Source organism: Pristiophorus japonicus, chromosome 12, assembly GCF_044704955.1.
Source record: "Pristiophorus japonicus isolate sPriJap1 chromosome 12, sPriJap1.hap1, whole genome shotgun sequence".
NCBI lineage: Eukaryota > Metazoa > Chordata > Chondrichthyes > Pristiophoridae > Pristiophorus > Pristiophorus japonicus.
This window is the reverse complement of record NC_091988.1, coordinates 110,680,451-110,745,497: the sequence shown is the minus strand read 5'-3', so window position 1 is coordinate 110,745,497 and position 65,047 is coordinate 110,680,451.

Sequence of the window (65,047 nt, the reverse complement as noted above, 5' to 3'; positions counted from 1 at the left end):
CAGGAGGAGTTGCAGGAGGAGTTGCAGGAGCTGTTGCAGGCGTTGTTGCAGGAGTTTTTGCAGGAGTTGGTGCAGGAGTTGTTGCAGTTGGAGTTGCAGGTGGAGTTGCAAGAGTTGTTGCAGGAGTTGTTGCAGGAGGAGTTGCAGGGGTTGTTGCAGGAGGAGTTGCAGGGGTTGTTGCAGGAGGAGTTGCAGGAGGAGCTGCAGGAGTTGTTGCAAGAGTTGTTGCAGGAGGAGTTGCAGGTGTTGTTGCAGGCGTTGTTGCAGGAGTTTTTGCAGGAGTTGGTGCAGGAGTTGTTGCAGTTGGAGTCGCAGGCGGAGTTGCAAGAGTTGTAGCAGGAGTTGTTCCAGGTGGAGTTGGAGGAGTTATTGCAGGAGGAGTTGCAGTAGTTGTTGCAGGAGGAGTTGCAGTAGGAGTTGTTGCAGGAGGAGTTGCAGGAGTTGTTGCAGGAGGAGCTGCAGGAGTTGTTGCAGGAGTTATTGCAGGAGTTGTTGCAGGAGGAGTTGTTCCAGGAGGAGTTGCAGGAGTTGTTGCAGGAGGAGTTGCAGGAGGAGCTGCAGGAGTTGTTGCAGGAGTTGTTGCAGGAGGAGTTGCGGGAGGTGTTGCAGGAGTAGTTGCAGCAGGGGTTGCAGGATTTGTTGCAGGAGGAGTTGCAGGAGTTGTAGCAGGATGAGTTGCAGGAGGAGTTGCAGGAGTTGATGCAGGAGGAGTTGCAGGAGTTGTTGCAGGGGGAGTTGCAGGAGTTGTTGCAGCAGAAGTTGCAGGAGTTGTTGCAGGAGGAGTTGCAGGAGTTGTTGCAGGAGTGTTGCAGGAGTTGTTGCAGGAGGAGTTGCAGGAGTTATTGCAGGAGGAGTTGCAGGAGGAGTTTCAGGTGCTGTTGCAGGTGTTGTTGCAGGAGTTTTTGCAGGAGTTGGTGCAGGAGTTGTTGCAGGAGTTGTTGCAGGAGGAGTTGCAGGAGTTGTTGCAGGAGGACTTGCAGGAGTTGTTGCAGGAGGAGTTGCAGGAGGAGTTGCAGGAGTTGTTGCAAGAGTTGTTGCAGGAGGAGTTGCAGGTGTTGTTGCAGGCGTTGTTGCAGGAGTTTTTGCAGGAGTTGGTGCAGGAGTTGTTGCAGTTGGAGGTGCAGGCGGAGTTGCAAGAGTTGTAGCAGGAGTTGTTGCAGGAGGAGCTGCAGTAGGAGTTGGAGGAGTTGTTGCAGGAGAAGTTGCAGGAGTTGTTGCAGGAGGAGTTGCAGGACTTGTTGCAGGAGGAGCTGCAGGAGGAGTTGCAGGAGTTGTTGCAGGAGCATTGCAGGAGTTGTTGCAGGAGGAGTTGCAGGAGTTATTGCAGGAGGAGTTGCAGGAGGAGTTGCAGGAGCTGTTGCAGGCGTTGTTGCAGGAGTTTTTGCAGGAGTTGGTGCAGGAGTTGTTGCAGTTGGAGTTGCAGGTGGAGTTGCAAGAGTTGTTGCAGGAGTTGTTGCAGGAGGAGTTGCAGGAGTTGTTGCAGGAGGAGTTGCAGGGGTTGTTGCAGGAGGAGTTGCAGGAGGAGCTGCAGGAGTTGTTGCAAGAGTTGTTGCAGGAGGAGTTGCAGGTGTTGTTGCAGGCGTTGTTGCAGGAGTTTTTGCAGGAGTTGGTGCAGGAGTTGTTGCAGTTGGAGTCGCAGGCGGAGTTGCAAGAGTTGTAGCAGGAGTTGTTCCAGGTGGAGTTGGAGGAGTTATTGCAGGAGGAGTTGCAGTAGTTGTTGCAGGAGGAGTTGCAGTAGGAGTTGTTGCAGGAGGAGTTGCAGGAGTTGTTGCAGGAGGAGCTGCAGGAGTTGTTGCAGGAGTTATTGCAGGAGTTGTTGCAGGAGGAGTTGTTCCAGGAGGAGTTGCAGGAGTTGTTGCAGGATGAGTTGCAGGAGGAGCTGCAGGAGTTGTTGCAGGAGTTGTTGCAGGAGGAGTTGCGGGAGGTGTTGCAGGAGTAGTTGCAGCAGGGGTTGCAGGATTTGTTGCAGGAGGAGTTGCAGGAGTTGTTGCAGGAGCGTTGCAGGAGTTGTTGCAGGAGGAGTTGCAGGAGATGTTGCAGGAGGAGTTGCAGGAGTTATTGGAAGAGTTGTTGCAGGAGGAGTTGCAGGTGTTGTTGGAGGAGGAGTTGCAGGAGTTCTTGCAGAAGTTGTTGCAGGAGGAGTTGCAGGAGGAGTTGCAGGAGTTGTTGCAAGAGTTGTTGCAGGAGGAGTTGCAGGTGTTGTTGCAGGCGTTGTTGCAGGAGTTTTTGCAGGAGTTGGTGCAGGAGTTGTTGCAGTTGGAGTCGCAGGCGGAGTTGCAAGAGTTGTAGCAGGAGTTGTTCCAGGTGGAGTTGTAGGAGTTATTGCAGGAGGAGTTGCAGTAGTTGTTGCAGGAGGAGTTGCAGTAGGAGTTGTTGCAGGAGGAGTTGCAGGAGTTGTTGCAGGAGGAGCTGCAGGAGTTGTTGCAGGAGTTATTGCAGGAGTTGTTGCAGGAGGAGTTGCAGGAGTTGTTCCAGGAGGAGTTGCAGAAGGAGTTGCAGGAGTTGTTGCAGGAGGAGTTGCAGGAGATGTTGCAGGAGTTGTTGCAGGAGGAGTTGCAGGAGTTGTTGCAGGAGGAGTTGCAGGAGGAGTCGCAGGAGTTGTTGCAGGAGTTGTTGCATGAGTTGTTGCAGGAGTTGTTGCAGGAGGAGTTGCAGGAGTTGTTGCAGGAGTTGTAGCAGGATGAGTTGCAGGAGGAGTTGCAGGAGTTGTTGCAGGAGGAGTTGCAGGAATTGTTGCAGGGGGAGTTGCAGGAGTTGTTGCAGGAGTTGTTGCATCAGGAGTTGCAGGAGTTGTTGCAGGAGGAGTTGCAGGAGTTGTTGCAGGAGTGTTGCAGGAGTTGTTGCAGGAGGAGTTGCAGGAGTTATTGCAGGAGGAGTTGCAGGAGGAGTTTCAGGTGCTGTTGCAGGCGTTGTTGCAGGAGTTTTTGCAGGAGTTGGTGCAGGAGTTGTTGCAGGAGTTGTTGCAGGAGGAGTTGCAGGAGTTGTTGCAGGAGGAGTTGCAGGAGGAGTTGCAGGAGTTGTTGCAAGAGTTGTTGCAGGAGGAGTTGCAGGTGTTGTTGCAGGCGTTGTTGCAGGAGTTTTTGCAGGAGTTGGTGCAGGAGTTGTTGCAGTTGGAGTTGCAGGCCGAGTTGCAAGAGTTGTTGCAGGAGTTGTTGCAGGAGGAGCTGCAGTAGGAGTTGGAGGAGTTGTTGCAGGAGAAGTTGCAGGAGTTATTGCAGGAGGAGTTGCAGGAGTTGTTGCAGGAGGAGTTGCAGGAGTTGTTGCAGGAGGACTTGCAGGAGTTGTTGCAGGAGGAGTTGCAGGAGGAGTTGCAGGAGTTGTTGCAAGAGTTGTTGCAGGAGGAGTTGCAGGTGTTGTTGCAGGCGTTGTTGCAGGAGTTTTTGCAGGAGTTGGTGCAGGAGTAGTTGCAGGAGGAGTTGTTCCAGGAGGAGTTGCAGGAGTTGCTGCAGGAGGAGTTGCAGGAGGAGCTGCAGTAGGAGTTGGAGGAGTTGTTGCAGGAGAAGTTGCAGGAGTTGTTGCAGGAGGAGTTGCAGGAGTTGTTGCAGGAGGAGCTGCAGGAGGAGTTGCAGGAGTTGTTGCAGGAGCGTTGCAGGAGTTGTTGCAGGAGGAGTTGCAGGAGTTATTGCAGGAGGAGTTGCAGGAGGAGTTGCAGGAGCTGTTGCAGGCGTTGTTGCAGGAGTTTTTGCAGGAGTTGGTGCAGGAGTTGTTGCAGTTGGAGTTGCAGGTGGAGTTGCAAGAGTTGTTGCAGGAGTTGTTGCAGGAGGAGTTGCAGGAGTTGTTGCAGGAGGACTTGCAGGAGTTGTTGCAGGAGGAGTTGCAGGAGGAGTTGCAGGAGTTGTTGCAAGAGTTGTTGCAGGAGGAGTTGCAGGTGTTGTTGCAGGCGTTGTTGCAGGAGTTTTTGCAGGAGTTGGTGCAGGAGTTGTTGCAGTTGGAGTTGCAGGCGGAGTTGCAAGAGTTGTTGCAGGAGTTGTTGCAGGAGGAGCTGCAGTAGGAGTTGGAGGAGTTGTTGCAGGAGAAGTTGCAGGAGTTGTTGCAGGAGGAGTTGCAGGAGTTGTTGCAGGAGGAGCTGCAGGAGGAGTTGCAGGAGTTGTTGCAGGAGCATTGCAGGAGTTGTTGCAGGAGGAGTTGCAGGAGTTATTGCAGGAGGAGTTGCAGGAGGAGTTGCAGGAGCTGTTGCAGGCGTTGTTGCAGGAGTTTTTGCAGGAGTTGGTGCAGGAGTTGTTGCAGTTGGAGTTGCAGGTGGAGTTGCAAGAGTTGTTGCAGGAGTTGTTGCAGGAGGAGTTGCAGGAGTTGTTGCAGGAGGAGTTGCAGGGGTTGTTGCAGGAGGAGTTGCAGGAGGAGCTGCAGGAGTTGTTGCAAGAGTTGTTGCAGGAGGAGTTGCAGGTGTTGTTGCAGGCGTTGTTGCAGGAGTTTTTGCAGGAGTTGGTGCAGGAGTTGTTGCAGTTGGAGTCGCAGGCGGAGTTGCAAGAGTTGTAGCTGGAGTTGTTCCAGGTGGAGTTGGAGGAGTTATTGCAGGAGGAGTTGCAGTAGTTGTTGCAGGAGGAGTTGCAGTAGGAGTTGTTGCAGGAGGAGTTGCAGGAGATGTTGCAGGAGGAGCTGCAGGAGTTGTTGCAGGAGTTATTGCAGGAGTTGTTGCAGGAGGAGTTGTTCCAGGAGGAGTTGCAGGAGTTGTTGCAGGAGGAGTTGCAGGAGGAGCTGCAGGAGTTGTTGCAGGAGTTGTTGCAGGAGGAGTTGCGGGAGGTGTTGCAGGAGTAGTTGCAGCAGGGGTTGCAGGATTTGTTGCAGGGGGAGTTGCAGGAGTTGTTGCAGGAGCGTTGCAGGAGTTGTTGCAGGAGGAGTTGCAGGCATTGTTGCAGGAGGAGTTGCAGGAGTTATTGGAAGAGTTGTTGCAGGAGGAGTTGCAGGTGTTGTTGGAGGAGGAGTTGCAGGAGTTCTTGCAGAAGTTGTTGCAGGAGGAGTTGCAGGAGGAGTTGCAGGAGTTGTTGCAAGAGTTGTTGCAGGAGGAGTTGCAGGTGTTGTTGCAGGCGTTGTTGCAGGAGTTTTTGCAGGAGTTGGTGCAGGAGTTGTTGCAGTTGGAGTCGCAGGCGGAGTTGCAAGAGTTGTAGCAGGAGTTGTTCCAGGTGGAGTTGTAGGAGTTATTGCAGGAGGAGTTGCAGTAGTTGTTGCAGGAGGAGTTGCAGTAGGAGTTGTTGCAGGAGGAGTTGCAGGAGTTGTTGCAGGAGGAGCTGCAGGAGTTGTTGCAGGAGTTATTGCAGGAGTTGTTGCAGGAGGATTTGCAGGAGTTGTTCCAGGAGGAGTTGCAGAAGGAGTTGCAGGAGTTGTTGCAGGAGGAGTTGCAGGAGATGTTGCAGGAGTTGTTGCAGGAGGAGTTGCAGGAGTTGTTCCAGGAGGAGTTTCAGGAGGAGTTGCAGGAGTTGTTGCAGGAGGAGCTGCAGGAGTTGTTGCAGGAGTTATTGCAGGAGTTGTTGCAGGAGGAGCTGCAGGAGTTTTTCCAGGAGTTGTTGCAGGAGGAGTTGCAGGAGTTGTTGCAGGAGTTGTAGCAGGATGAGTTGCAGGAGGAGTTGCAGGAGTTGTTGCAGGAGGAGTTGCAGGAGTTGTTGCAGGGGGAGTTGCAGGAGTTGTTGCAGGAGTTGTTGCAGCAGGAGTTGCAGGAGTTGTTGCAGGAGGAGTTGCAGGAGTTGTTGCAGGAGTGTTGCAGGAGTTGTTGCAGGAGGAGTTGCAGGAGTTATTGCAGGAGGAGTTGCAGGAGGAGTTTCAGGTGCTGTTGCAGGCGTTGTTGCAGGAGTTTTTGCAGGAGTTGGTGCAGGAGTTGTTGCAGGAGTTGTTGCAGGAGGAGTTGCAGGAGGAGTTGCAGGAGCTGTTGCAGGCGTTGTTGCAGGAGTTTTTGCAGGAGTTGGTGCAGGAGTTGTTGCAGTTGGAGTTGCAGGTGGAGTTGCAAGAGTTGTTGCAGGAGTTGTTGCAGGAGGAGTTGCAGGAGTTGTTGCAGGAGGAGTTGCAGGGGTTGTTGCAGGAGGAGTTGCAGGAGGAGCTGCAGGAGTTGTTGCAAGAGTTGTTGCAGGAGGAGTTGCAGGTGTTGTTGCAGGCGTTGTTGCAGGAGTTTTTGCAGGAGTTGGTGCAGGAGTTGTTGCAGTTGGAGTCGCAGGCGGAGTTGCAAGAGTTGTAGCAGGAGTTGTTCCAGGTGGAGTTGGAGGAGTTATTGCAGGAGGAGTTGCAGTAGTTGTTGCAGGAGGAATTGCAGTAGGAGTTGCTGCAGGAGGAGTTGCAGGAGATGTTGCAGGAGGAGCTGCAGGAGTTGTTGCAGGAGTTATTGCAGGAGTTGTTGCAGGAGGAGTTGTTCCAGGAGGAGTTGCAGGAGTTGTTGCAGGAGGAGTTGCAGGAGGAGCTGCAGGAGTTGTTGCAGGAGTTGTTGCAGGAGGAGTTGCGGGAGGTGTTGCAGGAGTAGTTGCAGCAGGGGTTGCAGGATTTGTTGCAGGAGGAGTTGCAGGAGTTGTTGCAGGAGCGTTGCAGGAGTTGTTGCAGGAGGAGTTGCAGGAGATGTTGCAGGAGGAGTTGCAGGAGTTATTGGAAGAGTTGTTGCAGGAGGAGTTGCAGGTGTTGTTGGAGGAGGAGTTGCAGGAGTTCTTGCAGAAGTTGTTGCAGGAGGAGTTGCAGGAGGAGTTGCAGGAGTTGTTGCAAGAGTTGTTGCAGGAGGAGTTGCAGGTGTTGTTGCAGGCGTTGTTGCAGGAGTTTTTGCAGGAGTTGGTGCAGGAGTTGTTGCAGTTGGAGTCGCAGGCGGAGTTGCAAAAGTTGTAGCAGGAGTTGTTCCAGGTGGAGTTGTAGGAGTTATTGCAGGAGGAGTTGCAGTAGTTGTTGCAGGAGAAGTTGCAGTAGGAGTTGTTGCAGGAGGAGTTGCAGGAGTTGTTGCAGGAGGAGCTGCAGGAGTTGTTGCAGGAGTTATTGCAGGAGTTGTTGCAGGAGGAGTTGCAGGAGTTGTTCCAGGAGGAGTTGCAGAAGGAGTTGCAGGAGTTGTTGCAGGAGGAGTTGCAGGAGATGTTGCAGGAGTTGTTGCAGGAGGAGTTGCAGGCGTTGTTGCAGGAGGAGTTGCAGGAGGAGTTGCAGAAGTTGTTGCAGGAGTTGTTGCATGAGTTGTTGCAGGAGTTGTTGCAGGAGGAGTTGCAGGAGTTGTTGCAGGAGTTGTTGCAGGAGTTGTAGCAGGATGAGTTGCAGGAGTTGTTGCAGGAGGAGTTGCAGGAGTTGTTGCAGGAGTTGTTGCAGGAGTTGTTGCAGCAGGAGTTGCAGGAGTTGTTGCAGGAGGAGTTGCAGGAGTTGTTGCAGGAGTGTTGCAGGAGTTGTTGCAGGAGGAGTTGCAGGAGTTATTGCAAGAGGAGTTGCAGGAGGAGTTTCAGGTGCTGTTGCAGGCGTTGTTGCAGGAGTTTTTGCAGGAGTTGGTGCAGGAGTTGTTGCAGGAGTTGTTGCAGGAGGAGTTGCAGGAGTTATTGCAGGAGGAGTTGCAGGAGGAGTTGCAGGAGCTGTTGCAGGCGTTGTTGCAGGAGTTTTTGCAGGAGTTGGTGCAGGAGTTGTTGCAGTTGGAGTTGCAGGTGGAGTTGCAAGAGTTGTTGCAGGAGTTGTTGCAGGAGGAGTTGCAGGAGTTGTTGCAGGAGGAGTTGCAGGGGTTGTTGCAGGAGGAGTTGCAGGAGGAGCTGCAGGAGTTGTTGCAAGAGTTGTTGCAGGAGGAGTTGCAGGTGTTGTTGCAGGCGTTGTTGCAGGAGTTTTTGCAGGAGTTGGTGCAGGAGTTGTTGCAGTTGGAGTCGCAGGCGGAGTTGCAAGAGTTGTAGCAGGAGTTGTTCCAGGTGGAGTTGGAGGAGTTATTGCAGGAGGAGTTGCAGTAGTTGTTGCAGGAGGAGTTGCAGTAGGAGTTGTTGCAGGAGGAGTTGCAGGAGTTGTTGCAGGAGGAGTTGCAGGAGTTATTGCAGGAGGAGTTGCAGGAGGAGTTGCAGGAGCTGTTGCAGGCGTTGTTGCAGGAGTTTTTGCAGGAGTTGGTGCAGGAGTTGTTGCAGTTGGAGTTGCAGGTGGAGTTGCAAGAGTTGTTGCAGGAGTTGTTGCAGGAGGAGTTGCAGGAGTTGTTGCAGGAGGAGTTGCAGGGGTTGTTGCAGGAGGAGTTGCAGGAGGAGCTGCAGGAGTTGTTGCAAGAGTTGTTGCAGGAGGAGTTGCAGGTGTTGTTGCAGGCGTTGTTGCAGGAGTTTTTGCAGGAGTTGGTGCAGGAGTTGTTGCAGTTGGAGTCGCAGGCGGAGTTGCAAGAGTTGTAGCAGGAGTTGTTCCAGGTGGAGTTGGAGGAGTTATTGCAGGAGGAGTTGCAGTAGTTGTTGCAGGAGGAGTTGCAGTAGGAGTTGTTGCAGGAGGAGTTGCAGGAGATGTTGCAGGAGGAGCTGCAGGAGTTGTTGCAGGAGTTATTGCAGGAGTTGTTGCAGGAGGAGTTGTTCCAGGAGGAGTTGCAGGAGTTGTTGCAGGAGGAGTTGCAGGAGGAGCTGCAGGAGTTGTTGCAGGAGTTGTTGCAGGAGGAGTTGCGGGAGGTGTTGCAGGAGTAGTTGCAGCAGGGGTTGCAGGATTTGTTGCAGGAGGAGTTGCAGGAGTTGTTGCAGGAGCGTTGCAGGAGTTGTTGCAGGAGGAGTTGCAGGAGATGTTGCAGGAGGAGTTGCAGGAGTTATTGGAAGAGTTGTTGCAGGAGGAGTTGCAGGTGTTGTTGGAGGAGGAGTTGCAGGAGTTCTTGCAGAAGTTGTTGCAGGAGGAGTTGCAGGAGGAGTTGCAGGAGTTGTTGCAAGAGTTGTTGCAGGAGGAGTTGCAGGTGTTGTTGCAGGCGTTGTTGCAGGAGTTTTTGCAGGAGTTGGTGCAGGAGTTGTTGCAGTTGGAGTCGCAGGCGGAGTTGCAAAAGTTGTAGCAGGAGTTGTTCCAGGTGGAGTTGTAGGAGTTATTGCAGGAGGAGTTGCAGTAGTTGTTGCAGGAGAAGTTGCAGTAGGAGTTGTTGCAGGAGGAGTTGCAGGAGTTGTTGCAGGAGGAGCTGCAGGAGTTGTTGCAGGAGTTATTGCAGGAGTTGTTGCAGGAGTTGCAGGAGTTGTTCCAGGAGGAGTTGCAGAAGGAGTTGCAGGAGTTGTTGCAGGAGGAGTTGCAGGAGATGTTGCAGGAGTTGTTGCAGGAGGAGTTGCAGGCGTTGTTGCAGGAGGAGTTGCAGGAGGAGTTGCAGAAGTTGTTGCAGGAGTTGTTGCATGAGTTGTTGCAGGAGTTGTTGCAGGAGGAGTTGCAGGAGTTGTTGCAGGAGTTGTTGCAGGAGTTGTAGCAGGATGAGTTGCAGGAGTTGTTGCAGGAGGAGTTGCAGGAGTTGTTGCAGGAGTTGTTGCAGGAGTTGTTGCAGCAGGAGTTGCAGGAGTTGTTGCAGGAGGAGTTGCAGGAGTTGTTGCAGGAGTGTTGCAGGAGTTGTTGCAGGAGGAGTTGCAGGAGTTATTGCAAGAGGAGTTGCAGGAGGAGTTTCAGGTGCTGTTGCAGGCGTTGTTGCAGGAGTTTTTGCAGGAGTTGGTGCAGGAGTTGTTGCAGGAGTTGTTGCAGGAGGAGTTGCAGGAGTTATTGCAGGAGGAGTTGCAGGAGGAGTTGCAGGAGCTGTTGCAGGCGTTGTTGCAGGAGTTTTTGCAGGAGTTGGTGCAGGAGTTGTTGCAGTTGGAGTTGCAGGTGGAGTTGCAAGAGTTGTTGCAGGAGTTGTTGCAGGAGGAGTTGCAGGAGTTGTTGCAGGAGGAGTTGCAGGGGTTGTTGCAGGAGGAGTTGCAGGAGGAGCTGCAGGAGTTGTTGCAAGAGTTGTTGCAGGAGGAGTTGCAGGTGTTGTTGCAGGCGTTGTTGCAGGAGTTTTTGCAGGAGTTGGTGCAGGAGTTGTTGCAGTTGGAGTCGCAGGCGGAGTTGCAAGAGTTGTAGCAGGAGTTGTTCCAGGTGGAGTTGGAGGAGTTATTGCAGGAGGAGTTGCAGTAGTTGTTGCAGGAGGAGTTGCAGTAGGAGTTGTTGCAGGAGGAGTTGCAGGAGTTGTTGCAGGAGGAGCTGCAGGAGTTGTTGCAGGAGTTATTGCAGGAGTTGTTGCAGGAGGAGTTGTTCCAGGAGGAGTTGCAGGAGTTGTTGCAGGAGGAGTTGCAGGAGGAGCTGCAGGAGTTGTTGCAGGAGTTGTTGCAGGAGGAGTTGCGGGAGGTGTTGCAGGAGTAGTTGCAGCAGGGGTTGCAGGATTTGTTGCAGGAGGAGTTGCAGGAGTTGTTGCAGGAGCGTTGCAGGAGTTGTTGCAGGAGGAGTTGCAGGAGATGTTGCAGGAGGAGTTGCAGGAGTTATTGGAAGAGTTGTTGCAGGAGGAGTTGCAGGTGTTGTTGGAGGAGGAGTTGCAGGAGTTCTTGCAGAAGTTGTTGCAGGAGGAGTTGCAGGAGTTGTTGCAAGAGTTGTTGCAGGAGGAGTTGCAGGTGTTGTTGCAGGCGTTGTTGCAGGAGTTTTTGCAGGAGTTGGTGCAGGAGTTGTTGCAGTTGGAGTCGCAGGCGGAGTTGCAAGAGTTGTAGCAGGAGTTGTTCCAGGTGGAGTTGTAGGAGTTATTGCAGGAGGAGTTGCAGTAGTTGTTGCAGGAGGAGTTGCAGTAGGAGTTGTTGCAGGAGGAGTTGCAGGAGTTGTTGCAGGAGGAGCTGCAGGAGTTGTTGCAGGAGTTATTGCAGGAGTTGTTGCAGGAGGAGTTGCAGGAGTTGTTCCAGGAGGAGTTGCAGAAGGAGTTGCAGGAGTTGTTGCAGGAGGAGTTGCAGGAGATGTTGCAGGAGTTGTTGCAGGAGGAGTTGCAGGAGTTGTTGCAGGAGGAGTTGCAGGAGGAGTTGCAGGAGTTGTTGCAGGAGTTGTTGCATGAGTTGTTGCAGGAGTTGTTGCAGGAGGAGTTGCAGGAGTTGTTGCAGGAGTTGTAGCAGGATGAGTTGCAGGAGGAGTTGCAGGAGTTGTTGCAGGAGGAGTTGCAGGAATTGTTGCAGGGGGAGTTGCAGGAGTTGTTGCAGGAGTTGTTGCATCAGGAGTTGCAGGAGTTGTTGCAGGAGGAGTTGCAGGAGTTGTTGCAGGAGTGTTGCAGGAGTTGTTGCAGGAGGAGTTGCAGGAGTTATTGCAGGAGGAGTTGCAGGAGGAGTTTCAGGTGCTGTTGCAGGCGTTGTTGCAGGAGTTTTTGCAGGAGTTGGTGCAGGCGTTGTTGCAGGAGTTGTTGCAGGAGGAGTTGCAGGAGTTGTTGCAGGAGGAGTTGCAGGAGGAGTTGCAGGAGTTGTTGCAAGAGTTGTTGCAGGAGGAGTTGCAGGTGTTGTTGCAGGCGTTGTTGCAGGAGTTTTTGCAGGAGTTGGTGCAGGAGTTGTTGCAGTTGGAGTTGCAGGCCGAGTTGCAAGAGTTGTTGCAGGAGTTGTTGCAGGAGGAGCTGCAGTAGGAGTTGGAGGAGTTGTTGCAGGAGAAGTTGCAGGAGTTATTGCAGGAGGAGTTGCAGGAGTTGTTGCAGGAGGAGTTGCAGGAGTTGTTGCAGGAGGACTTGCAGGAGTTGTTGCAGGAGGAGTTGCAGGAGGAGTTGCAGGAGTTGTTGCAAGAGTTGTTGCAGGAGGAGTTGCAGGTGTTGTTGCAGGCGTTGTTGCAGGAGTTTTTGCAGGAGTTGGTGCAGGAGTTGTTGCAGTTGGAGTTGCAGGCGGAGTTGCAAGAGTTGTTGCAGGAGTTGTTGCAGGAGGAGCTGCAGTAGGAGTTGGAGGAGTTGTTGCAGGAGAAGTTGCAGGAGTTGTTGCAGGAGGAGTTGCAGGAGTTGTTGCAGGAGGAGCTGCAGGAGGAGTTGCAGGAGTTGTTGCAGGAGCGTTGCAGGAGTTGTTGCAGGAGGAGTTGCAGGAGTTATTGCAGGAGGAGTTGCAGGAGGAGTTGCAGGAGCTGTTGCAGGCGTTGTTGCAGGAGTTTTTGCAGGAGCTGGTGCAGGAGTTGTTGCAGTTGGAGTTGCAGGTGGAGTTGCAAGAGTTGTTGCAGGAGTTGTTGCAGGAGGAGTTGCAGGAGTTGTTGCAGGAGGAGTTGCAGGGGTTGTTGCAGGAGGAGTTGCAGGAGGAGCTGCAGAAGGAGTTGCAGGAGTTGTTGCAGGAGGAGCTGCAGGAGTTGTTGCAGGAGTTATTGCAGGAGTTGTTGCAGGAGGAGTTGCAGGAGTTGTTCCAGGAGGAGTTGCAGAAGGAGTTGCAGGAGTTGTTGCAGGAGGAGTTGCAGGAGATGTTGCAGGAGTTGTTGCAGGAGGAGTTGCAGGAGTTGTTGCAGGAGGAGTTGCAGGAGGAGTTGCAGGAGTTGTTGCAGGAGTTGTTGCATGAGTTGTTGCAGGAGTTGTTGCAGGAGGAGTTGCAGGAGTTGTTGCAGGAGTTGTAGCAGGATGAGTTGCAGGAGGAGTTGCAGGAGTTGTTGCAGGAGGAGTTGCAGGAATTGTTGCAGGGGGAGTTGCAGGAGTTGTTGCAGGAGTTGTTGCATCAGGAGTTGCAGGAGTTGTTGCAGGAGGAGTTGCAGGAGTTGTTGCAGGAGTGTTGCAGGAGTTGTTGCAGGAGGAGTTGCAGGAGTTATTGCAGGAGGAGTTGCAGGAGGAGTTTCAGGTGCTGTTGCAGGCGTTGTTGCAGGAGTTTTTGCAGGAGTTGGTGCAGGCGTTGTTGCAGGAGTTGTTGCAGGAGGAGTTGCAGGAGTTGTTGCAGGAGGAGTTGCAGGAGGAGTTGCAGGAGTTGTTGCAAGAGTTGTTGCAGGAGGAGTTGCAGGTGTTGTTGCAGGCGTTGTTGCAGGAGTTTTTGCAGGAGTTGGTGCAGGAGTTGTTGCAGTTGGAGTTGCAGGCCGAGTTGCAAGAGTTGTTGCAGGAGTTGTTGCAGGAGGAGCTGCAGTAGGAGTTGGAGGAGTTGTTGCAGGAGAAGTTGCAGGAGTTATTGCAGGAGGAGTTGCAGGAGTTGTTGCAGGAGGAGTTGCAGGAGTTGTTGCAGGAGGACTTGCAGGAGTTGTTGCAGGAGGAGTTGCAGGAGGAGTTGCAGGAGTTGTTGCAAGAGTTGTTGCAGGAGGAGTTGCAGGTGTTGTTGCAGGCGTTGTTGCAGGAGTTTTTGCAGGAGTTGGTGCAGGAGTTGTTGCAGTTGGAGTTGCAGGCGGAGTTGCAAGAGTTGTTGCAGGAGTTGTTGCAGGAGGAGCTGCAGTAGGAGTTGGAGGAGTTGTTGCAGGAGAAGTTGCAGGAGTTGTTGCAGGAGGAGTTACAGGAGTTGTTGCAGGAGGAGCTGCAGGAGGAGTTGCAGGAGTTGTTGCAGGAGCGTTGCAGGAGTTGTTGCAGGAGGAGTTGCAGGAGTTATTGCAGGAGGAGTTGCAGGAGGAGTTGCAGGAGCTGTTGCAGGCGTTGTTGCAGGAGTTTTTGCAGGAGCTGGTGCAGGAGTTGTTGCAGTTGGAGTTGCAGGAGTTGTTGCAGGAGGAGTTGCAGGAGTTGTTGCAGGAGGAGTTGCAGGGGTTGTTGCAGGAGGAGTTGCAGGAGGAGCTGCAGGAGTTGTTGCAAGAGTTGTTGCAGGAGGAGTTGCAGGTGTTGTTGCAGGCGTTGTTGCAGGAGTTTTTGCAGGAGTTGGTGCAGGAGTTGTTGCAGTTGGAGTCGCAGGCGGAGTTGCAAGAGTTGTAGCAGGAGTTGTTCCAGGTGGAGTTGGAGGAGTTATTGCAGGAGGAGTTGCAGTAGTTGTTGCAGGAGGAGTTGCAGTAGGAGTTGTTGCAGGAGGAGTTGCAGGAGATGTTGCAGGAGGAGCTGCAGGAGTTGTTGCAGGAGTTATTGCAGGAGTTGTTGCAGGAGGAGTTGTTCCAGGAGGAGTTGCAGGAGTTGTTGCAGGAGGAGTTGCAGGAGGAGCTGCAGGAGTTGTTGCAGGAGTTGTTGCAGGAGGAGTTGCGGGAGGTGTTGCAGGAGTAGTTGCAGCAGGGGTTGCAGGATTTGTTGCAGGAGGAGTTGCAGGAGTTGTTGCAGGAGCGTTGCAGGAGTTGTTGCAGGAGGAGTTGCAGGCATTGTTGCAGGAGGAGTTGCAGGAGTTATTGGAAGAGTTGTTGCAGGAGGAGTTGCAGGTGTTGTTGGAGGAGGAGTTGCAGGAGTTCTTGCAGAAGTTGTTGCAGGAGGAGTTGCAGGAGGAGTTGCAGGAGTTGTTGCAAGAGTTGTTGCAGGAGGAGTTGCAGGTGTTGTTGCAGGCGTTGTTGCAGGAGTTTTTGCAGGAGTTGGTGCAGGAGTTGTTGCAGTTGGAGTCGCAGGCGGAGTTGCAAGAGTTGTAGCAGGAGTTGTTCCAGGTGGAGTTGTAGGAGTTATTGCAGGAGGAGTTGCAGTAGTTGTTGCAGGAGGAGTTGCAGTAGGAGTTGTTGCAGGAGGAGTTGCAGGAGTTGTTGCAGGAGGAGCTGCAGGAGTTGTTGCAGGAGTTATTGCAGGAGTTGTTGCAGGAGGAGTTGCAGGAGTTGTTCCAGGAGGAGTTGCAGAAGGAGTTGCAGGAGTTGTTGCAGGAGGAGTTGCAGGAGATGTTGCAGGAGTTGTTGCAGGAGGAGTTGCAGGAGTTGTTCCAGGAGGAGTTTCAGGAGGAGTTGCAGGAGTTGTTGCAGGAGGAGCTGCAGGAGTTGTTGCAGGAGTTATTGCAGGAGTTGTTGCAGGAGGAGCTGCAGGAGTTGTTCCAGGAGTTGTTGCAGGAGGAGTTGCAGGAGTTGTTGCAGGAGTTGTAGCAGGATGAGTTGCAGGAGGAGTTGCAGGAGTTGTTGCAGGAGGAGTTGCAGGAGTTGTTGCAGGGGGAGTTGCAGGAGTTGTTGCAGGAGTTGTTGCAGCAGGAGTTGCAGGAGTTGTTGCAGGAGGAGTTGCAGGAGTTGTTGCAGGAGTGTTGCATGAGTTGTTGCAGGAGGAGTTGCAGGAGTTATTGCAGGAGGAGTTGCAGGAGGAGTTTCAGGTGCTGTTGCAGGCGTTGTTGCAGGAGTTTTTGCAGGAGTTGGTGCAGGAGTTGTTGCAGGAGTTGTTGCAGGAGGAGTTGCAGGAGTTATTGCAGGAGGAGTTGCAGGAGGAGTTGCAGGAGCTGTTGCAGGCGTTGTTGCAGGAGTTTTTGCAGGAGTTGGTGCAGGAGTTGTTGCAGTTGGAGTTGCAGGTGGAGTTGCAAGAGTTGTTGCAGGAGTTGTTGCAGGAGGAGTTGCAGGAGTTGTTGCAGGAGGAGTTGCAGGGGTTGTTGCAGGAGGAGTTGCAGGAGGAGCTGCAGGAGTTGTTGCAAGAGTTGTTGCAGGAGGAGTTGCAGGTGTTGTTGCAGACGTTGTTGCAGGAGTTTTTGCAGGAGTTGGTGCAGGAGTTGTTGCAGTTGGAGTCGCAGGCGGAGTTGCAAGAGTTGTAGCAGGAGTTGTTCCAGGTGGAGTTGGAGGAGTTATTGCAGGAGGAGTTGCAGTAGTTGTTGCAGGAGGAGTTGCAGTAGGAGTTGTTGCAGGAGGAGTTGCATGAGATGTTGCAGGAGGAGCTGCAGGAGTTGTTGCAGGAGTTATTGCAGGAGTTGTTGCAGGAGGAGTTGTTCCAGGAGGAGTTGCAGGAGTTGTTGCAGGAGGAGTTGCAGGAGGAGCTGCAGGAGTTGTTGCAGGAGTTGTTGCAGGAGGAGTTGCGGGAGGTGTTGCAGGAGTAGTTGCAGCAGGGGTTGCAGGATTTGTTGCAGGAGGAGTTGCAGGAGTTGTTGCAGGAGCGTTGCAGGAGTTGTTGCAGGAGGAGTTGCAGGAGATGTTGCAGGAGGAGTTGCAGGAGTTATTGGAAGAGTTGTTGCAGGAGGAGTTGCAGGTGTTGTTGGAGGAGGAGTTGCAGGAGTTCTTGCAGAAGTTGTTGCAGGAGGAGTTGCAGGAGGAGTTGCAGGAGTTGTTGCAAGAGTTGTTGCAGGAGGAGTTGCAGGTGTTGTTGCAGGCGTTGTTGCAGGAGTTTTTGCAGGAGTTGGTGCAGGAGTTGTTGCAGTTGGAGTCGCAGGCGGAGTTGCAAAAGTTGCAGCAGGAGTTGTTCCAGGTGGAGTTGTAGGAGTTATTGCAGGAGGAGTTGCAGTAGTTGTTGCAGGAGGAGTTGCAGTAGGAGTTGTTGCAGGAGGAGTTGCAGGAGTTGTTGCAGGAGGAGCTGCAGGAGTTGTTGCAGGAGTTATTGCAGGAGTTGTTGCAGGAGGAGTTGCAGGAGTTGTTCCAGGAGGAGTTGCAGAAGGAGTTGCAGGAGTTGTTGCAGGAGGAGTTGCAGGAGATGTTGCAGGAGTTGTTGCAGGAGGAGTTGCAGGCGTTGTTGCAGGAGGAGTTGCAGGAGGAGTTGCAGAAGTTGTTGCAGGAGTTGTTGCATGAGTTGTTGCAGGAGTTGTTGCAGGAGGAGTTGCAGGAGTTGTTGCAGGAGTTGTTGCAGGAGTTGTAGCTGGATGAGTTGCAGGAGTTGTTGCAGGAGGAGTTGCAGGAGTTGTTGCAGGAGTTGTTGCAGGAGTTGTTGCAGCAGAAGTTGCAGGAGTTGTTGCAGGAGGAGTTGCAGGAGTTGTTGCAGGAGTGTTGCAGGAGTTGTTGCAGGAGGAGTTGCAGGAGTTATTGCAGGAGGAGTTGCAGGAGGAGTTTCAGGTGCTGTTGCAGGCGTTGTTGCAGGAGTTTTTGCAGGAGTTGGTGCAGGAGTTGTTGCAGGAGGACTTGCATGAGTTGTTGCAGGAGGAGTTGCAGGAGGAGTTGCAGGAGTTGTTGCAAGAGTTGTTGCAGGAGGAGTTGCAGGTGTTGTTGCAGGCGTTGTTGCAGGAGTTTTTGCAGGAGTTGGTGCAGGAGTTGTTGCAGTTGGAGTTGCAGGCGGAGTTGCAAGAGTTGTTGCAGGAGTTGTTGCAGGAGGAGCTGCAGTAGGAGTTGGAGGAGTTGTTGCAGGAGAAGTTGCAGGAGTTGTTGCAGGAGGAGTTGCAGGAGTTGTTGCAGGAGGAGCTGCAGGAGGAGTTGCAGGAGTTGTTGCAGGAGCGTTGCAGGAGTTGTTGCAGGAGGAGTTGCAGGAGTTATTGCAGGAGGAGTTGCAGGAGGAGTTGCAGGAGCTGTTGCAGGCGTTGTTGCAGGAGTTGTTGCAGGAGTTGGTGCAGGAGTTGTTGCAGTTGGAGTTGCAGGCGGAGTTGCAAGAGTTGTTGCAGGAGTTGTTGCAGGAGGAGCTGCAGTAGGAGTTGGAGGAGTTGTTGCAGGAGAAGTTGCAGGAGTTGTTGCAGGAGGAGTTGCAGGAGTTGTTGCAGGAGGAGCTGCAGGAGGAGTTGCAGGAGTTGTTGCAGGAGCGTTGCAGGAGTTGTTGCAGGAGGAGTTGCAGGAGTTATTGCAGGAGGAGTTGCAGGAGGAGTTGCAGGAGCTGTTGCAGGCGTTGTTGGAGGAGTTTTTGCAGGAGTTGGTGCAGGAGTTGTTGCAGTTGGAGTTGCAGGTGGAGTTGCAAGAGTTGTTGCAGGAGTTGTTGCAGGAGGAGTTGCAGGAGTTGTTGCAGGAGGAGTTGCAGGAGTTCTTGCAGGAGGAGTTGCAGGAGGAGCTGCAGGAGTTGTTGCAAGAGTTGTTTCAGGAGGAGTTGCAGGTGTTGTTGCAGGCGTTGTTGCAGGAGTTTTTGCAGGAGTTGGTGCATGAGTTGTTGCAGCTGGAGTCACAGGCGGAGTTGCAAGAGTTGTAGCAGGAGTTGTTCCAGGTGGAGTTGGAGGAGTTATTGCAGGAGGAGTTGCAGTAGTTGTTGCAGGAGGAGTTGCAGTAGGAGTTGTTGCAGGAGGAGTTGCAGGAGTTGTTGCAGGAGGAGCTGCAGGAGTTGTTGCAGGAGTTATTGCAGGGGTTGTTGCAGGAGGAGTTGTTCCAGGAGGAGTTGCAGGAGTTGTTGCAGGAGGAGTTGCCGGAGGAGCTGCAGGAGTTGTTGCAGGAGTTGTTGCAGGAGGAGTTGCGGGAGGTGTTGCAGGAGTAGTTGCAGCAGGGGTTGCAGGATTTGTTGCAGGAGGAGTTGCAGGAGTTGTTGGAGGAGGAGTTGCAGGAGTTCTTGCAGAAGTTGTTGCAGGAGGAGTTGCAGGAGGAGTTGCAGGAGTTGTTGCAAGAGTTGTTGCAGGAGGAGTTGCAGGTGTTGTTGCAGGCGTTGTTGCAGGAGTTTTTGCAGGAGTTGGTGCAGGAGTTGTTGCAGTTGGAGTCGCAGGCGGAGTTGCAAGAGTTGTAGCAGGAGTTGTTCCAGGTGGAGTTGTAGGAGTTATTGAAGGAGGAGTTGCAGTAGTTGTTGCAGGAGGAGTTGCAGTAGGAGTTGTTGCAGGAGGAGTTGCAGGAGTTGTTGCAGGAGGAGCTGCAGGAGTTGTTGCAGGAGTTATTGCAGGAGTTGTTGCAGGAGGAGTTGCAGGAGCTGTTCCAGGAGGAGTTGCAGAAGGAGTTGCAGGAGCTGTTGCAGGAGGAGTTGCAGGAGATGTTGCAGGAGTTGTTGCAGGAGTTGTTGCAGGAGGAGTTGCAGGAGGAGTTGCAGGAGTTGTTGCAGGAGTTGTTGCATGAGTTGTTGCAGGAGTTGTTGCAGGAGGAGTTGCAGGAGTTGTTGCAGGAGTTGTAGCAGGATGAGTTGCAGGAGGAGTTGCAGGAGTTGTTGCAGGAGGATTTGCAGGAGTTGTTGCAGGGGGAGTTGCAGGAGTTGTTGCAGGAGTTGTTGCAGCAGGAGTTGCAGGAGTTGTTGCAGGAGGAGTTGCAGGAGTTGTTGCAGGAGTTGTTGCAGGAGGAGTTGCAGGAGTTATTGCAGCAGGAGTTGCAGGAGGAGTTTCAGGTGCTGTTGCAGGCGTTGTTGCAGGAGTTTTTGCAGGAGTTGGTGCAGGAGTTGTTGCAGGAGTTGTTGCAGGAGGAGTTGCAGGAGTTGTTGCAGGAGGACTTGCAGGAGTTGTTGCAGGAGGAGTTGCAGGAGGAGTTGCAGGAGTTGTTGCAGGCGTTGTTGCAGGAGTTTTTGCAGGAGTTGGTGCAGGAGTTGTTGCAGTTGTAGTTGCAGGCGGAGTTGCAAGTGTTGTTGCAGGAGTTGTTGCAGGAGGAGCTGCAGTAGGAGTTGGAGGAGTTGTTGCAGGAGAAGTTGCAGGAGTTGTTGCAGGAGGAGTTGCAGGAGTTGTTGCAGGAGGAGCTGCAGGAGGAGTTGCAGGAGTTGTTGCAGGAGCGTTGCAGGAGTTGTTGCAGGAGGAGTTGCAGGAGTTATTGCAGGAGGAGTTGCAGGAGGAGTTGCAGGAGCTGTTGCAGGCGTTGTTGCAGGAGTTTTTGCAGGAGTTGGTGCAGGAGTTGTTGCAGTTGGAGTTGCAGGTGGAGTTGCAAGAGTTGTTGCAGGAGTTGTTGCAGGAGGAGTTGCAGGAGTTGTTGCAGGAGGAGTTGCAGGGGTTGTTGCAGGAGGAGTTGCAGGAGGAGCTGCAGGAGTTGTTGCAAGAGTTGTTGCAGGAGGAGTTGCAGGTGTTGTTGCAGGCGTTGTTGCAGGAGTTTTTGCAGGAGCTGGTGCAGGAGTTGTTGCAGTTGGAGTCGCAGGCGGAGTTGCAAGAGTTGTAGCAGGAGTTGTTCCAGGTGGAGTTGTAGGAGTTATTGCAGGAGGAGTTGCAGTAGTTGTTGCAGGAGGAGTTGCAGTAGGAGTTGTTGCAGGAGGAGTTGCAGGAGTTGTTGCAGGAGGAGCTGCAGGAGTTGTTGCAGGAGTTATTGCAGGAGTTGTTGCAGGAGGAGTTGTTCCAGGAGGAGTTGCAGGATTTGTTGCAGGAGGAGTTGCAGGAGTTGTTGCAGGAGCGTTGCAGGAGTTGTTGCAGGAGGAGTTGCAGGAGATGTTGCAGGAGGAGTTGCAGGTGTTGTTGGAGGAGGAGTTGCAGGAGTTCTTGCAGAAGTTGTTGCAGGAGGAGTTGCAGGAGTTGTTGCAGGAGGATTTGCAGGGGTTGTTGCAGGAGGAGTTGCAGGAGGAGCTGCAGGAGTTGTTGCAAGAGTTGTTGCAGGAGGAGCTGCAGGTGTTGTTGCAGGCGTTGTTGCAGGAGTTTTTGCAGGAGTTGGTGCAGGAGTTGTTGCAGTTGGAGTCGCAGGCGGAGTTGCAAGAGTTGTAGCAGGAGTTGTTCCAGGTGGAGTTGGAGGAGTTATTGCAGGAGGAGTTGCAGTAGTTGTTGCAGGAGGAGTTGCAGTAGGAGTTGTTGCAGGAGGAGTTGCAGGAGTTGTTTCAGGAGGAGCTGCAGGAGTTGTTGCAGGAGTTATTGCAGGAGTTGTTGCAGGAGGAGTTGTTCCAGGAGGAGTTGCAGGAGTTGTTGCAGGAGGAGTTGCAGGAGGAGCTGCAGGAGTTGTTGTAGGAGTTGTTGCAGGAGGAGTTGCGGGAGGTGTTGCAGGAGTAGTTGCAGCAGGGGTTGCAGGATTTGTTGCAGGAGGAGTTGCAGGAGTTGTTGCAGGAGCGTTGCAGGAGTTGTTGCAGGAGGAGTTGCAGGAGATGTTGCAGGAGGAGTTGCAGGAGTTATTGGAAGAGTTGTTGCAGGAGGAGTTGCAGTAGGAGTTGTTGCAGGAGGAGTTGCAGGAGTTGTTGCAGGAGGAGCTGCAGGAGTTGTTGCAGGAGTTATTGCAGGAGTTGTTGCAGGAGGAGTTGCAGGAGTTGTTCCAGGAGGAGTTGCAGAAGGAGTTGCAGGAGTTGTTGCAGGATGAGTTGCAGAAGATGTTGCAGGAGTTGTTGCAGGAGGAGTTCCAGGAGTTGTTGCAGGAGGAGTTGCAGGAGGAGTTGCAGGAGTTGTTGCAGGAGTTGTTGCATGAGTTGTTGCAGGAGTTGTTGCAGGAGGAGTTGCAGGAGTTGTTGCAGGAGTTGTAGCAGGATGAGTTGCAGGAGGAGTTGCAGGAGTTGTTGCAGGAGGAGTTGCAGGAGTTGTTGCAGGGGGAGTTGCAGGAGTTGTTGCAGGAGTTGTTGCAGCAGGAGTTGCAGGAGTTGTTGCAGGAGGAGTTGCAGGAGTTGTTGCAGGAGTGTTGCAGGAGTTGTTGCAGGAGGAGTTGCAGGAGTTGTTGCAGGAGGAGCTGCAGGAGGAGTTGCAGGAGTTGTTGCAGGAGCGTTGCAGGAGTTGTTGCAGGAGGAGTTGCAGGAGTTATTGCAGGAGGAGTTGCAGGAGGAGTTGCAGGAGCTGTTGCAGGCGTTGTTGCAGGAGTTTTTGCAGGAGTTGGTGCAGGAGTTGTTGCAGTTGGAGTTGCAGGTGGAGTTGCAAGAGTTGTTGCAGGAGTTGTTGCAGGAGGAGTTGCAGGAGTTGTTGCAGGAGGAGTTGCAGGAGTTGTTGCAGGGGGAGTTGCAGGAGTTGTTGCAGGAGTTGTTGCAGCAGGAGTTGCAGGAGTTGTTGCAGGAGGAGTTGCAGAAGTTGTTGCAGGAGTGTTGCAGGAGTTGTTGCAGGAGGAGTTGCAGGAGGAGTTTCAGGTGCTGTTGCAGGCGTTGTTGCAGGAGTTTTTGCAGGAGTTGGTGCAGGAGTTGTTGCAGGAGTTGTTGCAGGAGGAGTTGCAGGAGTTGTTGCAGGAGGACTTGCAGGAGGAGTTGCAGGAGATGTTGCAGGAGGAGTTGCAGGAGTTGTTGCAAGAGTTGTTGCAGGAGGAGTTGCAGGTGTTGTTGGAGGAGGAGTTGCAGGAGTTCTTGCAGAAGTTGTTGCAGGAGGAGTTGCAGGAGGAGTTGCAGGAGTTGTTGCAAGAGTTGTTGCAGGAGGAGTTGCAGGTGTTGTTGCAGGCGTTGTTGCAGGAGTTTTTGCAGGAGTTGGTGCAGGAGTTGTTGCAGTTGGAGTTGCAGGCGGAGTTGCAAGAGTTGTTGCAGGAGTTGTTGCAGGAGGAGCTGCAGTAGGAGTTGGAGGAGTTGTTGCAGGAGAAGTTGCAGGAGTTGTTGCAGGAGGAGTTGCAGGAGTTGTTGCAGGAGGAGCTGCAGGAGGAGTTGCAGGAGTTGTTGCAGGAGTTGTTGCAGGAGGAGTTGTTCCAGGAGGAGTTGCAGGAGTTGTTGCAGGAGGAGTTGCAGGAGGAGCTGCAGGAGTTGTTGTAGGAGTTGTTGCAGGAGGAGTTGCGGGATGTGTTGCAGGAGTAGTTGCAGCAGGGGTTGCAGGATTTGTTGCAGGAGGAGTTGCAGGAGTTGTTGCAGGAGCGTTGCAGGAGTTGTTGCAGGAGGAGTTGCAGGAGATGTTGCAGGAGGAGTTGCAGGAGTTATTGGAAGAGTTGTTGCAGGAGGAGTTGCAGTAGGAGTTGTTGCAGGTGGAGTTGCAGGAGTTGTTGCAGGAGGAGCTGCAGGAGTTGTTGCAGGAGTTATTGCAGGAGTTGTTGCAGGAGGAGTTGCAGGAGTTGTTCCAGGAGGAGTTGCAGAAGGAGTTGCAGGAGTTGTTGCAGGATGAGTTGCAGAAGATGTTGCAGGAGTTGTTGCAGGAGGAGTTGCAGGAGTTGTTGCAGGAGGAGTTGCAGGAGGAGTTGCAGGAGTTGTTGCATGAGTTGTTGCAGGAGTTGTTGCAGGAGGAGTTGCAGGAGTTGTTGCAGGAGTTGTAGCAGGATGAGTTGCAGGAGGAGTTGCAGGAGTTGTTGCAGGAGGAGTTGCAGGAGTTGTTGCAGGGGGAGTTGCAGGAGTTGTTGCAGGAGTTGTTGCAGCAGGAGTTGCAGGAGTTGTTGCAGGAGGAGTTGCAGGAGTTGTTGCAGGAGTGTTGCAGGAGTTGTTGCAGGAGGAGTTGCAGGAGTTATTGCAGGAGGAGTTGCAGGAGGAGTTTCAGGCGCTGTTGCAGGCGTTGTTGCAGGAGTTTTTGCAGGAGTTGGTGCAGGAGTTGTTGCAGGAGTTGTTGCAGGAGGAGTTGCAGGAGTTGTTGCAGGAGGACTTGCAGGAGGAGTTGCAGGAGATGTTGCAGGAGGAGTTGCAGGAGTTGTTGCAAGAGTTGTTGCAGGAGGAGTTGCAGGTGTTGTTGGAGGAGGAGTTGCAGGAGTTCTTGCAGAAGTTGTTGCAGGAGGAGTTGCAGGAGGAGTTGCAGGAGTTGTTGCAAGAGTTGTTGCAGGAGGAGTTGCAGGTGTTGTTGCAGGCGTTGTTGCAGGAGTTTTTGCAGGAGTTGGTGCAGGAGTTGCTGCAGTTGGAGTTGCAGGCGGAGTTGCAAGAGTTGTTGCAGGAGTTGTTGCAGGAGGAGCTGCAGTAGGAGTTGGAGGAGTTGTTGCAGGAGAAGTTGCAGGAGTTGTTGCAGGAGGAGTTGCAGGAGTTGTTGCAGGAGGAGCTGCAGGAGGAGTTGCAGGAGTTGTTGCAGGAGCGTTGCAGGAGTTGTTGCAGGAGGAGTTGCAGGAGTTATTGCAGGAGGAGTTGCAGGAGGAGTTGCAGGAGCTGTTGCAGGCGTTGTTGCAGGAGTTGTTGCAGGAGTTGGTGCAGGAGTTGTTGCAGTTGGAGTTGCAGGTGGAGTTGCAAGAGTTGTTGCAGGAGTTGTTGCAGGAGGAGTTGCAGGAGTTGTTGCAGGAGGAGTTGCAGGAGTTGTTGCAGGGGGAGTTGCAGGAGTTGTTGCAGGAGTTGTTGCAGCAGGAGTTGCAGGAGTTGTTGCAGGAGGAGTTGCAGGAGTTGTTGCAGGAGTGTTGCAGGAGTTGTTGCAGGAGGAGTTGCAGGAGTTATTGCAGGAGGAGTTGCAGGAGGAGTTTCAGGTGCTGTTGCAGGCGTTGTTGCAGGAGTTTTTGCAGGAGTTGGTGCAGGAGTTGTTGCAGGAGTTGTTGCAGGAGGAGTTGCAGGAGTTGTTGCAGGAGGACTTGCAGGAGGAGTTGCAGGAGATGTTGCAGGAGGAGTTGCAGGAGTTGTTGCAAGAGTTGTTGCAGGAGGAGTTGCAGGTGTTGTTGGAGGAGGAGTTGCAGGAGTTCTTGCAGAAGTTGTTGCAGGAGGAGTTGCAGGAGGAGTTGCAGGAGTTGTTGCAAGAGTTGTTGCAGGAGGAGTTGCAGGTGTTGTTGCAGGCGTTGTTGCAGGAGTTTTTGCAGGAGTTGGTGCAGGAGTTGTTGCAGTTGGAGTTGCAGGCGGAGTTGCAAGAGTTGTTGCAGGAGGTGTTGCAGGAGGAGCTGCAGTAGGAGTTGGAGGAGTTGTTGCAGGAGAAGTTGCAGGAGGAGTTGCAGGAGCTGTTGCAGGCGTTGTTGCAGGAGTTTTTGCAGGAGTTGGTGCAGGAGTTGGTGCAGTTGGAGTTGCAGGTGGAGTTGCAAGAGTTGTTGCAGGAGTTGTTGCAGGAGGAGTTGCAGGAGTTGTTGCAGGAGGAGTTGCATGGGTTGTTGCAGGAGGAGTTGCAGGAGGAGCTGCAGGAGTTGTTGCAAGAGTTGTTGCAGGAGGAGTTGCAGGTGTTGTTGCAGGCGTTGTTGCAGGAGTTTTTGCAGGAGTTGGTGCAGGAGTTGTTGCAGGAGTTATTGCAGGAGTTGTTGCAGGAGGAGTTGTTCCAGGAGGAGTTGCAGGATTTGTTGCAGGAGGAGTTGCAGGATTTGTTGCAGGAGCGTTGCAGGAGTTGTTGCAGGAGGAGTTTCTGGAGGTGTTGCAGAAGTAGTTGCAGCAGGGGTTGCAGGATTTGTTGCAGGAGGAGTTGCAGGAGTTGTTGCAGGAGCGTTGCAGGAGTTGTTGCAGGAGGAGTTGCAGGAGATGTTGCAGGAGGAGTTGCAGGTGTTATTGGAAGAGTTGTTGCAGGAGGAGTTGCAGTATGAGTTGTTGCAGGAGGAGTTGCAGGAGTTGTTGCAGGAGGAGCTGCAGGAGTTGTTGCAGGAGTTATTGCAGGAGTTGTTGCAGGAGGAGTTGCAGGAGTTGTTCCAGGAGGAGTTGCAGAAGGAGTTGCAGGAGTTGTTGCAGGATGAGTTGCAGGGGATGTTGCAGGAGTTGTTGCAGGAGGAGTTGCAGGAGTTGTTGCAGGAGGAGTTGCAGGAGGAGTTGCAGGAGGAGTTGCAGGAGCTGTTGCAGGCGTTTGTTGCGGAGTTGCAAGAGTTGTTGCAGGAGTTGTTGCAGGAGGAGCTGCAGTAGGAGTTGGAGGAGGAGTTGCAGGAGTTGTTGCAGGAGGAGCTGCAGGAGTTGTTGCAGGAGTTATTGCAGGAGTTGTTGCAGGAGGAGTTGTTCCAGGAGGAGTTGCAGGATTTGTTGCAGGAGGAGTTGCAGGAGTTGTTGCAGGAGCGTTGCAGGAGTTGTTGCAGGAGGAGTTGCAGGAGATGTTGCAGGAGGAGTTGCAGGAGTTATTGGAAGAGTTGTTGCAGGAGGAGTTGCAGGTGTTGTTGGAGGAGGAGTTGCAGGAGTTCTTGCAGAAGTTGTTGCAGGAGGAGTTGCAGGAGTTGTTGCAGGAGGATTTGCAGGGGTTGTTGCAGGAGGAGTTGCAGGAGGAGCTGCAGGAGTTGTTGCAAGAGTTGTTGCAGGAGGAGTTGCAGGTGTTGTTGCAGGCGTTGTTGCAGGAGTTTTTGCAGGAGTTGGTGCAGGAGTTGTTGCAGTTGGAGTCGCAGGCGGAGTTGCAAGAGTTGTAGCAGGAGTTGTTCCAGGTGGAGTTGGAGGAGTTATTGCAGGAGGAGTTGCAGTAGTTGTTGCAGGAGGAGTTGCAGTAGGAGTTGTTGCAGGAGGAGTTGCAGGAGTTGTTTCAGGAGGAGCTGCAGGAGTTGTTGCAGGAGTTATTGCAGGAGTTGTTGCAGGAGGAGTTGTTCCAGGAGGAGTTGCAGGAGTTGTTGCAGGAGGAGTTGCAGGAGGAGCTGCAGGAGTTGTTGCAGGAGTTGTTGCAGGAGGAGTTGCGGGAGGTGTTGCAGGAGTAGTTGCAGCAGGGGTTGCAGGATTTGTTGCAGGAGGAGTTGCAGGAGTTGTTGCAGGAGCGTTGCAGGAGTTGTTGCAGGAGGAGTTGCAGGAGATGTTGCAGGAGGAGTTGCAGGTGTTATTGGAAGAGTTGTTGCAGGAGGAGTTGCAGTATGAGTTGTTGCAGGAGGAGTTGCAGGAGTTGTTGCAGGAGGAGCTGCAGGAGTTGTTGCAGGAGTTATTGCAGGAGTTGTTGCAGGAGGAGTTGCAGGAGTTGTTCCAGGAGGAGTTGCAGAAGGAGTTGCAGGAGTTGTTGCAGGATGCGTTGCAGGGGATGTTGCAGGAGTTGTTGCAGGAGGAGTTGCAGGAGTTGTTGCAGGAGGAGTTGCAGGAGGAGTTGCAGGAGTTGTTGCAGGAGTTGTTGCATGAGTTGTTGCAGGAGTTGTTTCAGGAGGAGTTGCAGGAGTTGTTGCAGGAGTTGTAGCAGGATGAGTTGCAGGAGGAGTTGCATGAGTTGTTGCAGGAGGAGTTGCAGGAGTTGTTGCAGGGGGAGTTGCAGGAGTTGTTGCAGGAGTTGTTGCAGCAGGAGTTGCAGGAGTTGTTGCAGGAGGAGTTGCAGGATTTGTTGCAGGAGTGTTGCAGGAGTTGTTGCAGGAGGAGTTGCAGGAGTTATTGCAGGAGGAGTTGCAGGAGGAGTTTCAGGTGCTGTTGCAGGCGTTGTTGCAGGAGTTTTTGCAGGAGTTGGTGCAGGAGTTGTTGCAGGAGTTGTTGCAGGAGGAGTTGCAGGAGTTGTTGCAGGAGGACTTGCAGGAGTTGTTGCAGGAGGAGTTGCAGGAGGAGTTGCAGGAGTTGTTGCAAGAGTTGTTGCAGGAGGAGTTGCAGGTGTTGTTGCAGGCGTTGTTGCAGGAGTTTTTGCAGGAGTTGGTGCAGGAGTTGTTGCAGTTGGAGTTGCAGGCGGAGTTGCAAGAGTTGTTGCAGGAGTTGTTGCAGGAGGAGCTGCAGTAGGAGTTGGAGGAGTTGTTGCAGGAGAAGTTGCAGGAGTTGTTGCAGGAGGAGTTGCAGGAGTTGTTGCAGGAGGAGCTGCAGGAGGAGTTTCAGGAGTTGTTGCAGGAGCGTTGCAGGAGTTGTTGCAGGAGGAGTTGATGGAGTTATTGCAGGAGGAGTTGCAGGAGGAGTTGCAGGAGCTGTTGCAGGCGTTGTTGCAGGAGTTTTTGCAGGAGTTGTTGCAGGAGTTGTTGCAGGAGGAGCTGCAGTAGGAGTTGGAGGAGTTGTTGCAGGAGAAGTTGCAGGAGTTGTTGCAGGAGGAGTTGCAGGAGTTGTTGCAGGAGGAGCTGCAGGAGGAGTTGCAGGAGTTGTTGCAGGAGCGTTGCAGGAGTTGTTGCAGGAGGAGTGGCAGGAGTTATTGCAGGAGGAGTTGCAGGAGGAGTTGCAGGAGCTGTTGCAGGCGTTTGTTGCAGGAGTTTTTGCAGGAGTTGGTGCAGGAGTTGTTGCAGTTGGAGTTGCAGGTGGAGTTGCAAGAGTTGTTGCAGGAGTTGTTGCAGGAGGAGTTGCAGGAGTTGTTGCAGGAGGAGTTGCAGGGGTTGTTGCAGGAGGAGTTGCAGGAGGAGTTGCAGGAGTTATTGCAAGAGTTGTTGCAGGAGGAGTTGCAGGTGTTGTTGCAGGCGTTGTTGCAGGAGTTTTTGCAGGAGTTGGTGCAGGAGTTGTTGCAGTTGGAGTTGCAGGCGGAGTTGCAAGAGTTGTTGCAGGAGTTGTTGCAGGAGGAGCTGCAGTAGGAGTTGGAGGAGTTGTTGCAGGAGAAGTTGCAGGAGTTGTTGCAGGAGGAGTTGCAGGAGTTGTTGCAGGAGGAGCTGCAGGAGGAGTTGCAGGAGTTGTTGCAGGAGCGTTGCAGGAGTTGTTGCAGGAGGAGTTGCAGGAGTTATTGCAGGAGGAGTTGCAGGAGGAGTTGCAGGAGCTGTTGCAGGAGTTGTTGCAGTTGGAGTCGCAGGCGGAGTTGCAAGAGTTGTAGCAGGAGTTGTTCCAGGTGGAGTTGTAGGAGTTATTGCAGGAGGAGTTGCAGTAGTTGTTGCAGGAGGAGTTGCAGTAGGAGTTGTTGCAGGAGGAGTTGCAGGAGTTGTTGCAGGAGGAGCTGCAGGAGTTGTTGCAGGAGTTATTGCAGGAGTTGTTGCAGGAGGAGTTGTTCCAGGAGGAGTTGCAGGATTTGTTGCAGGAGGAGTTGCAGGAGTTGTTGCAGGAGCGTTGCAGGAGTTGTTGCAGGAGGAGTTGCAGGAGATGTTGCAGGAGGAGTTGCAGGTGTTGTTGGAGGAGGAGTTGCAGGAGTTCTTGCAGAAGTTGTTGCAGGAGGAGTTGCAGGAGTTGTTGCAGGAGGATTTGCAGGGGTTGTTGCAGGAGGAGTTGCAGGAGGAGCTGCAGGAGTTGTTGCAAGAGTTGTTGCAGGAGGAGCTGCAGGTGTTGTTGCAGGCGTTGTTGCAGGAGTTTTTGCAGGAGTTGGTGCAGGAGTTGTTGCAGTTGGAGTCGCAGGCGGAGTTGCAAGAGTTGTAGCAGGAGTTGTTCCAGGTGGAGTTGGAGGAGTTATTGCAGGAGGAGTTGCAGTAGTTGTTGCAGGAGGAGTTGCAGTAGGAGTTGTTGCAGGAGGAGTTGCGGGAGGTGTTGCAGGAGTAGTTGCAGCAGGGATTGCAGGATTTGTTGCAGGAGGAGTTGCAGGAGTTGTTGCAGGAGCGTTGCAGGAGTTGTTGCAGGAGGAGTTGCAGGAGATGTTGCAGGAGGAGTTGCAGGAGTTATTGGAAGAGTTGTTGCAGGAGGAGTTGCAGTAGGAGTTGTTGCAGGAGGAGTTGCAGGAGTTGTTGCAGGAGGAGCTGCAGGAGTTGTTGCAGGAGTTATTGCAGGAGTTGTTGCAGGAGGAGTTGCAGGAGTTGTTCCAGGAGGAGTTGCAGAAGGAGTTGCAGGAGTTGTTGCAGGATGAGTTGCAGAAGATGTTGCAGGAGTTGTTGCAGGAGGAGTTGCAGGAGTTGTTGCAGGAGGAGTTGCAGGAGGAGTTGCAGGAGTTGTTGCAGGAGTTGTTGCATGAGTTGTTGCAGGAGTTGTTGCAGGAGGAGTTGCAGGAGTTGTTGCAGGAGTTGTAGCAGGATGAGTTGCAGGAGGAGTTGCAGGAGTTGTTGCAGGAGGAGTTGCAGGAGTTGTTGCAGGGGGAGTTGCAGGAGTTGTTGCAGGAGTTGTTGCAGCAGGAGTTGCAGGAGTTGTTGCAGGAGGAGTTGCAGGAGTTGTTGCAGGAGTGTTGCAGGAGTTGTTGCAGGAGGAGTTGCAGGAGTTATTGCAGGAGGAGTTGCAGGAGGAGTTTCAGGTGCTGTTGCAGGCGGTGTTGCAGGAGTTTTTGCAGGAGTTGGTGCAGGAGTTGTTGCAGGAGGAGTTGCAGGAGTTGTTGCAGGAGGACTTGCAGGAGGAGTTGCAGGAGATGTTGCAGGAGGAGTTGCAGGAGTTGTTGCAAGAGTTGTTGCAGGAGGAGTTGCAGGTGTTGTTGGAGGAGGAGTTGCAGGAGTTCTTGCAGAAGTTGTTGCAGGAGGAGTTGCAGGAGGAGTTGCAGCAGTTGTTGCAAGAGTTGTTGCAGGAGGAGTTGCAGGTGTTGTTGCAGGCGTTGTTGCAGGAGTTTTTGCAGGAGTTGGTGCAGGAGTTGTTGCAGTTGGAGTTGCAGGCGGAGTTGCAAGAGTTGTTGCAGGAGTTGTTGCAGGAGGAGCTGCAGTAGGAGTTGGAGGAGTTGTTGCAGGAGAAGTTGCAGGAGTTGTTGCAGGAGGAGTTGCAGGAGTTGTTGCAGGAGGAGCTGCAGGAGGAGTTGCAGGAGTTGTTGCAGGAGCGTTGCAGGAGTTGTTGCAGGAGGAGTTGCAGGAGTTATTGCAGGAGGAGTTGCAGGAGGAGTTGCAGGAGCTGTTGCAGGCGTTGTTGCAGGAGTTTTTGCAGGAGTTGGTGCAGGAGTTGTTGCAGTTGGAGTTGCAGGTGGAGTTGCAAGAGTTGTTGCAGGAGTTGTTGCAGGAGGAGTTGCAGGAGTTGTTGCAGGAGGAGTTGCAGGAGTTGTTGCAGGGGGAGTTGCAGGAGTTGTTGCAGGAGTTGTTGCAGCAGGAGTTGCAGGAGTTGTTGCAGGAGGAGTTGCAGGAGTTGTTGCAGGAGTGTTGCAGGAGTTGTTGCAGGAGGAGTTGCAGGAGGAGTTTCAGGTGCTGTTGCAGGCGTTGTTGCAGGAGTTTTTGCAGGAGTTGGTGCAGGAGTTGTTGCAGGAGTTGTTGCAGGAGGAGTTGCAGGAGTTGTTGCAGGAGGACTTGCAGGAGGAGTTGCAGGAGATGTTGCAGGAGGAGTTGGTGCAGGAGTTGTTGCAAGAGTTGTTGCAGGAGGAGTTGCAGGTGTTGTTGGAGGAGGAGTTGCAGGAGTTCTTGCAGAAGTTGTTGCAGGAGGAGTTGCAGGACGAGTTGCAGGAGTTGTTGCAAGAGTTGTTGCAGGAGGAGTTGCAGGTGTTGTTGCAGGCGTTGTTGCAGGAGTTTTTGCAGGAGTTGGTGCAGGAGTTGTTGCAGTTGGAGTTGCAGGCGGAGTTGCAAGAGTTGTTGCAGGAGTTGTTGCAGGAGGAGCTGCAGTAGGAGTTGGAGGAGTTGTTGCAGGAGAAGTTGCAGGAGTTGTTGCAGGAGGAGTTGCAGGAGTTGTTGCAGGAGGAGCTGCAGGAGGAGTTGCAGGAGTTGTTGCAGGAGTTGTTGCAGGAGGAGTTGTTCCAGGAGGAGTTGCAGGAGTTGTTGCAGGAGGAGTTGCAGGAGGAGCTGCAGGAGTTGTTGTAGGAGTTGTTGCAGGAGGAGTTGCGGGAGGTGTTGCAGGAGTAGTTGCAGCAGTGGTTGCAGGATTTGTTGCAGGAGGAGTTGCAGGAGTTGTTGCAGGAGCGTTGCAGGAGTTGTTGCAGGAGGAGTTGCAGGAGATGTTGCAGGAGGAGTTGCAGGAGTTATTGGAAGAGTTGTTGCAGGAGGAGTTGCAGTAGGAGTTGTTGCAGGTGGAGTTGCAGGAGTTGTTGCAGGAGGAGCTGCAGGAGTTGTTGCAGGAGTTATTGCAGGAGTTGTTGCAGGAGGAGTTGCAGGAGTTGTTCCAGGAGGAGTTGCAGAAGGAGTTGCAGGAGTTGTTGCAGGATGAGTTGCAGAAGATGTTGCAGGAGTTGTTGCAGGAGGAGTTGCAGGAGTTGTTGCAGGAGGAGTTGCAGGAGGAGTTGCAGGAGTTGTTGCAGGAGTTGTTGCATGAGTTGTTGCAGGAGTTGTTGCAGGAGGAGTTGCAGGAGTTGTTGCAGGAGTTGTAGCAGGATGAGTTGCAGGAGGAGTTGCAGGAGTTGTTGCAGGAGGAGTTGCAGGAGTTGTTGCAGGGGGAGTTGCAGGAGTTGTTGCAGGAGTTGTTGCAGCAGGAGTTGCAGGAGTTGTTGCAGGAGGAGTTGCAGGAGTTGTTGCAGGAGTGTTGCAGGAGTTGTTGCAGGAGGAGTTGCAGGAGTTATTGCAGGAGGAGTTGCAGGAGGAGTTTCAGGTGCTGTTGCAGGCGTTGTTGCAGGAGATTTTGCAGGAGTTGGTGCAGGAGTTGTTGCAGGAGTTGTTGCAGGAGGAGTTGCAGGAGTTGTTGCAGGAGGACTTGCAGGAGGAGTTGCAGGAGATGTTGCAGGAGGAGTTGCAGGAGTTGTTGCAAGAGTTGTTGCAGGAGGAGTTGCAGGTGTTTTTGGAGGAGGAGTTGCAGGAGTTCTTGCAGAAGTTGTTGCAGGAGGAGTTGCAGGAGGAGTTGCAGGAGTTGTTGCAAGAGTTGTTGCAGGAGGAGTTGCAGGTGTTGTTGCAGGCGTTGTTGCAGGAGTTTTTGCAGGAGTTGGTGCAGGAGTTGTTGCAGTTGGAGTTGCAGGCGGAGTTGCAAGATTTGTTGCAGGAGTTGTTGCAGGAGGAGCTGCAGTAGGAGTTGGAGGAGTTGTTGCAGGAGAAGTTGCAGGAGTTGTTGCAGGAGGAGTTGCAGGAGTTGTTGCAGGAGGAGCTGCAGGAGGAGTTGCAGGAGTTGTTGCAGGAGCGTTGCAGGAGTTGTTGCAGGAGGAGTTGCAGGAGTTATTGCAGGAGGAGTTGCAGGAGGAGTTGCAGGAGCTGTTGCAGGCGTTGTTGCAGGAGTTTTTGCAGGAGTTGGTGCAGGAGGTGTTGCAGTTGGAGTTGCAGGTGGAGTTGCAAGAGTTGTTGCAGGAGTTGTTGCAGGAGGAGTTGCAGGAGTTGTTGCAGGAGGAGTTGCAGGAGTTGTTGCAGGGGGAGTTGCAGGAGTTGTTGCAGGAGTTGTTGCAGCAGGAGTTGCAGGAGTTGTTGCAGGAGGAGTTGCAGGAGTTGTTGCAGGAGTGTTGCAGGAGTTGTTGCAGGAGGAGTTGCAGGAGTTATTGCAGGAGGAGTTGCAGGAGGAGTTTCAGGTGCTGTTGCAGGCGTTGTTGCAGGAGTTTTTGCAGGAGTTGGTGCAGGAGTTGTTGCAGGAGTTGTTGCAGGAGGAGTTGCAGGAGTTGTTGCAGGAGGACTTGCAGGAGGAGTTGCAGGAGATGTTGCAGGAGGAGTTGCAGGAGTTGTTGCAAGAGTTGTTGCAGGAGGAGTTGCAGGTGTTGTTGGAGGAGGAGTTGCAGGAGTTCTTGCAGAAGTTGTTGCAGGAGGAGTTGCAGGAGGAGTTGCAGGAGTTGTTGCAAGAGTTGTTGCAGGAGGAGTTGCAGGTGTTGTTGCAGGCGTTGTTGCAGGAGTTTTTGCAGGAGTTGGTGCAGGAGTTGTTGCAGTTGGAGTTGCAGGCGGAGTTGCAAGAGTTGTTGCAGGAGGTGTTGCAGGAGGAGCTGCAGTAGGAGTTGGAGGAGTTGTTGCAGGAGAAGTTGCAGGAGTTGTTGCAGGAGGAGTTGCAGGAGTTGTTGCAGGAGGAGCTGCAGGAGGAGTTGCAGGAGTTGTTGCAGGAGCGTTGCAGGAGTTGTTGCAGGAGGAGTTGCAGGAGTTATTGCAGGAGGAGTTGCAGGAGGAGTTGCAGGAGCTGTTGCAGGCGTTGTTGCAGGAGTTTTTGCAGGAGTTGGTGCAGGAGTTGTTGCAGTTGGAGTTGCAGGTGGAGTTGCAAGAGTTGTTGCAGGAGTTGTTGCAGGAGGAGTTGCAGGAGTTGTTGCAGGAGGAGTTGCATGGGTTGTTGCAGGAGGAGTTGCAGGAGGAGCTGCAGGAGTTGTTGCAAGAGTTGTTGCAGGAGGAGTTGCAGGTGTTGTTGCAGGCGTTGTTGCAGGAGTTTTTGCAGGAGTTGGTGCAGGAGTTGTTGCAGGAGGAGTTGTTCCAGGAGGAGTTGCAGGATTTGTTGCAGGAGGAGTTGCAGGAGTTGTTGCAGGAGCGTTGCAGGAGTTGTTGCAGGAGGAGTTTCTGGAGGTGTTGCAGAAGTAGTTGCAGCAGGGGTTGCAGGATTTGTTGCAGGAGGAGTTGCAGGAGTTGTTGCAGGAGCGTTGCAGGAGTTGTTGCAGGAGGAGTTGCAGGAGATGTTGCAGGAGGAGTTGCAGGTGTTATTGGAAGAGTTGTTGCAGGAGGAGTTGCAGTATGAGTTGTTGCAGGAGGAGTTGCAGGAGTTGTTGCAGGAGGAGCTGCAGGAGTTGTTGCAGGAGTTATTGCAGGAGTTGTTGCAGGAGGAGTTGCAGGAGTTGTTCCAGGAGGAGTTGCAGAAGGAGTTGCAGGAGTTGTTGCAGGATGAGTTGCAGGGGATGTTGCAGGAGTTGTTGCAGGAGGAGTTGCAGGAGTTGTTGCAGGAGGAGTTGCAGGAGGAGTTGCAGGAGGAGTTGCAGGAGCTGTTGCAGGCGTTTGTTGCGGAGTTGCAAGAGTTGTTGCAGGAGTTGTTGCAGGAGGAGCTGCAGTAGGAGTTGGAGGAGGAGTTGCAGGAGTTGTTGCAGGAGGAGCTGCAGGAGTTGTTGCAGGAGTTATTGCAGGAGTTGTTGCAGGAGGAGTTGTTCCAGGAGGAGTTGCAGGATTTGTTGCAGGAGGAGTTGCAGGAGTTGTTGCAGGAGCGTTGCAGGAGTTGTTGCAGGAGGAGTTGCAGGAGATGTTGCAGGAGGAGTTGCAGGAGTTATTGGAAGAGTTGTTGCAGGAGGAGTTGCAGGTGTTGTTGGAGGAGGAGTTGCAGGAGTTCTTGCAGAAGTTGTTGCAGGAGGAGTTGCAGGAGTTGTTGCAGGAGGATTTGCAGGGGTTGTTGCAGGAGGAGTTGCAGGAGGAGCTGCAGGAGTTGTTGCAAGAGTTGTTGCAGGAGGAGTTGCAGGTGTTGTTGCAGGCGTTGTTGCAGGAGTTTTTGCAGGAGTTGGTGCAGGAGTTGTTGCAGTTGGAGTCGCAGGCGGAGTTGCAAGAGTTGTAGCAGGAGTTGTTCCAGGTGGAGTTGGAGGAGTTATTGCAGGAGGAGTTGCAGTAGTTGTTGCAGGAGGAGTTGCAGTAGGAGTTGTTGCAGGAGGAGTTGCAGGAGTTGTTTCAGGAGGAGCTGCAGGAGTTGTTGCAGGAGTTATTGCAGGAGTTGTTGCAGGAGGAGTTGTTCCAGGAGGAGTTGCAGGAGTTGTTGCAGGAGGAGTTGCAGGAGGAGCTGCAGGAGTTGTTGCAGGAGTTGTTGCAGGAGGAGTTGCGGGAGGTGTTGCAGGAGTAGTTGCAGCAGGGGTTGCAGGATTTGTTGCAGGAGGAGTTGCAGGAGGAGTTGCAGGAGGAGTTGCAGGAGCTGTTGCAGGCGTTGTTGCAGGAGTTTTTGCAGGAGTTGGTGCAGGAGTTGTTGCAGTTGGAGTTGCAGGCGGAGTTGCAAGAGTTGTTGCAGGAGTTGTTGCAGGAGGAGCTGCAGTAGGAGTTGGAGGAGTTGTTGCAGGAGACGTTGCAGGAGTTGTTGCAGGAGGAGTTGCAGGAGTTGTTGCAGGAGGAGCTGCAGGAGGAGTTGCAGGAGCGTTGCAGGAGTTGTTGCAGGAGGAGTTGCAGGAGTTATTGCAGGAGGAGTTGCAGGAGGAGTTGCAGGAGCTGTTGCAGGCGTTGTTGCAGGAGTTTTTGCAGGAGTTGGTGCAGGAGTTGTTGCAGTTGGAGTTGCAGGTGGAGTTGCAAGAGTTGTTGCAGGAGTTGTTGCAGGAGGAGTTGCAGGAGTTGTTCTAGGAGGAGTTGCAGGGGTTGTTGCAGGAGGAGTTGCAGGAGGAGTTGCAGGAGTTGTTGCAAGAGTTGTTGCAGGAGGAGTTGCAGGTGTTGTTGCAGGCGTTGTTGCAGGAGTTGTTGCAGGAGGAGTTGTTCCAGGAGGAGTTGCAGGAGTTGTTGCAGGAGTTGTTGCAGTTGGAGTCGCAGGCGGAGTTGCAAGAGTTGTAGCAGGAGTTGTTCCAGGTGGAGTTGGAGGAGTTATTGCAGGAGGAGTTGCAGTAGTTGTTGCAGGAGGAGTTGCAGTAGGAGTTGTTGCAGGAGGAGTTGCAGGAGTTGTTGCAGGAGGAGCTGCAGGAGTTGTTGCAGGAGTTATTGCAGGAGTTGTTGCAGGAGGAGTTGTTCCAGGAGGAGTTGCAGGAGTTGTTGCAGGAGGAGTTGCAGGGGTTGTTGCAGGAGGAGTTGCAGGAGGAGCTGCAGGAGTTGTTGCAAGAGTTGTTGCAGGAGGAGTTGCAGGTGTTGTTGCAGGCGTTGTTGCAGGAGTTTTTGCAGGAGTTGGTGCAGGAGTTGTTGCAGTTGGAGTCGCAGGCGGAGTTGCAAGAGTTGTAGCAGGAGTTGTTCCAGGTGGAGTTGGAGGAGTTATTGCAGGAGGAGTTGCAGTAGTTGTTGCAGGAGGAGTTGCAGTAGGAGTTGTTGCAGGAGGAGTTGCAGGAGTTGTTTCAGGAGGAGCTGCAGGAGTTGTTGCAGGAGTTATTGCAGGAGTTGTTGCAGGAGGAGTTGTTCCAGGAGGAGTTGCAGGAGTTGTTGCAGGAGGAGTTGCAGGAGGAGCTGCAGGAGTTGTTGCAGGAGCTGTTGCAGGAGGAGTTGCGGGAGGTGTTGCAGGAGTAGTTGCAGCAGGGGTTGCAGGATTTGTTGCAGGAGGAGTTGCAGGAGTTATTGGAAGAGTTGTTGCAGGAGGAGTTGCAGGTGTTGTTGGAGGAGGAGTTGCAGGAGTTCTTGCAGAAGTTGTTGCAGGAGGAGTTGCAGGAGGAGTTGCAGGAGTTGTTGCAAGAGTTGTTGCAGGAGGAGTTGCAGGTGTTGTTGCAGGCGTTGTTGCAGGAGTTTTTGAAGGAGTTGGTGCAGGAGTTGTTGCAGTTGGAGTCGCAGGCTGAGTTGCAAGCGTTGTAGCAGGAGTTGTTCCAGGTGGAGTTGTAGGAGTTATTGCAGGAGGAGTTGCAGTAGTTGTTGCAGGAGGAGTTGCAGTAGGAGTTGTTGCAGGAGGAGTTGCAGGAGTTGTTGCAGGAGGAGCTGCAGGAGTTGTTGCAGGAGTTATTGCAGGAGTTGTTGCAGGAGGAGTTGCAGGAGTTGTTCCAGGAGGAGTTGCAGAAGGAGTTGCAGGAGGAGTTGCAGGAGGAGTTGCAGGAGCTGTTGCAGGCGTTGTTGCAGGAGTTTTTGCAGGAGTTGGTGCAGGAGTTGTTGCAGTTGGAGTTGCAGGCGGAGTTGCAAGAGTTGTTGCAGGAGTTGTTGCAGGAGGAGCTGCAGTAGGAGTTGGAGGAGTTGTTGCAGGAGAAGTTGCAGGAGTTGTTGCAGGAGGAGTTGCAGGAGTTGTTGCAGGAGGAGCTGCAGGAGGAGTTGCAGGAGTTGTTGCAGGAGCGTTGCAGGAGTTGTTGCAGGAGGAGTTGCAGGAGTTATTGCAGGAGGAGTTGCAGGAGGAGTTGCAGGAGCTGTTGCAGGCGTTGTTGCAGGAGTTGTTGCAGGAGTTGGTGCAGGAGTTGTTGCAGTTGGAGTTGCAGGTGGAGTTGCAAGAGTTGTTGCAGGAGTTGTTGCAGGAGGAGTTGCAGGAGTTGTTGCAGGAGGAGTTGCAGGAGTTGTTGCAGGGGGAGTTGCAGGAGTTGTTGCAGGAGTTGTTGCAGCAGGAGTTGCAGGAGATGTTGCAGGAGGAGTTGCAGGTGTTATTGGAAGAGTTGTTGCAGGAGGAGTTGCAGTATGAGTTGTTGCAGGAGGAGTTGCAGGAGTTGTTGCAGGAGGAGCTGCAGGAGTTGTTGCAGGAGTTATTGCAGGAGTTGTTGCAGGAGGAGTTGCAGGAGTTGTTCCAGGAGGAGTTGCAGAAGGAGTTGCAGGAGTTGTTGCAGGATGAGTTGCAGGGGATGTTGCAGGAGTTGTTGCAGGAGGAGTTGCAGGAGTTGTTGCAGGAGGAGTTGCAGGAGGAGTTGCAGGAGGAGTTGCAGGAGCTGTTGCAGGCGTTTGTTGCGGAGTTGCAAGAGTTGTTGCAGGAGTTGTTGCAGGAGGAGCTGCAGTAGGAGTTGGAGGAGGAGTTGCAGGAGTTGTTGCAGGAGGAGCTGCAGGAGTTGTTGCAGGAGTTATTGCAGGAGTTGTTGCAGGAGGAGTTGTTCCAGGAGGAGTTGCAGGATTTGTTGCAGGAGGAGTTGCAGGAGTTGTTGCAGGAGCGTTGCAGGAGTTGTTGCAGGAGGAGTTGCAGGAGATGTTGCAGGAGGAGTTGCAGGAGTTATTGGAAGAGTTGTTGCAGGAGGAGTTGCAGGTGTTGTTGGAGGAGGAGTTGCAGGAGTTCTTGCAGAAGTTGTTGCAGGAGGAGTTGCAGGAGTTGTTGCAGGAGGATTTGCAGGGGTTGTTGCAGGAGGAGTTGCAGGAGGAGCTGCAGGAGTTGTTGCAAGAGTTGTTGCAGGAGGAGTTGCAGGTGTTGTTGCAGGCGTTGTTGCAGGAGTTTTTGCAGGAGTTGGTGCAGGAGTTGTTGCAGTTGGAGTCGCAGGCGGAGTTGCAAGAGTTGTAGCAGGAGTTGTTCCAGGTGGAGTTGGAGGAGTTATTGCAGGAGGAGTTGCAGTAGTTGTTGCAGGAGGAGTTGCAGTAGGAGTTGTTGCAGGAGGAGTTGCAGGAGTTGTTTCAGGAGGAGCTGCAGGAGTTGTTGCAGGAGTTATTGCAGGAGTTGTTGCAGGAGGAGTTGTTCCAGGAGGAGTTGCAGGAGTTGTTGCAGGAGGAGTTGCAGGAGGAGCTGCAGGAGTTGTTGCAGGAGTTGTTGCAGGAGGAGTTGCGGGAGGTGTTGCAGGAGTAGTTGCAGCAGGGGTTGCAGGATTTGTTGCAGGAGGAGTTGCAGGAGGAGTTGCAGGAGGAGTTGCAGGAGCTGTTGCAGGCGTTGTTGCAGGAGTTTTTGCAGGAGTTGGTGCAGGAGTTGTTGCAGTTGGAGTTGCAGGCGGAGTTGCAAGAGTTGTTGCAGGAGTTGTTGCAGGAGGAGCTGCAGTAGGAGTTGGAGGAGTTGTTGCAGGAGACGTTGCAGGAGTTGTTGCAGGAGGAGTTGCAGGAGTTGTTGCAGGAGGAGCTGCAGGAGGAGTTGCAGGAGCGTTGCAGGAGTTGTTGCAGGAGGAGTTGCAGGAGTTATTGCAGGAGGAGTTGCAGGAGGAGTTGCAGGAGCTGTTGCAGGCGTTGTTGCAGGAGTTTTTGCAGGAGTTGGTGCAGGAGTTGTTGCAGTTGGAGTTGCAGGTGGAGTTGCAAGAGTTGTTGCAGGAGTTGTTGCAGGAGGAGTTGCAGGAGTTGTTCTAGGAGGAGTTGCAGGGGTTGTTGCAGGAGGAGTTGCAGGAGGAGTTGCAGGAGTTGTTGCAAGAGTTGTTGCAGGAGGAGTTGCAGGTGTTGTTGCAGGCGTTGTTGCAGGAGTTGTTGCAGGAGGAGTTGTTCCAGGAGGAGTTGCAGGAGTTGTTGCAGGAGTTGTTGCAGTTGGAGTCGCAGGCGGAGTTGCAAGAGTTGTAGCAGGAGTTGTTCCAGGTGGAGTTGGAGGAGTTATTGCAGGAGGAGTTGCAGTAGTTGTTGCAGGAGGAGTTGCAGTAGGAGTTGTTGCAGGAGGAGTTGCAGGAGTTGTTGCAGGAGGAGCTGCAGGAGTTGTTGCAGGAGTTATTGCAGGAGTTGTTGCAGGAGGAGTTGTTCCAGGAGGAGTTGCAGGAGTTGTTGCAGGAGGAGTTGCAGGGGTTGTTGCAGGAGGAGTTGCAGGAGGAGCTGCAGGAGTTGTTGCAAGAGTTGTTGCAGGAGGAGTTGCAGGTGTTGTTGCAGGCGTTGTTGCAGGAGTTTTTGCAGGAGTTGGTGCAGGAGTTGTTGCAGTTGGAGTCGCAGGCGGAGTTGCAAGAGTTGTAGCAGGAGTTGTTCCAGGTGGAGTTGGAGGAGTTATTGCAGGAGGAGTTGCAGTAGTTGTTGCAGGAGGAGTTGCAGTAGGAGTTGTTGCAGGAGGAGTTGCAGGAGTTGTTTCAGGAGGAGCTGCAGGAGTTGTTGCAGGAGTTATTGCAGGAGTTGTTGCAGGAGGAGTTGTTCCAGGAGGAGTTGCAGGAGTTGTTGCAGGAGGAGTTGCAGGAGGAGCTGCAGGAGTTGTTGCAGGAGCTGTTGCAGGAGGAGTTGCGGGAGGTGTTGCAGGAGTAGTTGCAGCAGGGGTTGCAGGATTTGTTGCAGGAGGAGTTGCAGGAGTTATTGGAAGAGTTGTTGCAGGAGGAGTTGCAGGTGTTGTTGGAGGAGGAGTTGCAGGAGTTCTTGCAGAAGTTGTTGCAGGAGGAGTTGCAGGAGGAGTTGCAGGAGTTGTTGCAAGAGTTGTTGCAGGAGGAGTTGCAGGTGTTGTTGCAGGCGTTGTTGCAGGAGTTTTTGCAGGAGTTGGTGCAGGAGTTGTTGCAGTTGGAGTCGCAGGCTGAGTTGCAAGCGTTGTAGCAGGAGTTGTTCCAGGTGGAGTTGTAGGAGTTATTGCAGGAGGAGTTGCAGTAGTTGTTGCAGGAGGAGTTGCAGTAGGAGTTGTTGCAGGAGGAGTTGCAGGAGTTGTTGCAGGAGGAGCTGCAGGAGTTGTTGCAGGAGTTATTGCAGGAGTTGTTGCAGGAGGAGTTGCAGGAGTTGTTCCAGGAGGAGTTGCAGAAGGAGTTGCAGGAGGAGTTGCAGGAGGAGTTGCAGGAGCTGTTGCAGGCGTTGTTGCAGGAGTTTTTGCAGGAGTTGGTGCAGGAGTTGTTGCAGTTGGAGTTGCAGGCGGAGTTGCAAGAGTTGTTGCAGGAGTTGTTGCAGGAGGAGCTGCAGTAGGAGTTGGAGGAGTTGTTGCAGGAGAAGTTGCAGGAGTTGTTGCAGGAGGAGTTGCAGGAGTTGTTGCAGGAGGAGCTGCAGGAGGAGTTGCAGGAGTTGTTGCAGGAGCGTTGCAGGAGTTGTTGCAGGAGGAGTTGCAGGAGTTATTGCAGGAGGAGTTGCAGGAGGAGTTGCAGGAGCTGTTGCAGGCGTTGTTGCAGGAGTTTTTGCAGGAGTTGGTGCAGGAGTTGTTGCAGTTGGAGTTGCAGGTGGAGTTGCAAGAGTTGTTGCAGGAGTTGTTGCAGGAGGAGTTGCAGGAGTTGTTTTAGGAGGAGTTGCAGGGGTTGTTGCAGGAGGAGTTGCAGGAGGAGTTGCAAGAGTTGTTGCAGGAGGAGTTGCAGGTGTTGTTGCAGGCGTTGTTGCAGGAGTTGTTGCAGGAGGAGTTGTTCCAGGAGGAGTTGCAGGAGTTGTTGCAGGAGTTGTTGCAGTTGGAGTCGCAGGCGGAGTTGCAAGAGTTGTAGCAGGAGTTGTTCCAGGTGGAGTTCGAGGAGTTATTGCAGGAGGAGTTGCAGTAGTTGTTGCAGGAGGAGTTGCAGTAGGAGTTGTTGCAGGAGGAGTTGCAGGAGTTGTTGCAGGAGGAGCTGCAGGAGTTGTTGCAGGAGTTATTGCAGGAGTTGTTGCAGGAGGAGTTGTTCCAGGAGGAGTTGCAGGAGTTGTTGCAGGAGGAGTTGCAGGAGGAGCTGCAGGAGTTGTTGCAGGAGCTGTTGCAGGAGGAGTTGCGGGAGGTGTTGCAGGAGTAGTTGCAGCAGGGGTTGCAGGATTTGTTGCAGGAGGAGTTGCAGGAGTTATTGGAAGAGTTGTTGCAGGAGGAGTTGCAGGTGTTGTTGGAGGAGGAGTTGCAGGAGTTCTTGCAGAAGTTGTTGCAGGAGGAGTTGCAGGAGGAGTTGCAGGAGTTGTTGCAAGAGTTGTTTCAGGAGGAGTTGCAGGTGTTGTTGCAGGCGTTGTTGCAGGAGTTTTTGCAGGAGTTGGTGCAGGAGTTGTTGCAGTTGGAGTCGCAGGCTGAGTTGCAAGCGTTGTAGCAGGAGTTGTTCCAGGTGGAGTTGTAGGAGTTATTGCAGGAGGAGTTGCAGTAGTTGTTGCAGGAGGAGTTGCAGTAGGAGTTGTTGCAGGAGGAGTTGCAGGAGTTGTTGCAGGAGGAGCTGCAGGAGTTGTTCCAGGAGGAGTTGCAGAAGGAGTTGCAGGAGTTGTTGCAGGAGGAGTTGCAGGAGATGTTGCAGGAGTTGTTGCAGGAGGAGTTGCAGGAGTTGTTGCAGGAGGAGTTGCAGGAGGAGTTGCAGGAGTTGTTGCAGGAGTTGTTGCATGAGTTGTTGCAGGAGTTGTTGCAGGAGGAGTTGCAGGAGTTGTTGCAGGAGGAGTTGGAGGAGTTGTTGCAGGAGAAGTTGCAGGAGTTGTTGCAGGAGGAGTTGCAGGAGTTGTTGCAGGAGGAGCTGCAGGAGGAGTTGCAGGAGTTCTTGCAGGAGCGTTGCAGGAGTTGTTGCAGGAGGAGTTGCAGGAGTTATTGCAGGAGGAGTTGCAGGAGGAGTTGCAGGAGCTGTTGCAGGCGTTGTTGCAGGAGTTTTTGCAGGAGTTGGTGCAGGAGTTGTTGCAGTTGGAGTTGCAGGCGGAGTTGCAAGAGTTGTTGCAGGAGTTGTTGCAGGAGGAGTTGCAGGAGTTGTTGCAGGAGGAGTTGCAGGGGTTGTTGCAGGAGGAGTTGCAGGAGGAGTTGTTGCAGGAGGAGTTGCAGGAGTTGTTGCAGGAGGAGCTGCAGGAGTTGTTGCAGGAGTTATTGCAGGAGTTGTTGCAGGAGGAGTTGTTCCAGGAGGAGTTGCAGGAGTTGTTGCAGGAGGAGTTGCAGGAGGAGCTGCAGGAGTTGTTGCAGGAGTTGTTGCAGGAGGAGTTGCGGGAGGTGTTGCAGGAGTAGTTGCAGCAGGGGTTGCAGGATTTGTTGCAGGAGGAGTTGCAGGAGTTGTTGCAGGAGCGTTGCAGGAGTTGTTGCAGGAGGAGTTGCAGGAGATGTTGCAGGAGGAGTTGCAGGAGTTATTGGAAGAGTTGTTGCAGGAGGAGTTGCAGGTGTTGTTGAAGGAGGAGTTGCAGGAGTTCTTGCAGAAGTTGTTGCAGGAGGAGTTGCAGGAGGAGTTGCAGGAGTTGTTGCAAGAGTTGTTGCAGGAGGAGTTGCAGGTGTTGTTGCAGGCGTTGTTGCAGGAGTTTTTGCAGGAGTTGGTGCAGGAGTTGTTGCAGTTGGAGTCGCAGGCGGAGTTGCAAGAGTTGTAGCAGGAGTTGTTCCAGGTGGAGTTGTAGGAGTTATTGCAGGAGGAGTTGCAGTAGTTGTTGCAGGAGGAGTTGCAGTAGGAGTTGTTGCAGGAGGAGTTGCAGGAGTTGTTGCAGGAGGAGCTGCAGGAGTTGTTGCAGGAGTTATTGCAGGAGTTGTTGCAGGAGGAGTTGCAGGAGTTGTTCCAGGAGGAGTTGCAGAAGGAGTTGCAGGAGTTGTTGCAGGATGAGTTGCAGGGGATGTTGCAGGAGTTGTTGCAGGAGGAGTTGCAGGAGTTGTTGCAGGAGGAGTTGCAGGAGGAGTTGCAGGAGGAGTTGCAGGAGCTGTTGCAGGCGTTTGTTGCGGAGTTGCAAGAGTTGTTGCAGGAGTTGTTGCAGGAGGAGCTGCAGTAGGAGTTGGAGGAGGAGTTGCAGGAGTTGTTGCAGGAGGAGCTGCAGGAGTTGTTGCAGGAGTTATTGCAGGAGTTGTTGCAGGAGGAGTTGTTCCAGGAGGAGTTGCAGGATTTGTTGCAGGAGGAGTTGCAGGAGTTGTTGCAGGAGCGTTGCAGGAGTTGTTGCAGGAGGAGTTGCAGGAGATGTTGCAGGAGGAGTTGCAGGAGTTATTGGAAGAGTTGTTGCAGGAGGAGTTGCAGGTGTTGTTGGAGGAGGAGTTGCAGGAGTTCTTGCAGAAGTTGTTGCAGGAGGAGTTGCAGGAGTTGTTGCAGGAGGATTTGCAGGGGTTGTTGCAGGAGGAGTTGCAGGAGGAGCTGCAGGAGTTGTTGCAAGAGTTGTTGCAGGAGGAGTTGCAGGTGTTGTTGCAGGCGTTGTTGCAGGAGTTTTTGCAGGAGTTGGTGCAGGAGTTGTTGCAGTTGGAGTCGCAGGCGGAGTTGCAAGAGTTGTAGCAGGAGTTGTTCCAGGTGGAGTTGGAGGAGTTATTGCAGGAGGAGTTGCAGTAGTTGTTGCAGGAGGAGTTGCAGTAGGAGTTGTTGCAGGAGGAGTTGCAGGAGTTGTTTCAGGAGGAGCTGCAGGAGTTGTTGCAGGAGTTATTGCAGGAGTTGTTGCAGGAGGAGTTGTTCCAGGAGGAGTTGCAGGAGTTGTTGCAGGAGGAGTTGCAGGAGGAGCTGCAGGAGTTGTTGCAGGAGTTGTTGCAGGAGGAGTTGCGGGAGGTGTTGCAGGAGTAGTTGCAGCAGGGGTTGCAGGATTTGTTGCAGGAGGAGTTGCAGGAGGAGTTGCAGGAGGAGTTGCAGGAGCTGTTGCAGGCGTTGTTGCAGGAGTTTTTGCAGGAGTTGGTGCAGGAGTTGTTGCAGTTGGAGTTGCAGGCGGAGTTGCAAGAGTTGTTGCAGGAGTTGTTGCAGGAGGAGCTGCAGTAGGAGTTGGAGGAGTTGTTGCAGGAGACGTTGCAGGAGTTGTTGCAGGAGGAGTTGCAGGAGTTGTTGCAGGAGGAGCTGCAGGAGGAGTTGCAGGAGCGTTGCAGGAGTTGTTGCAGGAGGAGTTGCAGGAGTTATTGCAGGAGGAGTTGCAGGAGGAGTTGCAGGAGCTGTTGCAGGCGTTGTTGCAGGAGTTTTTGCAGGAGTTGGTGCAGGAGTTGTTGCAGTTGGAGTTGCAGGTGGAGTTGCAAGAGTTGTTGCAGGAGTTGTTGCAGGAGGAGTTGCAGGAGTTGTTCTAGGAGGAGTTGCAGGGGTTGTTGCAGGAGGAGTTGCAGGAGGAGTTGCAGGAGTTGTTGCAAGAGTTGTTGCAGGAGGAGTTGCAGGTGTTGTTGCAGGCGTTGTTGCAGGAGTTGTTGCAGGAGGAGTTGTTCCAGGAGGAGTTGCAGGAGTTGTTGCAGGAGTTGTTGCAGTTGGAGTCGCAGGCGGAGTTGCAAGAGTTGTAGCAGGAGTTGTTCCAGGTGGAGTTGGAGGAGTTATTGCAGGAGGAGTTGCAGTAGTTGTTGCAGGAGGAGTTGCAGTAGGAGTTGTTGCAGGAGGAGTTGCAGGAGTTGTTGCAGGAGGAGCTGCAGGAGTTGTTGCAGGAGTTATTGCAGGAGTTGTTGCAGGAGGAGTTGTTCCAGGAGGAGTTGCAGGAGTTGTTGCAGGAGGAGTTGCAGGGGTTGTTGCAGGAGGAGTTGCAGGAGGAGCTGCAGGAGTTGTTGCAAGAGTTGTTGCAGGAGGAGTTGCAGGTGTTGTTGCAGGCGTTGTTGCAGGAGTTTTTGCAGGAGTTGGTGCAGGAGTTGTTGCAGTTGGAGTCGCAGGCGGAGTTGCAAGAGTTGTAGCAGGAGTTGTTCCAGGTGGAGTTGGAGGAGTTATTGCAGGAGGAGTTGCAGTAGTTGTTGCAGGAGGAGTTGCAGTAGGAGTTGTTGCAGGAGGAGTTGCAGGAGTTGTTTCAGGAGGAGCTGCAGGAGTTGTTGCAGGAGTTATTGCAGGAGTTGTTGCAGGAGGAGTTGTTCCAGGAGGAGTTGCAGGAGTTGTTGCAGGAGGAGTTGCAGGAGGAGCTGCAGGAGTTGTTGCAGGAGCTGTTGCAGGAGGAGTTGCGGGAGGTGTTGCAGGAGTAGTTGCAGCAGGGGTTGCAGGATTTGTTGCAGGAGGAGTTGCAGGAGTTATTGGAAGAGTTGTTGCAGGAGGAGTTGCAGGTGTTGTTGGAGGAGGAGTTGCAGGAGTTCTTGCAGAAGTTGTTGCAGGAGGAGTTGCAGGAGGAGTTGCAGGAGTTGTTGCAAGAGTTGTTGCAGGAGGAGTTGCAGGTGTTGTTGCAGGCGTTGTTGCAGGAGTTTTTGCAGGAGTTGGTGCAGGAGTTGTTGCAGTTGGAGTCGCAGGCTGAGTTGCAAGCGTTGTAGCAGGAGTTGTTCCAGGTGGAGTTGTAGGAGTTATTGCAGGAGGAGTTGCAGTAGTTGTTGCAGGAGGAGTTGCAGTAGGAGTTGTTGCAGGAGGAGTTGCAGGAGTTGTTGCAGGAGGAGCTGCAGGAGTTGTTGCAGGAGTTATTGCAGGAGTTGTTGCAGGAGGAGTTGCAGGAGTTGTTCCAGGAGGAGTTGCAGAAGGAGTTGCAGGAGGAGTTGCAGGAGGAGTTGCAGGAGCTGTTGCAGGCGTTGTTGCAGGAGTTTTTGCAGGAGTTGGTGCAGGAGTTGTTGCAGTTGGAGTTGCAGGCGGAGTTGCAAGAGTTGTTGCAGGAGTTGTTGCAGGAGGAGCTGCAGTAGGAGTTGGAGGAGTTGTTGCAGGAGAAGTTGCAGGAGTTGTTGCAGGAGGAGTTGCAGGAGTTGTTGCAGGAGGAGCTGCAGGAGGAGTTGCAGGAGTTGTTGCAGGAGCGTTGCAGGAGTTGTTGCAGGAGGAGTTGCAGGAGTTATTGCAGGAGGAGTTGCAGGAGGAGTTGCAGGAGCTGTTGCAGGCGTTGTTGCAGGAGTTTTTGCAGGAGTTGGTGCAGGAGTTGTTGCAGTTGGAGTTGCAGGTGGAGTTGCAAGAGTTGTTGCAGGAGTTGTTGCAGGAGGAGTTGCAGGAGTTGTTTTAGGAGGAGTTGCAGGGGTTGTTGCAGGAGGAGTTGCAGGAGGAGTTGCAAGAGTTGTTGCAGGAGGAGTTGCAGGTGTTGTTGCAGGCGTTGTTGCAGGAGTTGTTGCAGGAGGAGTTGTTCCAGGAGGAGTTGCAGGAGTTGTTGCAGGAGTTGTTGCAGTTGGAGTCGCAGGCGGAGTTGCAAGAGTTGTAGCAGGAGTTGTTCCAGGTGGAGTTCGAGGAGTTATTGCAGGAGGAGTTGCAGTAGTTGTTGCAGGAGGAGTTGCAGTAGGAGTTGTTGCAGGAGGAGTTGCAGGAGTTGTTGCAGGAGGAGCTGCAGGAGTTGTTGCAGGAGTTATTGCAGGAGTTGTTGCAGGAGGAGTTGTTCCAGGAGGAGTTGCAGGAGTTGTTGCAGGAGGAGTTGCAGGAGGAGCTGCAGGAGTTGTTGCAGGAGCTGTTGCAGGAGGAGTTGCGGGAGGTGTTGCAGGAGTAGTTGCAGCAGGGGTTGCAGGATTTGTTGCAGGAGGAGTTGCAGGAGTTATTGGAAGAGTTGTTGCAGGAGGAGTTGCAGGTGTTGTTGGAGGAGGAGTTGCAGGAGTTCTTGCAGAAGTTGTTGCAGGAGGAGTTGCAGGAGGAGTTGCAGGAGTTGTTGCAAGAGTTGTTTCAGGAGGAGTTGCAGGTGTTGTTGCAGGCGTTGTTGCAGGAGTTTTTGCAGGAGTTGGTGCAGGAGTTGTTGCAGTTGGAGTCGCAGGCTGAGTTGCAAGCGTTGTAGCAGGAGTTGTTCCAGGTGGAGTTGTAGGAGTTATTGCAGGAGGAGTTGCAGTAGTTGTTGCAGGAGGAGTTGCAGTAGGAGTTGTTGCAGGAGGAGTTGCAGGAGTTGTTGCAGGAGGAGCTGCAGGAGTTGTTGCAGGAGTTATTGCAGGAGTTGTTGCAGGAGGAGTTGCAGGAGTTGTTCCAGGAGGAGTTGCAGAAGGAGTTGCAGGAGTTGTTGCAGGAGGAGTTGCAGGAGATGTTGCAGGAGTTGTTGCAGGAGGAGTTGCAGGAGTTGTTGCAGGAGGAGTTGCAGGAGGAGTTGCAGGAGTTGTTGCAGGAGTTGTTGCATGAGTTGTTGCAGGAGTTGTTGCAGGAGGAGTTGCAGGAGTTGTTGCAGGAGGAGTTGGAGGAGTTGTTGCAGGAGAAGTTGCAGGAGTTGTTGCAGGAGGAGTTGCAGGAGTTGTTGCAGGAGGAGCTGCAGGAGGAGTTGCAGGAGTTCTTGCAGGAGCGTTGCAGGAGTTGTTGCAGGAGGAGTTGCAGGAGTTATTGCAGGAGGAGTTGCAGGAGGAGTTGCAGGAGCTGTTGCAGGCGTTGTTGCAGGAGTTTTTGCAGGAGTTGGTGCAGGAGTTGTTGCAGTTGGAGTTGCAGGCGGAGTTGCAAGAGTTGTTGCAGGAGTTGTTGCAGGAGGAGTTGCAGGAGTTGTTGCAGGAGGAGTTGCAGGGGTTGTTGCAGGAGGAGTTGCAGGAGGAGTTGTTGCAGGAGGAGTTGCAGGAGTTGTTGCAGGAGGAGCTGCAGGAGTTGTTGCAGGAGTTATTGCAGGAGTTGTTGCAGGAGGAGTTGTTCCAGGAGGAGTTGCAGGAGTTGTTGCAGGAGGAGTTGCAGGAGGAGCTGCAGGAGTTGTTGCAGGAGTTGTTGCAGGAGGAGTTGCGGGAGGTGTTGCAGGAGTAGTTGCAGCAGGGGTTGCAGGATTTGTTGCAGGAGGAGTTGCAGGAGTTGTTGCAGGAGCGTTGCAGGAGTTGTTGCAGGAGGAGTTGCAGGAGATGTTGCAGGAGGAGTTGCAGGAGTTATTGGAAGAGTTGTTGCAGGAGGAGTTGCAGGTGTTGTTGAAGGAGGAGTTGCAGGAGTTCTTGCAGAAGTTGTTGCAGGAGGAGTTGCAGGAGGAGTTGCAGGAGTTGTTGCAAGAGTTGTTGCAGGAGGAGTTGCAGGTGTTGTTGCAGGCGTTGTTGCAGGAGTTTTTGCAGGAGTTGGTGCAGGAGTTGTTGCAGTTGGAGTCGCAGGCGGAGTTGCAAGAGTTGTAGCAGGAGTTGTTCCAGGTGGAGTTGTAGGAGTTATTGCAGGAGGAGTTGCAGTAGTTGTTGCAGGAGGAGTTGCAGTAGGAGTTGTTGCAGGAGGAGTTGCAGGAGTTGTTGCAGGAGGAGCTGCAGGAGTTGTTGCAGGAGTTATTGCAGGAGTTGTTGCAGGAGGAGTTGCAGGAGTTGTTCCAGGAGGAGTTGCAGAAGGAGTTGCAGGAGTTGTTGCAGGATGAGTTGCAGGGGATGTTGCAGGAGTTGTTGCAGGAGGAGTTGCAGGAGTTGTTGCAGGAGGAGTTGCAGGAGGAGTTGCAGGAGGAGTTGCAGGAGCTGTTGCAGGCGTTTGTTGCGGAGTTGCAAGAGTTGTTGCAGGAGTTGTTGCAGGAGGAGCTGCAGTAGGAGTTGGAGGAGGAGTTGCAGGAGTTGTTGCAGGAGGAGCTGCAGGAGTTGTTGCAGGAGTTATTGCAGGAGTTGTTGCAGGAGGAGTTGTTCCAGGAGGAGTTGCAGGATTTGTTGCAGGAGGAGTTGCAGGAGTTGTTGCAGGAGCGTTGCAGGAGTTGTTGCAGGAGGAGTTGCAGGAGATGTTGCAGGAGGAGTTGCAGGAGTTATTGGAAGAGTTGTTGCAGGAGGAGTTGCAGGTGTTGTTGGAGGAGGAGTTGCAGGAGTTCTTGCAGAAGTTGTTGCAGGAGGAGTTGCAGGAGTTGTTGCAGGAGGATTTGCAGGGGTTGTTGCAGGAGGAGTTGCAGGAGGAGCTGCAGGAGTTGTTGCAAGAGTTGTTGCAGGAGGAGTTGCAGGTGTTGTTGCAGGCGTTGTTGCAGGAGTTTTTGCAGGAGTTGGTGCAGGAGTTGTTGCAGTTGGAGTCGCAGGCGGAGTTGCAAGAGTTGTAGCAGGAGTTGTTCCAGGTGGAGTTGGAGGAGTTATTGCAGGAGGAGTTGCAGTAGTTGTTGCAGGAGGAGTTGCAGTAGGAGTTGTTGCAGGAGGAGTTGCAGGAGTTGTTTCAGGAGGAGCTGCAGGAGTTGTTGCAGGAGTTATTGCAGGAGTTGTTGCAGGAGGAGTTGTTCCAGGAGGAGTTGCAGGAGTTGTTGCAGGAGGAGTTGCAGGAGGAGCTGCAGGAGTTGTTGCAGGAGTTGTTGCAGGAGGAGTTGCGGGAGGTGTTGCAGGAGTAGTTGCAGCAGGGGTTGCAGGATTTGTTGCAGGAGGAGTTGCAGGAGGAGTTGCAGGAGGAGTTGCAGGAGCTGTTGCAGGCGTTGTTGCAGGAGTTTTTGCAGGAGTTGGTGCAGGAGTTGTTGCAGTTGGAGTTGCAGGCGGAGTTGCAAGAGTTGTTGCAGGAGTTGTTGCAGGAGGAGCTGCAGTAGGAGTTGGAGGAGTTGTTGCAGGAGACGTTGCAGGAGTTGTTGCAGGAGGAGTTGCAGGAGTTGTTGCAGGAGGAGCTGCAGGAGGAGTTGCAGGAGCGTTGCAGGAGTTGTTGCAGGAGGAGTTGCAGGAGTTATTGCAGGAGGAGTTGCAGGAGGAGTTGCAGGAGCTGTTGCAGGCGTTGTTGCAGGAGTTTTTGCAGGAGTTGGTGCAGGAGTTGTTGCAGTTGGAGTTGCAGGTGGAGTTGCAAGAGTTGTTGCAGGAGTTGTTGCAGGAGGAGTTGCAGGAGTTGTTCTAGGAGGAGTTGCAGGGGTTGTTGCAGGAGGAGTTGCAGGAGGAGTTGCAGGAGTTGTTGCAAGAGTTGTTGCAGGAGGAGTTGCAGGTGTTGTTGCAGGCGTTGTTGCAGGAGTTGTTGCAGGAGGAGTTGTTCCAGGAGGAGTTGCAGGAGTTGTTGCAGGAGTTGTTGCAGTTGGAGTCGCAGGCGGAGTTGCAAGAGTTGTAGCAGGAGTTGTTCCAGGTGGAGTTGGAGGAGTTATTGCAGGAGGAGTTGCAGTAGTTGTTGCAGGAGGAGTTGCAGTAGGAGTTGTTGCAGGAGGAGTTGCAGGAGTTGTTGCAGGAGGAGCTGCAGGAGTTGTTGCAGGAGTTATTGCAGGAGTTGTTGCAGGAGGAGTTGTTCCAGGAGGAGTTGCAGGAGTTGTTGCAGGAGGAGTTGCAGGGGTTGTTGCAGGAGGAGTTGCAGGAGGAGCTGCAGGAGTTGTTGCAAGAGTTGTTGCAGGAGGAGTTGCAGGTGTTGTTGCAGGCGTTGTTGCAGGAGTTTTTGCAGGAGTTGGTGCAGGAGTTGTTGCAGTTGGAGTCGCAGGCGGAGTTGCAAGAGTTGTAGCAGGAGTTGTTCCAGGTGGAGTTGGAGGAGTTATTGCAGGAGGAGTTGCAGTAGTTGTTGCAGGAGGAGTTGCAGTAGGAGTTGTTGCAGGAGGAGTTGCAGGAGTTGTTTCAGGAGGAGCTGCAGGAGTTGTTGCAGGAGTTATTGCAGGAGTTGTTGCAGGAGGAGTTGTTCCAGGAGGAGTTGCAGGAGTTGTTGCAGGAGGAGTTGCAGGAGGAGCTGCAGGAGTTGTTGCAGGAGCTGTTGCAGGAGGAGTTGCGGGAGGTGTTGCAGGAGTAGTTGCAGCAGGGGTTGCAGGATTTGTTGCAGGAGGAGTTGCAGGAGTTATTGGAAGAGTTGTTGCAGGAGGAGTTGCAGGTGTTGTTGGAGGAGGAGTTGCAGGAGTTCTTGCAGAAGTTGTTGCAGGAGGAGTTGCAGGAGGAGTTGCAGGAGTTGTTGCAAGAGTTGTTGCAGGAGGAGTTGCAGGTGTTGTTGCAGGCGTTGTTGCAGGAGTTTTTGCAGGAGTTGGTGCAGGAGTTGTTGCAGTTGGAGTCGCAGGCTGAGTTGCAAGCGTTGTAGCAGGAGTTGTTCCAGGTGGAGTTGTAGGAGTTATTGCAGGAGGAGTTGCAGTAGTTGTTGCAGGAGGAGTTGCAGTAGGAGTTGTTGCAGGAGGAGTTGCAGGAGTTGTTGCAGGAGGAGCTGCAGGAGTTGTTGCAGGAGTTATTGCAGGAGTTGTTGCAGGAGGAGTTGCAGGAGTTGTTCCAGGAGGAGTTGCAGAAGGAGTTGCAGGAGGAGTTGCAGGAGGAGTTGCAGGAGCTGTTGCAGGCGTTGTTGCAGGAGTTTTTGCAGGAGTTGGTGCAGGAGTTGTTGCAGTTGGAGTTGCAGGCGGAGTTGCAAGAGTTGTTGCAGGAGTTGTTGCAGGAGGAGCTGCAGTAGGAGTTGGAGGAGTTGTTGCAGGAGAAGTTGCAGGAGTTGTTGCAGGAGGAGTTGCAGGAGTTGTTGCAGGAGGAGCTGCAGGAGGAGTTGCAGGAGTTGTTGCAGGAGCGTTGCAGGAGTTGTTGCAGGAGGAGTTGCAGGAGTTATTGCAGGAGGAGTTGCAGGAGGAGTTGCAGGAGCTGTTGCAGGCGTTGTTGCAGGAGTTTTTGCAGGAGTTGGTGCAGGAGTTGTTGCAGTTGGAGTTGCAGGTGGAGTTGCAAGAGTTGTTGCAGGAGTTGTTGCAGGAGGAGTTGCAGGAGTTGTTTTAGGAGGAGTTGCAGGGGTTGTTGCAGGAGGAGTTGCAGGAGGAGTTGCAAGAGTTGTTGCAGGAGGAGTTGCAGGTGTTGTTGCAGGCGTTGTTGCAGGAGTTGTTGCAGGAGGAGTTGTTCCAGGAGGAGTTGCAGGAGTTGTTGCAGGAGTTGTTGCAGTTGGAATCGCAGGCGGAGTTGCAAGAGTTGTAGCAGGAGTTGTTCCAGGTGGAGTTCGAGGAGTTATTGCAGGAGGAGTTGCAGTAGTTGTTGCAGGAGGAGTTGCAGTAGGAGTTGTTGCAGGAGGAGTTGCAGGAGTTGTTGCAGGAGGAGCTGCAGGAGTTGTTGCAGGAGTTATTGCAGGAGTTGTTGCAGGAGGAGTTGTTCCAGGAGGAGTTGCAGGAGTTGTTGCAGGAGGAGTTGCAGGAGGAGCTGCAGGAGTTGTTGCAGGAGCTGTTGCAGGAGGAGTTGCGGGAGGTGTTGCAGGAGTAGTTGCAGCAGGGGTTGCAGGATTTGTTGCAGGAGGAGTTGCAGGAGTTATTGGAAGAGTTGTTGCAGGAGGAGTTGCAGGTGTTGTTGGAGGAGGAGTTGCAGGAGTTCTTGCAGAAGTTGTTGCAGGAGGAGTTGCAGGAGGAGTTGCAGGAGTTGTTGCAAGAGTTGTTTCAGGAGGAGTTGCAGGTGTTGTTGCAGGCGTTGTTGCAGGAGTTTTTGCAGGAGTTGGTGCAGGAGTTGTTGCAGTTGGAGTCGCAGGCTGAGTTGCAAGCGTTGTAGCAGGAGTTGTTCCAGGTGGAGTTGTAGGAGTTATTGCAGGAGGAGTTGCAGTAGTTGTTGCAGGAGGAGTTGCAGTAGGAGTTGTTGCAGGAGGAGTTGCAGGAGTTGTTGCAGGAGGAGCTGCAGGAGTTGTTGCAGGAGTTATTGCAGGAGTTGTTGCAGGAGGAGTTGCAGGAGTTGTTCCAGGAGGAGTTGCAGAAGGAGTTGCAGGAGTTGTTGCAGGAGGAGTTGCAGGAGATGTTGCAGGAGTTGTTGCAGGAGGAGTTGCAGGAGTTGTTGCAGGAGGAGTTGCAGGAGGAGTTGCAGGAGTTGTTGCAGGAGTTGTTGCATGAGTTGTTGCAGGAGTTGTTGCAGGAGGAGTTGCAGGAGTTGTTGCAGGAGGAGTTGGAGGAGTTGTTGCAGGAGAAGTTGCAGGAGTTGTTGCAGGAGGAGTTGCAGGAGTTGTTGCAGGAGGAGCTGCAGGAGGAGTTGCAGGAGTTCTTGCAGGAGCGTTGCAGGAGTTGTTGCAGGAGGAGTTGCAGGAGTTATTGCAGGAGGAGTTGCAGGAGGAGTTGCAGGAGCTGTTGCAGGCGTTGTTGCAGGAGTTTTTGCAGGAGTTGGTGCAGGAGTTGTTGCAGTTGGAGTTGCAGGCGGAGTTGCAAGAGTTGTTGCAGGAGTTGTTGCAGGAGGAGTTGCAGGAGTTGTTGCAGGAGGAGTTGCAGGGGTTGTTGCAGGAGGAGTTGCAGGAGGAGTTGTTGCAGGAGGAGTTGCAGGAGTTGTTGCAGGAGGAGCTGCAGGAGTTGTTGCAGGAGTTATTGCAGGAGTTGTTGCAGGAGGAGTTGTTCCAGGAGGAGTTGCAGGAGTTGTTGCAGGAGGAGTTGCAGGAGGAGCTGCAGGAGTTGTTGCAGGAGTTGTTGCAGGAGGAGTTGCGGGAGGTGTTGCAGGAGTAGTTGCAGCAGGGGTTGCAGGATTTGTTGCAGGAGGAGTTGCAGGAGTTGTTGCAGGAGCGTTGCAGGAGGAGTTGCAGGAGATGTTGCAGGAGGAGTTGCAGGAGTTATTGGAAGAGTTGTTGCAGGAGGAGTTGCAGGTGTTGTTGAAGGAGGAGTTGCAGGAGTTCTTGCAGAAGTTGTTGCAGGAGGAGTTGCAGGAGGAGTTGCAGGAGTTGTTGCAAGAGTTGTTGCAGGAGGAGTTGCAGGTGTTGTTGCAGGCGTTGTTGCAGGAGTTTTTGCAGGAGTTGGTGCAGGAGTTGTTGCAGTTGGAGTCGCAGGCGGAGTTGCAAGAGTTGTAGCAGGAGTTGTTCCAGGTGGAGTTGTAGGAGTTATTGCAGGAGGAGTTGCAGTAGTTGTTGCAGGAGGAGTTGCAGTAGGAGTTGTTGCAGGAGGAGTTGCAGGAGTTGTTGCAGGAGGAGCTGCAGGAGTTGTTGCAGGAGTTATTGCAGGAGTTGTTGCAGGAGGAGTTGCAGGAGTTGTTCCAGGAGGAGTTGCAGAAGGAGTTGCAGGAGTTGTTGCAGGAGGAGTCGCAGGAATTGTTGCAGGAGTTGTTGCAGGAGGAGTTGCAGGAGTTGTTGCAGAAGGAGTTGCAGGAGGAGTTGCAGGAGATGTTGCAGGAGTTGTTGCATGAGTTGTTGCAGGAGTTGTTGCAGGAGGAGTTGCAGGAGTTGTTGCAGGAGTTGTAGCAGGATGAGTTGCAGGAGGAGTTGCAGGAGTTGTTGCAGGAGGAGTTGCAGGAGTTGTTGCAGGGGGAGTTGCAGGAGTTGTTGCAGGAGTTGTTGCAGCAGGAGTTGCAGGAGTTGTTGCAGGAGGAGTTGCAGGAGTTGTTGCAGGAGTGTTGCAGGAGTTGTTGCAGGAGGAGTTGCAGGAGTTATTGCAGGAGGAGTTGCAGGAGGAGTTTCAGGTGCTGTTGCTGACGTTGTTGCAGGAGTTTTTGCAGGAGTTGGTGCAGGAGTTGTTGCAGGCGTTGTTGCAGGAGTTTTTGCAGGAGTTGGTGCAGGAGTTGTTGCAGTTGGAGTTGCAGGCGGAGTTGCAAGAGTTGTTGCAGGAGTTGTTGCAGGAGGAGCTGCAGTAGGAGTTGGAGGAGTTGTTGCAGGAGAAGTTGCAGGAGTTGTTGCAGGAGGAGTTGCAGGAGTTGTTGCAGGAGGAGCTGCAGGAGGAGTTGCAGGAGTTGTTGCAGGAGCGTTGCAGGAGTTGTTGCAGGAGGAGTTGCAGGAGTTATTGCAGGAGGAGCTGCAGGAGGAGTTGCAGGAGTTGTTGCAGGAGCGTTGCAGGAGTTGTTGCAGGAGGAGTTGCAGGAGCTGTTGCAGGCGTTGTTGCAGGAGTTTTTGCAGGATTGGTGCAGGAGTTGTTGCAGTTGGAGTTGCAGGTGGAGTTGCAAGAGTTGTTGCAGGAGGAGTTGCAGGAGTTGTTGCAGGAGGAGTTGCAGGGGTTGTTGCAGGAGGAGTTGCAGGGGTTGTTGCAGGAGTTGTTGCAATAGTTGTTGCAGGAGGAGTTGCAGGTGTTGTTGCAGGCGTTGTTGCAGGAGTTTTTGCAGGAGTTGGTGCAGGAGTTGTTGCAGTTGGAGTCGCAGGCGGAGTTGCAAGAGTTGTAGCAGGAGTTGTTCCAGGTGGAGTTGTAGGAGTTATTGCAGGAGGAGTTGCAGTAGTTGTTGCAGGAGGAGTTGCAGTAGGAGTTGTTGCAGGAGGAGTTGCAGGAGTTGTTGCAGGATGTTAGCGTTAGTGTTTTCTCTGAAGAATCACTCAACACTCAGGGTCGGTTCCAATGCTGAAGCAGCTTTATTACGCTCAGCGGGAAGGAAAAACTCAGGACCGTATCCAGGTTTCTCTTCACAGAACAAAGAGTTACATGTACCTTTATATGTTTTACAACAGTTAAAAAAACAGCTTACTGCAGTTACACAGCTCATCACGGCTGGACACAAGCCAATCATAACGATTATAGATTACATATAGGTTTTTTAATCCAATAGAATTCTCCTAGTAACCAGGGAACCATTGTCAATTTGGGTTGATCGATGACTTTATATGTTCTCTCCCTAGTTCTTTCATCTGGGAGAAATAATTGGTTTGTAGCCTTGTTTACAGCAAATGGTTTCCCTCTTATCTTTCTTCCTGGGGAATTAATTGGTTTATGGCCTTGTTCACAGGAGATGGCTTCCTTCTTATCTCTGCCTTCCCAGGCATTCCTACAGTGGGCCTCACAGGGTTATTGCTCGGTCAGTGAACGTTCAACAGTTCACAGTTTGACTACCTGATTTCCCATAATGCCTGGGCAGCCATTTTATGTGTGTGTCCATTTAAGCTTATGTGAGTTCTAAATATCCAGCAGGTGCCTAATGCCTAAGTCTATATATATCTTTCGACTCTCTACAACAATTCCCCCTTTCGGTAAAGGGACTAGCCCTAGTCCCCTTTTAACCGAAATACTGCCTTTATCTGATATTTGTGCACGGCCCGGTATTCCTTGCCTCAACGTGCTGGCCAGTCACGCGGTTTCAGGAGTTCCGGTTGCTCAAATCAAATTAACAAAGGCTAGCTCCTCCCGTCCCCTTATCAAACAGACTTGTTTAATATCCAGGGAACGGTGATTGGTCCGTTTCTGCCGTTTGTGGCGCCTGCATACCTGGCAGGCCATCACGCCCCATGTTATTGCTAAGATTAATTGTATTCCGACCAGTGTGTGTGAAATAATTCGAATCCATGGGTGGATGTTCACATTTATTCCCCAGTCCCAGACCTTTCTCCACCAACTCTGACTTTGTAAGTCTACCTCGGTATCTTCTTTGATTTTAGTTTGTAGCTGGTGATAGAGTTTTACAGATTGACCCACTCTGAGCCTCAACTCCCGTAATACTTCGGTTAGATGTGGGATAGGGACCTGCTCTGGCTCGTCATAATCCTGCAAATGATCATGGAGCTGATCAGTTACTTCAATAACTTCGGACTTCCGGCGCCTAACCTGGGTGATATGCGCTTGCCCGATCGCGACAGGTCGTAGTGGTGTAAAGCAAAAGTTTGGCTGCGGTATAGGGCACTGCAGGTCATTATACTGGTATGAACGCTCAGTAGTAGAGACGCAGTATCTTCCCCTCCCTCCGTAGCCTGCCCTCGCGAAGTGCATGTGTGCGGGCACTATTTCTAGTACACACCCATTGGTTCGGTTAAACCCGCACTCGTCTAGTTCGCCTCGGCCCACCGGGTGAGGGCATACTGTGATTTCCCCCCTTTGCTTGCAATCTGCTAGGGAAATCCCGGTAAGTATGTTGTTTCGACGAACGGCAGAGGTGGTGGTCAGGTAGTAGCGTATGGAGACATTTTCCCGTATTACTCCGATATTCTCTAGTTGGTATAAGGGGAACGGCCCTGAGTCCGGCGTTGCTATGGGGATCAACAGGACTATCCCTATCCCGGTAGTCCTACCCATCTGGCAATCTGGAATTGCGGGGTATACTCGGGTCAGTCCCTTCAGAGTACAATTATCCAGTGTCCCCCTTTGGTTCGCCAACTGAGCTAAATGTGAACTGTCTATCCAATCGGGTACCTCCCCGCGTTGGATCTGGTTGAGGTTGTGGCGGATCTGTCCCACCATCCACAGACCATAAGCATGACAGAGTTGCCCCTGTCTTTGCTTTATTGTATCTTCTTGTTCTCTATCAATGAGGTGATTGATGGTTTTAGCGTGAGCTTCCAGGACTGAGATGCCATCCAACTGGATTTCGGCCCCCTCCTTTCCTAGGTTGGCCTGGTCTTCCTGGTTTTGCTCCACCCTCTCCAATAACCCCTTCATCACCCCTTTAAGCTGTTCTACCCTCTCATTTAGCCCTTGTATGTCTATCGAGTTCACTACGGAGGTTCCTGTATTGAAAACGGTAGCAACATCATTTACTATTTCCCTCTTCACCCTGGGTGCTAACCCCTGTCCCCGGAACTTACTGGCACCCATGGCATCGGCAGCCTGCTGCATTACGACTTTACTTAATACATTGTACATCTTCCTTGACTGTTCGGTACAATATTCCGGCATCTGGATGCCTGAAATATTGATCAGAACAGGCACAATTTCATGTTTAACATTATCATACAATAATTCCCCTTCGTTGTACATTGCAATCCCATTTTCTGGTCCCTTAGTAGTTATGGGACAAGGCAGTTCTTCGGGCAATGTAGTGATTCTTATGGGGCGCGGTGTCGGAGGGGGTGAGAAACATACATACAATTATATTGCAGCCGCCCCCGCCTCCTCGTAATACCCACACAGCCCCATTCCCTTCTTGCGGATGACTGATTGCTGGGATTGTCCCGGAGGCGCGCAAATTATGCCGAAAGTACATTCATCAGGCCCTTTGACATCCCTCCGTTTAATGCATCTGCTCCTTATACCCGTGGAGCACTGTACACATACTCTTATTCTTATTAGGATTCTTATTAGGATTCACTTGTAACCATGCATTAAAATAAGTCCTGTCCTTGCTCCAGTCCTTGGTTGCTGGGATGCACATTCCGTCCGTTAAATTAAACAAGACTCCATAGTTCATATCGTTGTTTATTTCCAGCGTGCTCTGCTGTCCGTCGGTGTTGCCCAGGGTACGTGCATGTCGCAGGGCTATCCATATTACGAGTAGCGCCTTTCGTATTCCCATTCCGGTAAGTATTATCTGTAATTTTAAACAGACGGCCTGGTCGTCACCAGGGGTTAAGTTTTTTTGCTCTACGAGTGTCCCTGTCACCCTGCAAAATCAGAAGGACAAGGTTATAATCGAACCATTTCGAGCTGAATCTGTAGGGCGTGCGCCCGTGTCTTTACCCACTTAAATATTACCCAAACTCCTATTATGACCAAGGCCAAAGCTATTCCTCCAAACATCGCTGTCTGCTTTACCGTTAGGTTGGGTTTGTGGACTACACCTACCCACCGTGGGGTACATTGGCTCTATTGCCAGAGGTGATGGTGCTATGGCTGCGCACTGCACTATCCGTCTAGTCCCGTTATCTCTTCCAGCCTGTTTATCTTAGCTTTTAACTCTTCAATTTGTTTTATTGAATATCTATTTCTTTATTGTATCAGGCAAGTATTATTACATAAGCTAGTTCTGTTTTTATTTTTGTTTCCTCTGTTAGGTGAGTCCTTTTTTTTTTTCCTATTAAGAAATCCAAATTAATAATGTTCAGTATAAAACGGCTGTCAATGGAAAGGGTTAACTCCTTTCCAGGTTTGTAAGAAGACCTGATGTCATTACGTGACTTCACGTAATCATCTGAAAAAAAAGTCTTTGTGCCTTCAAAACTGGCTTCGAAATTAGGAATCCGTTAAACAGCATAAATCATTAGAGTAAACTCCAATGTTTTCTTAACTTCTAATTCAAGTACTTGCCAAAGAATTTTTTTTTTTTAAATTGTTTTAAAACAAGACCACACATACAATAGCAATTTTGTTTACTGAAATTCAATTCTGTTTTTTTTTATTTCTCTCTTTCTCCTCGTTATCTTCAAAACCCTCCTGCTTGTTTAGACTGTTCGGGACATTTTGGAAATCTTTTCAAACTGCATTGAAACTTTTTCATAATTGAAAATTCGAATCCATGTAGAGTGTTTTTTACTTATTCCAATTTTTTTTTTTTCCTCTTCTAATTAAACCAATATCTTTTTCACAGCAAACATCAACTAGTATTTAGTAAGTTATGTCTTTTTCCATTTAGTCCGTTACATCTTTTTTTTTTTCTTTCTTCAAATTAGGTTTTGTATTTTACACGGAGGGTTCGTAACTCCATAAAGTTGTTAATTTGTTTACTTTCAAAGTGGCGTCTTTATCTTTTTCTTTTTCTCCATAACTGGAATGGAGACCAGCTTTGAGAGTTTGAGTGCTGCCTTTCGTTATCTCAAAATGCTCCAGTTTCAAAGCCGTTACTAAAGCTTGCTGTTTTTTAACATTTTCCAAAAGTTCCTTTTACACCTTCGCAGATAGCTCGCCACTTGCCCAGGAGTTTGACCTGATCGGATTTAATTTAATCTTTTTTTTTTAAATCCACCTCAGTATTTCCTGTGCCTTCTCTGAATATCTCAAAATCCCAATTCAAACTTTGTAATTTCAATCTTTATTTGAAACTTTTTTTTTTAGAAGCTCTTTTTTTTTAAAGCATTCTTTATCTCATTCCGAGACTAAATTTATGTCTTTCAACCCAATCAATCATTGCATGTTTTCTTTCGGCAAGTAAGTGAGCATGTCAAATAAATATTTTGCTCAACAAACCTATTCTTTATTTGTTTATTCTCCTAGCTCCGTAACTTATCATCCGAATAAATCCACACCTGCGTTTCTAACTTAAATGTCTTAAAACTTCCCACATACAGGACAACATTACAAAGGGTTTAAAAAAAAAGACTTTCACTCTGTTTCTAAAATAAACAGACACTTGCATTCCTCTTCCAACCAGGCTTTCGGAACATGAAAACATAAAACAAAAATTCATTCTGCAGTCAAAAATCACACAGACACTTCTCACTCAACGATCAGACATTTACAACAGTCTCTCTTCTTGTTTTGGCCGGCTCTATTTTTGGATCCATGACCTTTCAGGGAATTCGTAGTTTTATCTAAATAATTCCTCACATAACTAATTAGCTTCTTTTGTTTTTCCGCCAGGTGGCGGGTAAGCGACCCTTCTGGTCCCCACTCGAGTTTACTTGTTTTCATGGCCATTCCTGGGTAGGACTGGTATCGTTAGGAATCTACTCTCAGCGGTCCGCTTTCTTTCTAGCGCGACTTGTAGTAAACTGTCTCTTGGCTACTGTCAGGTCACAAGTTCTGCTGTTACACAAACTTATACAATTCTTAAAAACGCGTTTAAGCAATTCCCGCAGTGCTCTACGTATCCTTAACGACTACCTACCACCGCTCAGCCCGTTGGTCCGACCCTGTTCACAGGTTTGGATTCCGTTAGCCGCTGTACACCGCTTGGTTCTATCCCGGGGTATTTCAAATTACACTACTGGGTCCGGAAGATGTCTCTCGGTATCACGATCCCACGGTCTAAGTGTGTTCCCTACGCCTACTTGGTTCCTGGCCGTCACGTGGGACAAAAGTCCTCTTAATTCAGGCTCAGGCTAGGCGTTTGAGATATTAGACCGTCTCCTCATGTCGATCAACCAGCTTCCACCTTCCGCACCCTTTATACTTAAAAATTGTTTTTTATACTCACCCGGGTTTTTTTCCAAGGGCGTCCAGCGACTCCGGGAAATCCCGTCGACTACGCCATTGTTAGCGTTAGTGTTTTCTCTGAAGAATCACTCAACACTCAGGGTCGGTTCCAATGCTGAAGCAGCTTTATTACGCTCAGCGGGAAGGAAAAACTCAGGACCGTATCCAGGTTTCTCTTCACAGAACAAAGAGTTACATGTACCTTTATATGTTTTACAACAGTTAAAAAAACAGCTTACTGCAGTTACACAGCTCATCACGGCTGGACACAAGCCAATCATAACGATTATAGATTACATATAGGTTTTTTAATCCAATAGAATTCTCCTAGTAACCAGGGAACCATTGTCAATTTGGGTTGATCGATGACTTTATATGTTCTCTCCCTAGTTCTTTCATCTGGGAGAAATAATTGGTTTGTAGCCTTGTTTACAGCAAATGGTTTCCCTCTTATCTTTCTTCCTGGGGAATTAATTGGTTTATGGCCTTGTTCACAGGAGATGGCTTCCTTCTTATCTCTGCCTTCCCAGGCATTCCTACAGTGGGCCTCACAGGGTTATTGCTCGGTCAGTGAACGTTCAACAGTTCACAGTTTGACTACCTGATTTCCCATAATGCCTGGGCAGCCATTTTATGTGTGTGTCCATTTAAGCTTATGTGAGTTCTAAATATCCAGCAGGTGCCTAATGCCTAAGTCTATATATATCTTTCGACTCTCTACAACACAGGAGGAGCTGCAGGAGTTGTTGCAGGAGTTATTGCAGGAGTTGTTGCAGGAGGAGTTGTTCCAGGAGGAGTTGCAGGATTTGTTGCAGGAGGAGTTGCAGGAGTTGTTGCAGGAGCGTTGCAGGAGTTGTTGCAGGAGGAGTTGCAGGAGATGTTGCAGGAGGAGTTGCAGGAGTTATTGGAAGAGTTGTTGCAGGAGGAGTTGCAGGTGTTGTTGGAGGAGGAGTTGAAGGAGAAGTTGCAGGAGTTGTTGCAGGAGGAGTTGCAGGAGTTGTTGCAGGAGGAGCTGCAGGAGGAGTTGCAGGAGTTGTTGCAGGAGCGTTGCAGGAGTTGTTGCAGGAGGAGTTGCAGGAGTTATTGCAGGAGGAGTTGCAGGAGGAGTTGCAGGAGCTGTTGCAGGCGTTGTTGCAGGAGTTTTTGCAGGAGTTGGTGCAGGAGTTGTTGCAGTTGGAGTTGCAGGCGCAGTTGCAAGAGTTGTTGCAGGAGTTGTTGCAGGAGGAGCTGCAGTAGGAGTTGGAGGAGTTGTTGCAGGAGAAGTTGCAGGAGTTGTTGCAGGAGGAGTTGCAGGAGTTGTTGCAGGAGGAGCTGCAGGAGGAGTTGCAGGAGTTGTTGCAGGAGCGTTGCAGGAGTTGTTGCAGGAGGAGTTGCAGGAGTTATTGCAGGAGGAGTTGCAGGAGGAGTTGCAGGAGCTGTTGCAGGCGTTGTTGCAGGAGTTTTTGCAGGAGTTGGTGCAGGAGTTGTTGCAGTTGGAGTTGCAGGTGGAGTTGCAAGTGTTGTTGCAGGAGTTGTTGCAGGAGGAGTTGCAGGAGTTGTTGCAGGAGGAGTTGCAGGGGTTGTTGCAGGAGGAGTTGCAGGAGGAGTTGCAGGAGTTGTTGCAAGAGTTGTTGCAGGAGGAGTTTCAGGTGTTGTTGCAGGCGTTGTTGCAGGAGATTTTGCAGGAGTTGGTGCAGGAGTTGTTGCAGTTGGAGTTGCAGGCGGAGTTGCAAGAGTTGTTGCAGGAGTTGTTGCAGGAGGAGCTGCAGTAGGAGTTGGAGGAGTTGTTGCAGGAGAAGTTGCAGGAGTTGTTGCAGGAGGAGTTGCAGGAGTTGTTGCAGGAGGAGCTGCAGGAGGAGTTGCAGGAGTTGTTGCAGGAGCGTTGCAGGAGTTGTTGCAGGAGGAGTTGCAGGAGTTATTGCAGGAGGAGTTGCAGGAGGAGTTGCAGGAGCTGTTGCAGGCGTTGTTGCAGGAGCTTTTGCAGGAGTTGGTGCAGGAGTTGTTGCAGTTGGAGTTGCAGGCGGAGTTGCAAGAGTTGTTGCAGGAGTTGTTGCAGGAGGAGCTGCAGTAGGAGTTGGAGGAGTTGTTGCAGGAGAAGTTGCAGGAGTTGTTGCAGGAGGAGTTGCAGGAGTTGTTGCAGGAGGAGCTGCAGGAGGAGTTGCAGGAGTTGTTGCAGGAGCGTTGCAGGAGTTGTTGCAGGAGGAGTTGCAGGAGTTATTGCAGGAGGAGTTGCAGGAGGAGTTGCAGGAGCTGTTGCAGGCGTTGTTGCACGAGTTTTTGCAGGAGTTGGTGCAGGAGTTGTTGCAGTTGGAGTTGCAGGTGGAGTTGCAAGAGTTGTTGCAGGAGTTGTTGCAGAAGGAGTTGCAGGAGTTGTTGCAGGAGGAGTTGCAGGGGTTGTTGCAGGAGGAGTTGCAGGAGGAGTTGCAGGAGTTGTTGCAAGAGTTGTTGCAGGAGGAGTTGCAGGTGTTGTTGCAGGCGTTGTTGCAGGAGTTTTTGCAGGAGTTGGTGCAGGAGTTGTTGCAGTTGGAGTCGCAGGCGGAGTTGCAAGAGTTGTTGCAGGAGTTGTTGCAGGAGGAGCTGCAGTAGGAGTTGGAGGAGTTGTTGCAGGAGAAGTTGCAGGAGTTGTTGCAGGAGGAGTTGCAGGAGTTGTTGCAGGAGGAGCTGCAGGAGGAGTTGCAGGAGTTGTTGCAGGAGCGTTGCAGGAGTTGTTGCAGGAGGAGTTGCAGGAGTTATTGCAGGAGGAGTTGCAGGAGGAGTTGCAGGAGCTGTTGCAGGCGTTGTTGCAGGAGTTTTTGCAGTAGTTGGTGCAGGAGTTGTTGCAGTTGGAGTTGCAGGCGGAGTTGCAAGAGTTGTTGCAGGAGTTGTTGCAGGAGGAGCTGCAGGAGTTGTTGCAGGAGGAGTTGCAGGGGTTGTTGCAGGAGGAGTTGCAGGAGGAGCTGCAGGAGTTGTTGCAAGAGTTGTTGCAGGAGGAGTTGCAGGTGTTGTTGCAGGCGTTGTTGCAGGAGTTTTTGCAGGAGTTGGTGCAGGAGTTGTTGCAGTTGGAGTCGCAGGCAGAGTTGCAAGAGTTGTAGCAGGAGTTGTTCCAGGTGGAGTTGGAGGAGTTATTGCAGGAGGAGTTGCAGTAGTTGTTGCAGGAGGAGTTGCAGTAGGAGTTGTTGCAGGAGGAGTTGCAGGAGTTGTTTCAGGAGGAGCTGCAGGAGTTGTTGCAGGAGTTATTGCAGGAGTTGTTGCAGGAGGAGTTGTTCCAGGAGGAGTTGCAGGAGTTGTTGCAGGAGGAGTTGCAGGAGGAGCTGCAGGAGTTGTTGCAGGAGTTGTTGCAGGAGGAGTTGTGGGAGGTGTTGCAGGAGTAGTTGCAGCAGGGGTTGCAGGATTTGTTGCAGGAGGAGTTGCAGGAGCGTTGCAGGAGTTGTTGCAGGAGGAGTTGCAGGAGTTATTGGAAGAGTTGTTGCAGGAGGAGTTGCAGGTGTTGTTGGAGGAGGAGTTGCAGGAGTTCTTGCAGAAGTTGTTGCAGGAGGAGTTGCAGGAGGAGTTGCAGGAGTTGTTGCAAGAGTTGTTGCAGGAGGAGTTGCAGGTGTTGTTGCAGGCGTTGTTGCAGGAGTTTTTGCAGGAGTTGGTGCAGGAGTTGTTGCAGTTGGAGTCGCAGGCTGAGTTGCAAGAGTTGTAGCAGGAGTTGTTCCAGGTGGAGTTGTAGGAGTTGTTGCAGGAGGAGTTGCAGGAGTTGTTGCAGGAGGAGCTGCAGGAATTGTTGCAGGAGTTATTGCAGGAGTTGTTGCAGGAGGAGTTGCAGGAGTTGTTACAGGAGGAGTTGCAGAAGGAGTTGCAGGAGTTGTTGCAGGAGGAGTTGCAGGAGATGTTGCAGGAGTTGTTGCAGGAGGAGTTGCAGGAGTTGTTGCAGGAGGAGTTGCAGGAGGAGTTGCAGGAGTTGTTGCAGGAGTTGTTGCATGAGTTGTTGCAGGAGTTGTTGCAGGAGGAGTTGCAGGAGTTGTTGCAGGAGTTGTAGCAGGATGAGTTGCAGGAGGAGTTGCAGGAGTTGTTGCAGGAGGAGTTGGAGGAGTTGTTGCAGGAGAAGTTGCAGGAGTTGTTGCAGGAGGAGTTGCAGGAGTTGTTGCAGGAGGAGCTGCAGGAGGAGTTGCAGGAGTTCTTGCAGGAGCGTTGCAGGAGTTGTTGCAGGAGGAGTTGCAGGAGTTATTGCAGGAGGAGTTGCAGGAGGAGTTGCAGGAGCTGTTGCAGGCGTTGTTGCAGGAGTTTTTGCAGGAGTTGGTGCAGGAGTTGTTGCAGTTGGAGTTGCAGGCGGAGTTGCAAGAGTTGTTGCAGGAGTTGATGCAGGAGGAGTTGCAGGAGTTGTTGCAGGAGGAGTTGCAGGGGTTGTTGCAGGAGGAGTTGCAGGAGGAGTTGTTGCAGGAGGAGTTGCAGGAGTTGTTGCAGGAGGAGCTGCAGGAGTTGTTGCAGGAGTTATTGCAGGAGTTGTTGCAGGAGGAGTTGTTCCAGGAGGAGTTGCAGGAGTTGTTGCAGGAGGAGTTGCAGGAGGAGCTGCAGGAGTTGTTGCAGGAGTTGTTGCAGGAGGAGTTGCGGGAGGTGTTGCAGGAGTAGTTGCAGCAGGGGTTGCAGGATTTGTTGCAGGAGGAGTTGCAGGAGTTGTTGCAGGAGCGTTGCAGGAGTTGTTGCAGGAGGAGTTGCAGGAGATGTTGCAGGAGGAGTTGCAGGAGTTATTGGAAGAGTTGTTGCAGGAGGAGTTGCAGGTGTTGTTGGAGGAGGAGTTGCAGGAGTTCTTGCAGAAGTTGTTGCAGGAGGAGTTGCAGGAGGAGTTGCAGGAGTTGTTGCAAGAGTTGTTGCAGGAGGAGTTGCAGGTGTTGTTGCATGCGTTGTTGCAGGAGTTTTTGCAGGAGTTGGTGCAGGAGTTGTTGCAGTTGGAGTCGCAGGCGGAGTTGCAAGAGTTGTAGCAGGAGTTGTTCCAGGTGGAGTTGTAGGAGTTATTGCAGGAGGAGTTGCAGTAGTTGTTGCAGGAGGAGTTGCAGTAGGAGTTGTTGCAGGAGGAGTTGCAGGAGTTGTTGCAGGAGGAGCTGCATGAGTTGTTGCAGGAGTTGTTGCAGGAGGAGTTGCAGGAGTTGGTCCAGGAGGAGTTGCAGAAGGAGTTGCAGGAGTTGTTGCAGGAGGAGTCGCAGGAGATGTTGCAGGAGTTGTTGCA